Source organism: Chiloscyllium plagiosum, unplaced genomic scaffold (assembly GCF_037043375.1).
Source record: "Chiloscyllium plagiosum isolate Xiang-an unplaced genomic scaffold, Cpla_swu_hap1 HiC_scaffold_52, whole genome shotgun sequence".
Classification (NCBI taxonomy): domain Eukaryota; kingdom Metazoa; phylum Chordata; class Chondrichthyes; order Orectolobiformes; family Hemiscylliidae; genus Chiloscyllium; species Chiloscyllium plagiosum.
In genome coordinates, this window is record NW_028270190.1 from 7,998,878 (window position 1) to 8,070,966 (window position 72,089).

A 72,089-nucleotide genomic window follows, 5' to 3' on the forward strand; every position below is an offset into this window, starting at 1 on the left:
TTAGCACTGCTGCCTCACAGCGCCAGAGACCTGGGTTCAATTCCCGCCTCAGGCGACTGACTGTGTGGAGTTTGCACATTCTCCCCGTGCTAAATTGCCCGTAGTGTTAGCTAAGGGGTAAATGTAGGGGTATTGGTGGGTTGCGCTTCGGCAGGGCGGTGTGGACTTGTTGGGCCAAATGGCCTGTTTCCACACTGTCAGTAATCTCAACTCCAACTGCTGTATCCTCTGACAATCTTCCTCACTATCTGCAATTCCACCAATATTTGTATAATATGCAAACCTATTAAATAACCAACCACGTTTTCCTCCAAATCGACCATAAACAGCAGAGCTCCCAGCACTGATCCCTGCAGAACACCAATAATCACAAGTCTCCATTCCTTAAACCATTCATTCACTGCCCCCTCTGTCTTCCTACTACTCCAGTTCTGTATACATCTTGCCATCTCATCCCTGATAGCAAGCTTTTGTACCAGTCTGTCATGAGGAGTACTGAAGTCAATATCGTCCACTTTTGTCTCACTAACCATCTTTGTCATGTCCTCAATAAACTGAATTCATTAGCCTGGGCCAGGAGAAGGCTTTTGACAGAATATCACACACACCTCCATGTGGGACCTACTCTCCAAAATTGGCTTTGGGGAGGGAGTCTGCAATTGGATCCGACTGCACCACAACAACATCGTTCGCGCAGCCTCAATAAACGGGTGGGATCTGGAAGCTTCCCCGTCAGATCCAGGGTTAGGCAGGGCTGCCCACTTTCACCGGCCTTGTTTGTGTGTTGTATAGAGCCCTTTGCTGAGTCCATCAGGATGGATGTGACCCTGACCAGGGAGATTATTCCAGGCAGTATAGGCCTGCTGGTCAACGCCTCCCTGTACACGGATTTTGACGCCGTTTTCTGCTGGGACGCGCTATCAGTGCACAGACTCATGAGCATCTGGGATCAGTTCCAACAGGCTTTGGGAACCAAGGGAAATTGAGGCAAGAGTGAGCCCATGTTCTGTGGGAACTAGGCTGACTGATCCTTCATTCCCTAAACTATCAGGACAGATTGCCTAAAGGTGCTGGGAAAATAGCTCAGAGGGGTTGGGGTGTGCATAAAATCTAGGCAGGAGTGCACGGCCAAAGTGAAGCAGACACTGGTCTTTTAGGAGTACCACTCCCGCCCCATTTATGAGTAAAAACCTGGTTACCAGGTGTGATACACTCTCTGTTCTTGGACATGGCGCTGATCTGGCCCATCCCCAAAACTGCACTGTTTCAGTCACCCGAGGCAACTTCCACTTCATCTGGCAGCCTAAGATAGACTGTGTCTGCAGGGAGTCCAAGTACAAAACCGTAGGTAAGGGGGGGATGAACATACCCAACACTGCCCTCACCCTGATGGCCCCCCTCTGTGTGCGGCTGCATCAAGCTGTGTGCACACAAATACCAAGTGTCACTCCGTAGTGATGGTTCTACCTGTCCCCGATTCTGGGAAGGATGGGATTGGCCTCGTAGCCTTGCAACGCTCCAAATAGAGTCACAGAGTCATGGAACTGTTCAGTGCAGAAACAGACCCTTCCGTCCAACTCACCATTAAGACCAAGTATCCTCAATTAATACAGTCCCATTTGCTTGCATTTCACCCATATCCCCCCTATCTCTAGGGAAGCTTTTTCGCGATCCATTGCACCTCCAATTTTAGTGAAATCTGCAACTAAGGTACTGTGCCTCCTATGTTCACATCCAAATAATTTATGGAACTGAGAAAACACAGTGGACCCAGCACCGATCCTTGTGGGACACCGCTGTTTATAAGTCTCCAGAACGATCCACTAACACCCACGAAAGAGAGAGTCGGGGGGTGAGGGTCAGGGAAAGAGAAAGAGAGACAGGAACAGAGAGACAGATACAATGCCACACAAAGGTGGCGGTAACAGTGTCTCAAACTCGAGAGACCCTGGTTTCTAACTGCAGGATGAGTTCTTATTATCATTCCAACGGTAGTCCTCTTGTTGGGGGTGGAGTGGGATGGAGTGTTTCGAATTGGGGAAAGTGTTCAGGAGCGTGTGAGGGCGGCTGCGTGTGAATTGGTGCAGAATCAAGTTTTGGGTTTTCGGAAGTGGTCACAACGTGGCGACGGCACAATGGATGGGGCATGCGCCAAGCGAATGTAGTATGCGAACATACCCAACATCGCCCTCAACATGATGTCCCCCCCGTCTTTGTGTGGGGTTGTATCAAGCTGTGCATAGCCCCTCGGTACACAAACACCAAGTGTCACTCCGTACTGAGACTCTATCAGTTCCCGGTGTTGTGAAGGATGGGACTGGCCTCGTTGCCATGCAACGCTCCAGGTAGGATCAAGGAGTCATGGAGCTGATCAGTACCCTTCGGTCCCACTCGTCTATTAAGACCAAATATCCTCAATTAATCCAGTTTCATTTGCTCGCATTTCGCCCATTTCATTCCAAACGCTTCCTATTGAAATATCCATCCTGGTGCCTTTTAAATGTAACAGTACACACATCCACCACTTCCTCTGGCAGCGCATTTCATACATACATCACCATCTGCATGAACAGTTTCCCCCTTAGATCTCTCCCTAATCTTTTCCCTCTCCTTAAACCTATGCCTCCAGTTCAGGAATCCCCCACAAAGGGAAAAAGTCTATAGCTCTTCACCCTCTCCGTGCCCCTCTTAATTTTAAAAAAATCTGTAACGTCACCCCTCAGCCTACGATGCTCCAGGGGAAACAGCCCCAGTCGATTCAGTCTTTCCCAACAGCTCAAACCCTCCAACACTGGCAACATCCTCATAAATCTTTTCAGAACCCTTTCAAATTTCACAGCATCGTTCCTTCATCAGGAAGACCAGGAGTGAACACAACATTCTAAACGTGGCCTAACCAATGTCCTGTGCAGCCAAAACATGACCTTCCAACTCCTATACTCAATGTTCTGACCAACACAGGAAAGTATACCAAATGCCTTCTTCACTATCCTGTCTACCGGCAACTCCACTATCAAGGAACTATGAACCTGCACTCCAAAGTCCCTTTGTTAAGGAACACTCCACAGGACCATTCCAGAAAGTGTACAAGTCCTGCCCTAATTTGCCTTCCCAAAATGCAGCACTTCACATTTATCGAAATTAAAATCCATCTGGCACTCCTCAGCCCAGAGGCCCATCTGATCAAGATCCTGTTGTACTCTGAGGTAAGCATCTTCGCTGTCGACTGCATCTCCAACTTTAACCATCTTCCATTTAGGAACTATGCCTCTTATCTTCGCATCCAAGTCATTTATGTAACTGATTGAACACTGTGGACCCAGCACCGATCCTTGTGCGACACCACTGGTCATAGGCCTCCAGACAGAAAAATAACCATCCACCAACACCCTCTGTCTCCTCCCTTTGAGCAAATTCTACAGTGAAATGGCTCGTTCTCCCGATATTCCACATGATCTTACTTTGCTAAACAGTTTACCATGAGGAACCTTTTCAAGTGCCTCACTGAATTCCATATAGATCACGTCCACTGCTCTTCTTTCATAGATTCATGTAGATGTATAGCATGGAAACAGACCCTTCGGTCCAACCCGTCCAGGCCGACCAGATATCCCAACCCAATCTAGTCCCACTTGCCAGCACCCGGCCCATATCCCTCCAAACCCTTCCTAGTCATGTACCCATCCAGATGCCTTTTAAATGCTGTAATTGTACCAGCATCCACCACTTACTCTGGACTCTCATTCCATACACACACCACCCTCTGCGAGAAAAAGTTGCCCCTTCGGTCACTTTTATATCTTTCTCCTCGCATCCTCCTGTCCTCTCTAGTTCTGGTCTCTCCCACCCCAGGGAAAAGACCTTGTCTATTTATCCTATCCATTCTCTTCATGATTATATAAAGTTCGACAAGGTCACCCCCCAGCCTCTGACACTCCAGGGAAAACCGCCCCAGCCGATTCAGCCTCTCCCTGTTGCTCACATCCTCCAACCCTGGCAACATCCTTGTATATCTTTTCTGAATGCTTTCAAGTTTCAGAACATCCTTCCAATAGGAGGGAGACCAGAATTGCACATAATATTCCAAAAGCGGCCTAACCAAAGTCCTGAACAGCCGCAATATGTTCTCGCAACCCCTATATTCCATGCTTTGGCCAATGAAGGAAAGCATACCAAATGCCTTCTCATCAATCATCTTCAAAAATTCTTCAAAACATCAAGTCAATGTTGACACGAATTCCCATGCACAAAACCATATTGCCTAGACCGAATCATTCCTTGCCTTTCCAAATACCTGGAAGTGCTTTTCATCAGGATTCACTCCAACAACCTTCTCACCCCTGTTGTCAGACTCACCGGTCTATAGTTCCCTGGGTTTTCCTTCCCATCTTTCCCATCCATGTTAACCAAACCCCAGTCTTCCGGCACCTCACCTGTTGCTATCGATGATACGAATATCTCAGCAACTGGCCTAGAAATTACTTCCCTAGCTTCCCACGTGTGTCCGTGTCTATGTGTGCGTATATAGGTGTGTGTGTGTGTGTGTATAGTGCAATGGTGGACATCTGTCGTGTGCCATGAGCACAAGTTCCCGGTTGAGGCCCTCACTATGGGTACCGAACTAAGCTATCAGCCTCTGCTCGGCCACTATTCGCTGCTGCCTGTTCCGAAGTCCGCCTTGGAGGATGGTCATCCAAATGTCTGAGGTCGAATGTCCTGGACCGCTGAAGTATTCCCCATTGGGAGGGAACACTCCTGTCTGTGTAATTAAATAAACACTACTTTTTTTTAAATGAGCAAAATAGGGTTTTGTGTCCAATTCTACTGTCGCAATCGAGTACTTCATCTGAAGAAATACTTTAATACTGATCTCTCCACTGGAAGCATAACCTTCCCTCACAAAATCAGCGATAATGTGCACTTTACTCAAAGACACAACCCAGCTGACATCTGTCAAGTGGAGAACCTGACAGTTAAGCCTTGCCTCCCCACTGCTCCTGATAATGTGACAGTCTGTAGTTTGGTTCACTTGCATTTAAATCAAAGGTTTTAACGGTTACATCATTTGTAAAAAAAATTGATTTTCAATCATGAGCAAAAGCTCAACAGGATCTGATCATGGAATCCATGGGAAGGTAAAGATTGTTGTTAATTAAATGAAGAGGAGCATAAATCTGATGTTGGATGGAAGAGGTATCTTGTAGTACAGTGGTAGTGTCCCTGCACATGCTCCAGAGCTGTGCATTAACATCTCAGAACAGGTTGATTTTTTCAAAAAAAGTTATTTTTTAAAAGAATATATATATATATAAAGCAGACGTTAAGGCCTGCGCCTGGTGCTTAGGAACACTTTTGTATTCAGTAATTCAGGATTCACAAAATAATGCAGTTAGCGAAAACAATATGAAATTAAACTGGCGTGAGACCGAAACAAGTGTTTGAAATAGGTTTCTAGAGATAAAGCAGAAGGTAATCAGAAAAGACAGTTATGCACCGACAACTGGCAGAGGCAGGAAAACTTGCAATTGGGACGCTGTGAAAAACAGAGAAAAAAGATGATATTTTGGGTCTGTCTTAAGAGAGGAACATTCACTCCACTTCTCAATAATACAACAGAAGCAATGTCCTAGTGAAAATGAGCAGATCCATGAATTGGTCATTAGTGAACAGAAGTCGGACTGAAAATTAATACAATCCCAACATCTGAAGATCAACTTTCGAAATACTCAGAATATTGGTTGCAGTGATCATGATCGTTCGCTGCCACTCTGGTACATATTTGTCTTTTCTAATCAGCTTTCGCTTTATCTGTAGAAAGCTATTTCAAACACTTTCATCTCTCTCACTGGTTTAATTTCATGTTGTTTCCTCTCTTAATTCATTTTTTTTCTAGTCCTACTGTCCTGAATTCAAAAAGTTGTTCTGAATCCCCAGGCCTGGGGTTTAATATCAGCATGTTTTAAAGAAACCTGTTCATTCCCACTGAACTACATGATGCCCCTCCCACCCAACGTCAGCTTTACGCATCGCTTCCTTTAATTGACCACAATCTTTTCCTTCCCCTGGATTCAATGATGAAATCGTGTTGAGCTTTTGCTCATGATTGGAACTCAAATTTGTTACAAACGATGAAATATTTAAAATCTTTGATTTAAATGGATGCAAACTAAACTACAGAGTATACAGACTGACGCATTATCAGGAGCAGTGGTGAGGCAATGCTTCACTGTCAGGTTGTCCACTTGCCAGATGTCAGCTTGTTTAAGAAAATTGCACATTGCCGCTGATCTTATGAGGGAAGGGTAGGTTTCAGTGGAGAGTTCAATATAAAAGTATTTCTTCAGATGAAGTACTTGCTTCTGACAGTAAGTATTGCATGCAATACTTTTGTAGAGTGTATTTAATTAAACACACACATTGAATTGTTGGTTGCTGAATAAATGTCTCACCTTGAGGAGAGTTTGAAAACAGCCACCGGAGTATTGGCATTAAATTGGTTTGAAGCAAAGGAACATGCAAATGTTATCAAATTGTTTTTACACTTTACATTCTATCCCTGTTAACCTGGATGGACTTGCTGTGGTTTGTTTGGCCAAGAGAATGTTTTGCAAGATGTAAATGTCTGAATGAAAAGAAGGAGTGGCCCAACAGGGACTGTGACATAAATTGAGGGCTGAAGGGCAGACTCTTTAACTGGTTCAGAGAAGAGGTGATTCAGGTTGGTGATTCGTTTTTATGCCTCTCTCTGTTTGTCTTCATTTGCTTCAATCTCTCTCTCTCTCTCTCTCTCCCTCTGTAACTCACTGTCTCCCACTTTCTCATCTCAGTGTCTCTCTCCTTCTGTCTCTTTCTCTCTCCCTGATTCTCCCGATATCGCACTCTCTCTTTTTCTCTTCCACTGTCTGTGTCATTATTCTTTTCTTTCTCACTGTCTTGTTGTCTCCCTCAACAACTCTCTCGCTCAATGACACTTCCTGTTCCTTTTTCTTGCTCGTTCCCCCCACTCATGTCTATCTCTCTCTCTTTCCCATCCCCTCCTTGTGTCTCTGTGTGTCTCCTCTGTTTCTGAATTCCTCTCTCTCTGACTTTTTCTCTCTCTATCCTTCACAGTGTCTTTATATCTCGTCTCACTCTCTCAAACTGGCCCTCTCTCACTATCGATCTCTCTCTGTCCATCTTTCTCAATCTTTCCCTATGTCTCTCTTATAGTCTCTCTCTCTCTCTCTCTCTCTCTCCCTCTGTAACTCACTGTCTCCCACTTTCTCATCTCAGTGTCTCTCTCCTTCTGTCTCTTTCTCTCTCCCTGATTCTCCCGATATAGCACTCTCTCTTTTTCTCTTCCACTGTCTGTGTCATTATTCTTTTCTTTCTCACTGTCTTGTTGTCTCCCTCAACAACTCTCTCGCTCAATGACACTCCCTGTTCCTTTTTCTTGCTCGTTCCCCCCACTCATGTCTATCTCTCTCTCTTTCCCATCCCCTCCTTGTGTCTCTGTGTGTCTCCTCTGTTTCTGAATTCCTCTCTCTCTGACTTTTTCTCTCTCTATCCTTCACAGTGTCTTTGTATCTCGTCTCACTCTCTCAAACTGGCCCTCTCTCACTATCGATCTCTCTCTGTCCATCTTTCTCAATCTTTCCCTATGTCTCTCTTATAGTCTGTCTCTGTCTTTCGTTCTTTCTCTCTCTCTCTCTCTCTCTCTCTCTGTCACTGTCTCTCCCTCTCTCTCTTTCTGTCACAGTATCTCTCCCTCTCTCGGTCTAACTGACTCACGCTCTCATTCTGTCTGTCCTTCTTTCTCCACACCCCACTGTATCTCTCTCTCCCACTACCTCTCTCTGTCTCCCACTTTCTCTCTTTCTGTACATCTCACTGTATCTGTCAACCCCCTCTGCCTTGCTTTCTCACTCACAGTATCTCTCTTTCACAGACATGTTGCCTCTCTTTCTCTCACTGACTTGTTCTGTTCCTCTTTCTTGCTCCCCATGTCTTTCTCACTATCTCTCTCTCTCCTCGTGCATCTCTCTGTTTCTATTCTGTCTCTGACTTGCTCTTTCTTTCACTCTATCTCTCTCGATCGCGGTCCTTCATGGAATCTCTCTCTCTCCCTCTCACGTGCACACACATTCTCTGTCACTCTGTCTTTCTTTCTCTGTAACTCTCCCTTTCTCTCTCAATGCCTCTCCTCCATTCCTGTTTCCCATTGTCTGTCTCATTCTCCCTCTGTCCCAGTCTCCTGTCTTTATACATCTCCCTACCTCTCTCACTGTCTTTCCCTCTCACTATTTCTGTCTCAGCACCTCTGCCCCTTTGAGCCTTCCTCTCCCACTGTCTCCCACTCTCTCTCTTTCAGTGTATCTCACTGTTTTCCTCACTCCCCCGCAGTGTCTCTTGTTCACACACAGTAACTTTCTTTCTCACTGACTGTTTATTTTCCTCTTTTTGATCTTCCCCCCTCCATGTCTCTGTCTCCATCGATCTCTCTCTCTTTGTGTATCTCTCTGTTTCTACTGTCTCTGACTCTCCCTCATTCACTGTCTGTCCGTGTCCTTCACAGTGTCTTTCTCACGCACCATCTCTCTGCCACTTTCGATCTCTCACTGCCGTTTTCTCTCTGTCCTTCTTTCTTGTTCTTCCCCATGTATGTCTCTCTGTCTCCCTGCTGCCTCACTCTCCATCTATTTCTCGCTCTTTCCCTCTCTGCCTCTCACTCTCTGTCGTTTTCTCTCTGTCACTGTCACCTCTGTCTGTCCTCCTTTCTCACTCTATCCCACTCTGCACGTCTGATTGTCTCTCTCTCTGTCTCTTACTCTCTGTGTTCCTCCTTGCCTCTGTCTCTCCATCTCTCTCTCTCTCACACACCCACAAACTGTCTTTCTGTCTCATTTTCTCTGCGTCTCCTTCTCTCACTATTTCTCTATGCGTCTGTTTTTCTCTCTCACATTGTTTTTTTGTCAGCTTGTCTCTCTGTCTGAAACATGTAGTTGAAGTCAGAACGGTATATTTACAAATACCAGATTTCACAAGGTAATGATTGGACTTAGTTCCCTACAGTGTGGAAACAAGCCCTTCGGCCCAACAAGTCCACACCGACCCTCTGAAGAGTAACACACCCACACACATTTCCACATTTACTCTGGCTAATGTATCTAACACTATGGGCAATTTAGTATGGCCAATTCACATTACCTGCATATCCTTGAATTGTGAGAGGAAACCGGAGCACCCGGAGGAACGTGCAAACCCCACACAGACAGTCGCCCGAGGCTCGAATGGAACTTGGGTCCCTGGCGCTGAGGCAGCAGTGCTAACCACTGAAACACTGTGCCACCCCCGGTCCTGCTTAATCCGATGAATTCTAATTCTTCAATAACAATATTACTTGGATGGATGGTAAATGATATTTTCCAGCTATACTGTGGGTAGGTTGGTACATACCTGCGTGATCCATACCAACAACACACAGATAAATGCCTGCAGGTCAAGGAACAACAACTCAGTGCTAATGTAATGGAGCCTGAAATTTGTTCATTCTTATGTATCATTGAGGGGGTGATTATCTGAAAATTGTGTTCCAGGAGGCATAAACCTAAGCTTGATTTGCAGTTTTGGAGTATCTGTGCTCAGAGGCAGTATGGTGTCTGCAGGGGAGTGCAGTTTTCGAACCTCCGAGTTCGCAGTGCAAAAACCTCAGCTTTCACACGCTGGTGTATTCACTGGCTAGAACAACCACCATTATCCATCCTTAACTATCTTTGGAATGAATATGGTGAACCGCGAATCACTAGCAGCAACTGTGGGAAGAAACCAGATTTAATGCTTTGAGTCTGTTTCCCCTTCATCACAACTGATAGCAGCAGAGAATAAGGAATATGTGGAGTGTGGTATGGGGGAAGGTTAGAGTTGAGCGGATAGGTGGAGATGGAGCAGAGAGAAAGAGAGAGAGAAGAGAGCTGTGTGTGATAGCATGCGCCTTTAAGAGGGATTGGTTCTGTTCTGTTTCTCTTCAAAGAACAAGCAGAGTACGGAGCTTTTTTTTTGTTATGGTCTGGGCCAGAACCCCTCAAAATGTTTCATGAAGGTAGCTGAGACTCTAACTTCTTCCCATTTTAAAGGCAGATGTAAAGTGGATATTCCCGGTGCAATGCAATTGGTCAAACCATGCGGCTTTAAGTAGAACAGAAGTTAATTAAACACTACAATTGAAACACGAACTAAAGAAAGCGAAATTTAAAATAAACTAACTATGGAACACATTAACAGACCCCATACAGTAACTACTAATAAGTAACTGTTCCAATACAACCTTGATTGTTTTCCGTGTTTTCTAACTGTGGGGGAAGAATGAAGTGTCTTTTGCTTAAATCCGAGTAGATTGACCAATCGAACCACATCTGCAATGCAACACCTAACACTCAGGTTAGGGTCTGGGCTATGTCCTTGATAGTTTTTAGAGAGTTTGGACTGTTCCATAATATATGAATTGGTCGGGCAGATAAGAAACTGAATATGTGATAATAAATGCTAAGAATAGGAGAGAATGGGCGATGGGAGAAAGGGTGACCTTCCCATCAGCGCTGCTCCACCTTCCGATATGATCCTGGCTGACCCTTTATCACGAAGTCCCATACCTGTTTTGTTTCTCTCAGACCCACTGACACTTTTAGATTCTGGAAATCTACATGTTTCTTTCTTTAAAAAAAAACACAATGACTTTGCCTCCAGAGCCCTTTGTGGAGAACGTCTCCGGATGGTCACCATTGCCTGAGTGAAGACATTTCTCAGCATCCCAGTCGGAAATGGTGTCCCGTGTTTATCCTGAGACCCTGCCCCCTTTCTGTGGACTCCCAGGCCAGAGGAAACATCATCATTGCATCCTGAGTCCTTTCATAATTCTATGCACATCAGCGAGGCATTTCACCTTCATGCATTATCCAGTGAATGCAGGCGTGCATAAATCTACCAAGTTAGAAAACCACCCAACCCAGCAGAACGATCCTTCCTGCAGCTAATCGCAGCAACACCGGCCCCATCTCTAACACTGACACAACGCTTCCCTGTGAGGCAACTGACCCCTGAAGTCACAATCCTAAACCCTCAATAACCACCAAATGCTGCAGTTCCCAGCTTTTCTCGTCATTTTCAGACTGACTTTCGATCCTTGACACTCTTTACTCTTAGCCATCCCCACCGATCTCTAATCCATCAGCGATCCAATTCCTCAAACTCAGCTTCCACCTGACGTGCCTCTCTCGCCCCGCAGAATATGCCACGAGAACAGTTCATGCACACACTGTATATACCCCTGCTCTCTGCATCTCTGAAAATACGAGGAAGCAGAAAAAGTGAGACAGAAAGGGGCATGACTAAGACTTCCACCACAGTCTTGTACAGTGATAATAAGCTCTGATTGAAAATATATTCTGCAGAATGATTGATTCAGAGATCTGTGCCTGAAATGAAGAGCTTCTTCAGGACATACTGTTTAAATTTATTGCCATTTCAGTCAAGTTTTGGTTTAACAGAATGTACTTTGGAATTAAAAGCACAACTTCTAAATTTGAGGACAGCTTCGAAGTATGCAACAGTAAATAAGGTGAACTTTTTAAACAAAATGTGGAAAATGGATAAACAATTATCAAATTAAGTTCAATACACATAATTCTGTGACTGCATGTTTTGTTGCATGGCATGGAGATCCAGCCCTTTTCAGTTCTGAAAATGTCAAACCAGACTCAAAACATTAACTCTGTTTCTCACTCCAGAGATTGTGTCAGACTTTTAGAATTTTTTCAGAATTTATTTGGGCTGTCCTCCATCGCTTAGTCCAACTACATTCTACTCTCCATTTAATAATATTCTGCTTTCCTGCTTACCCAACGAAATGGAGAATCAACCACTTTGCCATATTTAAATCCACCTGCTAAATATCTGCCTCCCGCGAAATTATCTCCGTGCCTTTGAAAGCAGTTTGTGTCCTCTTCCCAATTTATATTGCAAACAATATTGTGTTCGGCACGGTGGCACAGTGGTTAGCACTGCTGCCTGACAGCGCCGGAGACCCTGGTTCAATTGTGGGCAGCACGGTGGCACAGTGGTTAGCACTGCTGCCTCACAGCGCCGGAGACCCGGGTTCAATTGTGGGCGGCACGGTGGCACAGTGGTTAGCACTGCTGCCTCACAGCGCTGGAGACCAGGGTTCAATTCCCGCCTCAGGCGACTGACTGTGTGGAGTTTGCACGTTCTCCCCGTGTCTGTGTGGGTTTTCCCCGGGTGCTCCGGTTTCCTCCCACAGTCCAAAGATGTGCAGGTCAGGTGAATTGGCCATGCTAAATGTTAGGTCAGGGGTAAATGTAGGGGTATGGGTGGGTTGCGCTTCGGCGGGTCGGTATGGACTTGTTGGGCTGAAGGGCCTGTTTCCACACTGTAATGTAATCTAATAATCAATATATCCGTAGATTTGACAGAAAAAGGCTCTCTTCATTCATTGTGTCACCGCTATAGCTCCCTATAGACTCCCTATTTCATATTATTTTGCTAGCTCTCTATTTTCGCTGATATACAACTCCATCAGTGTGAGCTCTTGTGTCTTTCATCTCTCACAATTTTGAACATTTTTAGATACCTAAACACAATACTATCCTGCTTCCTACGAGTTCTAATCTATTGTTTTGTCCTCAAAATCGTTTGAACAAATGCAATTTCCTTTCGGAAAACTATGTTGATCGACCTTGCTTATCGTGTAATATTTAAAGGTGCTGTTATACTTTATTTTCCATATCGCATACGGTTACCTTGAAAGTCCGATATTCTCGACCTCTGCCCTTTCCTGAGGTGACCCCTATGGTTAACCATGACATACCATCTGTGTCCACTGAGAGAGAGGAAACCCATGGTCCTCAGGCATTTTGTGACCTTACTTAATATTTGTGCTGTAATGGATTCCACCAGGGGAAGCCACAGGTGAGGATCTAACGGAGCTGAGAGTAGCCATTGTTATCCCATTGTTTAAGGAAGGTCACAGTGATATGTACAGTAATTGCAGGCCTGTGAGCCTCACACTGGTTGAAGAGAAACGATGGGAAAAGATTCTCAGAGACAATATCTGTAGGCATTTAGAAGCAAATGGACTTCTGAGGGATAGACTCAATATATTTATGTGGGGAAGGTCACACTTCACGAACTTGATCGATATTTTTTAGGGGGTGAGAAAGATAATAGCCAAGGGAATAAAAGTTGATGCTGTCGACATGGACTTCAGTAAAAGCTTTGATAAGGTCCCTCAAGGCAGATTGGTACAAAAGGTAAAGTCACACTGTCTCAGGGGTGAACTGGCAAGATAGAAACAGACCTTGCTTCGTTGTAGAAGAACGAGGGTTTTTGTGGATGATTCACAATTTATTTGAAAATGGTGGGTTCTGACAAGTGGAATTCCACAGGATTCAGTGGTTTGACATCTGTCGCTTGTGATCTACATAACTGGTTTGGAGGAAAACATGGCTGGGCAAATTAGTAAGTTTATGGACGACAAGGATTGGTGGTTTTGTGGACAGTGAGGATGATCTTCGGAGGAGATAGCAGGATATCAATGAGTCACTGCATGGGCAGAAAAATGGCAGGTGGAGTTGAGCTCGAAAGAAAGTCAGTTGATGCATTAAGGAAGGTCAAGTACAGATGAAAATTATATAGTGAATGGAAGAATCATCAGGAGAGTTTGTATGGAGAGAGATCTGGGTTTCTGGAACCGCAGATCATGGAAGGCAGCAGCGTAGATATGTAATTAAAGAAATGCGTTTCGCATGCTTGGCTTCATTGAAATTGCAGAAAATGTAAGGGTGGAGAGACTATGCTTCAGCTTTACCGAACTCTATTTAAGGCCATACTCAGCATATTGTTCACAGTTCTGTTCGCCACACTATCAGAAGGATGTCAATGCCATAGAGAGTGTCCAGAAAAGGCTTACCATCATGTTGCCTGGTATGGGGGACATTTTGGCTCTGGCGATAGGCTGTCGAGAATACTGAAATGCAAGTTAAGAGACTAGACAGGACTGAGGTTCACACGTAGGAGATGTCGCAATTCTGGAAAGTCTGAAAATAAATACGTCCCCTGGACTGGATGGGATTTATCTTCGGATTTCCTGGGAAATAAGGAGGAGATTTCAGACACTTTGGCTTTTTTCGTTATGTTGACATTGGCTACGGGAATAGTGCCAGAAGACTGAAGGATAGCAAATGTTCTCGCCTTGTTCAAAAGGTGACTAGAGACAACTCTGATAATTATAGACCGGTGAACCTTACCTTGGTTGTGAGTGAAATGTTGCGACAGGGTATAAGCGACAGGATTTATGATCATCTGGAGAAGAATCCGTTGATTAGGGATACTCAACACGGTTTTGCGCAGGGGAGGCCCATTCCGCACAATCGTTATTGAGTTCTATAAGTTGGTGACCAACGAGTTGGACGAGGTAAAAGAGATTATGCGGTGTACATGGATTTCAGTAAGGCTTTTGACAAGGTTCCCCATGGTAGGTTATTCCACAAAGTAAGAAGTCATGGGATTCAGAATGATTTCGTGGTTTAGATCAGAGATTGGCTCGCGAAAAGAAGACAGAGGGAGGCGGTTGACGGGAAATGTGTATACTGGGAATCATGTAGTAATGGTGTAATGCAAGGCTCTGTTTTAGGGCCACTGCTGTTTGTTATTTTTGTACATAATATGGATGAGGGCGGACAAGCATATGATAGTAAATTTGCGGGTGACATTATGGTTGGTGGAGTTGTGGATAGTGCTCATGCATGTTACAAGGTACAGAGGGAGAAAGATAATCTGCAGAGCTGGGCTGCGGTGCCAGTTGTAGGTTAACGCGCAAAAGTAACGCGCACTTTGGAGGGGGCAACAGGAATAAAGGTTACTCGGCGAATGGTAAGATTCTTGCTAGTGTAGATGAGCAGAGAGATCTCGGTATCCATGTACAGAGATCCGTGAAAATAGCTATCCAGGTTAAGAAATTTATTTATAAGGCATACGGCTGTGTTATGTTTCATTGGCAGATGGATTGACTTTCGGAGCCACGAGGTAATATAGCAGCTGTACAAAACTGTGGTGTGGCCACATTTCGAATATTGCGTACAGTTCTGCTCACCGAATTGGAGGAAAAATGTTTATGCTTTGGAGAGGGTTCAGTCATGATTTACGTGAATGTTGCCTGATTTTTAGATTAGATTAGATTGCATTATGGATGGAAGGTATTATTAGGAAAGTTTGAGGCACTTGATTCTGTTTTGGTCAGAGAGAAGAAGGTTGAGAGGTGACTTAATTGAGACATAAGAGATAATCAAAGAGGTAGACAGGGTGGAGACTGACAGCCTTTATTCCTCAAATGGCTAGCACGACGGGATATCTTTAAATTGTGGGGCTGTAGATATAGGACGAATGTGAGAGGTAGTTTTTTTTTCCTGGAGAGTAGAAAGGCTGTGGAACGCACTACTTGCAACAGCAGCTGACCCGCCAGGGTTAAGGGCATTTAAATGGTCATTTGGAAAACGTACGGATGAATTTGTTATTGTGTAATGGAGATGTGCTTTACTTTTGTTCTGGAGGTCGGTGCACCGAGGGCCGAAGGGTCCGTGCTGTGCTGTAATTTTCTATGTGTTATGTTCATTATCACGGAGACTGGGTTTGCTTTTTGGGGTGACCTGTCAGATAATAGGACAAGAATGACATAGATCGAATAGTGAGTAGGAGATCTTTTTACCAGGCTGGAGGTTCAGTACGAAGGGAAACATGCGTAGTGGGCGTGCATTTTAAAAGAGGCAAACATTTCACACAAAGTGATGAGTGCCGAGAGCGCTATCTGAAAGAGTTGGTGGAAGCAGACACAATGGCAGTATTCAAGACGTACCCGGTCGAAAACAAGAATAGGATCGGAGATTGAGGGTCATGGTTCCTCTAAGTGAAGACAATTCATTGGTGACGGGCAATATGTGTCAAGACAGGCTTGTAGGGCCGATAGGCCTGTTGTTGTGCGATAACAGTCGTTACTCTTTGTTCTATTTTAGGCAATGACATCATATTTCCTAACTTGCATAAATCTTCCAAATTTCTATTCTTCTCCTTTTTGTGAATTGCCCTATTTGCAGATATCCATCAACGAAAACAATTCCTGAACCGCAATGATATTGCCACTATTGTACCCATTATCATTGCAGTAACTATATTTAAAACGTTCAGATCTAATCAGTCAGATCCAAGTGAATGTCAGACTTTAATCTCATTTGCTTTCTGAGTAATTGTTCCTTCAGTGATCAAGATAATTCCCTCCCTTTACTTCTTGATTCTGAATCTTTTTGTTTTGTTGTTTTTAACATGAAACTGGATATTTGTTCAAACTCCCTGCTACATTCGTCTTTTCCATTACACATGGACAAATCTCACCATCGAAATAATCAATATTTCAGCTAGCTTCTTCCTTTAAATAAGTATTAAAATCCTTGCTTTCACTTTCATTTTTTATTTGTCATTAACATTCATATTCTTGTTCTCTTCATCAATATTTGTCATTTGTCAGTTTCTATTTTTTTAAATCTCTTAATCGATGTTTGCACAAATGATGATCAATTTATTTAGACTAGACGTGAATTTGATATTTAGCCAGAAATGGTACATTCTTCTCTTACAATCTACACCATTGAATAGTTCCTTGATAAGAATACCTAAATATTACCTTAACTGTATCCCACTGTTTATCCAATCTCTTACCACACCTTTCTTTCCATCTCCCACTGATGTAAACGCTGTCATCATCTTCTTGTTCTTGATCTTCTTTCAGTTTCAGGCACTAGCTTGATATCCAAGATTTTCTATTTTACATTGCATATGAAATTCCGGAAAGCTGTGACCACGTTTGTTGAACGAATCGTTTACTGGATTATTATTGATGATCCTGTCTCGTTTCATACATTCCAGGACGAAAATAGCTTGTTCTCCAATTGATTCCATCACGTATTCTTCGAAAGACTCTTATAATTACACCCCATGAATTCAACCACAAGGCTGTATTTGTCAATTTGATTCATCCAATCAACGTGAAATTTAAAATTGTAATGACTTATTCGATACCTTTCTGACAAAATCCCACTATTCCTTGGGTTGTGCTCTCCATCTACGCTCTTAAGAAATACAGGAATAAGACCCAGCAGAGACTTATTTTCCTTTCTCATCAACATACATAGTCATCCAGAAAACCATTTCTGACTATTTCACTGATATCCGATGGTTTTAAACATGAAACTGTGCAGCAAAAAAACTAGCCCTTCAGACCACCATGGTTGCGCCGACCATGATGCTTTTCTAATTTAATCTCATCTGATTTCACATGTTCTGTGACCCTCCATATCCTGCCTGTTCATGTGTCTGTCTACATTTCTCTTAACTTCGACATTGCATATACTTTTAGCACCTCAACTGGCAGCATTTTCAAGGCATGTACCAGCCTCTGTGTAAAAAAAACACAAATGCTTACCTCTCGTTTCAACTTTCCCTTTTCACATTGAAGCTTATCAAACGAGTTGGCCAAATTCCCTCCGCCTTGTTCGTTTACTTCTCAAACATGAAGGATTCTTGAATACTCAGTTGAATGGTCCCTTCCTGGACCATTTTGGAACCACTCCTCTGAAACAACTTTCATGTCATACCCATTGTTCTGTGACTTTTTACATCAACATTTTAAAAATGCTGCACACATTCAATTTCGGAATTCTATCATTAATTCTATCTTTTTCTGAGGACATACAAGTTTTTTGAGTTTGATTTTTTTTTCCCTGTATCTTTCCATTTTGATTGCATTTGGTCAATTTCTTCCTTCCCTTTCAACTCGCGATTTACATGTCATCTTCAGATTATTTTTGCATTCTCTAAAGTGACAGAAGATAACAATATAATATGTCCACCTGTTCTTTATTTCCTGTTGCTAATCCTACAGCCATGCCTTCTAAGGGTTCATTGCTCAATGTGAGGTTGAATGCAATGTAATCATTACGACATGAGCTGTTGACTGATTAAACCTGTGGACCTTGAGTCAAATAACCTTCATCACAAGAAGGCAATTTATGGAAAAGTATGATTTCATTTTACCGTGTTCATTCCAATAATTGGTTTTAAATTTGAAACGTCATTAATTTGATCAATCTCGTGCTGGAAGATTCCAATCTACTGACGATGCCTCATGAAGGTGAATTACATTAAACTTTCAGCATTGGATGAATTGTTGGAATTTTATTGTTTGTATTATTAGTACAATTTATATTGTTCCTTCTCAGAATAAGGAAACAGCTAACTTGAAAATTACCCACTCCCTGTCTAAAGCCCACTGGTTTTGCCTATTAGGTTGTCCATCATGAACTTCTGGCTCTTTCTGGGCAGTGTGGCGGTATCTATTCTGGCTGCAGCCTCAACAGGCACATTTGATTCGAAATTGGATGAAGACTGGAAAAATTGGAAATCACAACATGGGAACCAGTACACCAAGGTAAAAGGAGAGTCTGTAATGTTAAGCTCACTCAGAATAGGAATGATCTGCACACAATTGGCAGAGATTGAGAATATGTAGTTGCAGTCAATGACAGGTACCTGTTGAGTGAAGTGACATTGAGAAAATATTGGTCTTGAAATTCAATGGGTATTCTCCAAGTTTCTAACTTCATTAGAGAACTGATCAAACACAAAGTGAATCAGTAGCGACTTGGTGTATCTTAATTTACTAGGATCCCGCTGCAGTCCTGTTGGATTTACTACAAAGACCACAAACTGTCTCTAGAAGATTAAGATCCATTCTTGGTGTTGAAGAGGCAATTGTAAGTTGGCAACTTGGAGACAGAGGGATGGGGAAGCCGTCTGATTATCTCAAGCGGCCCATTCAATGAAGCGTCTCTTTGCCGACACTGATTTTACTATGCTGGCAGCTTAAGGCAGGTCTCTCACACAACAGGATAAGAAGGTATATACATGCACAGTAATTGCCCATGTATTGGCCTCGGCTTTTTCGCAAGGACGTGGCTTATTGAATTCCCTGCCTGCCACTGGCTTAATCTGACTTCAGACTGGGACAGGTGGTAGGAGAGAGAACGTATCCATTGTCAACGTCATTCATGACGGTCGATTAAACCATCCTCTTGTTCAGCTATTTTATTCTTAATTCACTTTCAGCATGAATCTCTCAGACTGGCAGCTCGACAGGTTTTGCTATGGGCGCGTTATTTTGAGTGGGGTGAGGGGAACCTGATTAATAATTTTGGGTGGGAGGATGGACCCTGACAGCAAAATGTTCTTTCAGGTTTCACAAGCGGATTTTTAATGCTTCTGTATAATTTTATAAATGAAAGATGCTGCAGCCTGATTATATTAATCTCTTTATTCAGGATGAGGAGAGCTACAGGAGAATGACATGGGAGGACAATATGAGATACATCGAAAAACACAACATCGAACACTCATTGGGAAAACACACATCTAAAGTGGGAATGAACAAATTTGCAGCTCTGGTGTGTACAGGATGTATCGTCTGAGATCTATTTGATGCTGGTCATTGTGAAATTGTGAAGCAATATAATTGTGAAGTTATATTCAGCTACATGAGCAGCACTTGGACATTTGGTCCTCCAAGCTGACTCACTCATTCAGTACACTCAATGACTGATCTCACTTTACTCCAAATTGTTGATTCCTTCCTTCTCATTCCAGGTTTCTATAACCCGTAACTCCTCTGGAAATCAAAAACATCTCTCTCAAGTTTGTGTATATTCAATGACTCAAGTCTACATTTCTCTCTGCGGAAGAGAACTCTAATGACTAACAATCCCCTGATTCGATAATTTCTGCTCACTTGCACGATCAGATTCTGTACAACTAAATTGCATTAAACAACACTCTCCGGGGGGGTTTAAACTAATTTGGCAGGGGGATGGGATCCGGACTTGTAGTCCAGCAAGTAAGCTAGCTGTGTGTCAGGATGCCCAAGACTGGAGGGCGGCTGTGGAGAAGGTAGCACTGACAGGGACGACTTGCGGACACAGAGATGGGCTCAAGTGCGTATACTTCAACGCAAGGAGTAACAGAAATAAGGTGGGTGAACTTAAGGCGTGGATCGGTACCTGGGACTACGATGTTGTGGCCATCACGGAAACGTGGATAGATGAGGGACAGGAATGGCTGTTGGAGGTTCCTGGTTACAGGTGTTTCAGTAAGATTAGGGAGGGTGGGAAAAAAGGACGGGGGGTGGCATTGCTAATTAGAAATGGTATAACGGCTGCAGAAAGGAAGTTTGAGGGGGATCTGCCTCTGGAGGTAGTATGGGCTGAAGTCAGAAATAGGAAAGGTGCAGTCACCTTGTTGGGTGTTTACTATAGGCCCCCCAATAGCAGCAGAGATGTGGAGAAACATATTGGGAAACAGATTTTGGAAAGGTGCAGAAGCCACAGGGTCGTAGTCATGGGCGACTTCAACTTCCCAAATATTGATTGGAAGCTCTTTAGATCAAGTAGATTTGGTGGGGCGGTGTTTGTGCAGTGTGTCCAGGAAGCTTTTCTAACGCAGTATGTAGATTGTCCAACCAGAGGGGAGGCCATATTGGATTTGGTACTCGGTAATGAACCGGGACAAGTGGTGGGCTTGTTAGTGGGTGAACATTTTGGTGATGGTGATCACAATTCTGTGACTTTCACCTTGGTTATGGAGAGAGATAGGTGCGCACAACAAGGTAGATTTTATAATTGGGGGAAGGGAAATTACGATGCTGTAAGGCAGGATTTGAGGAGCATACGTTGGGAGCATAGGCTGTCAGGGAAGGATATGGTGGAAATGTGGAACTTTTTCAAAGAGCAGATACGACGTGTCCATGATATGTATGTACCTATCAGGCAGGAAAGAAATGGTCGTGTGAGGGAGCCTTGGTTGACGAGAGAGGTTGAATGTCTGGTAAAGAGGAAGAAGGAGGCTTACATAAGGTTGAGGAAACAGGATTCAGACAGAGCAGTGGAGGGATACAGGATAGCCAGAAGGGACCTGAAGAAAGGGATTAGGAGAGCTATGAGAGGGCATGAAAAATCGTTGGCGGATAGCATCAAGGATAACCCCAAGGCATTTTATGCGTATGTGAGAAACCTGAGAATGACGAGAACGAGGGTAGGTCCGATCAAGGACAGTAGTGGGAGACTGTGTATTGAGTCGGAAGAGATAGGAGAGGTCTTGAACAAGTACTTCTCTTCAGTATTTACGAACGAGAGGGACCGTATTGTAGAAGAGGAGAGTGTGAAATGGACTGGTAAGCCAGAAGAGATACCTGTTAGGAAGGAAGATGTGTTGGACATTTTGAACAACCTGAGGATAGACAAGTCCCCCGGGCCTGACGGGATATATCCTAGGATTATGTGGGAAGCAAGAGAGGAAATTGCAGTACCGTTGGCAATGATCTTCTCGTCTTCACTGGCAACGGGGATGGTACCAGGGGACTGGAGAGTTGCGAATGATGTGCTCCTGTTCAAAAAAGGGAATAGGGATAACCCCGGGAATTACAGGCCTGTTAGTCTTACTTCTGTGGTAGGCAAAGTAATGGAAAGGGTACTGAGGGATAGGATTTATTAGTATCTGGAAAGACACTGCTTGATTAGGGACAGCCAGCACGGATTTGTGAAGGGTAGGTCTTGCCTTACAAGTCTTATTGAATTCTTTGAGGAGGTGACCAAGCATGTGGATGAGGGTAGAGCAGTGGATGTAGTGTACATGGATTTTAGAAAGGCATTTGATAAGGTTCCCCATGGTAGGCTTATGCGGAAAGTCAGGAGGCATGGGATAGAGGGAAATTTGGCCAATTGGATAAAAAACTGGCTAACCGGTCGAAGGCAGAGAGTGGTGGTAGATGGTAAATGTTCAGCCTGGAGCCCAGTTACAAGTGGAGTTCCGCAGGGATCAGTTCTGGGTCCTCTGCTGTTTGTAATTTTTATTAATGACTTAGATGAGGGAGTCGAAGGGTGGGTCAGTAAATTTGCAGATGATACGAAGATAGGTGGAGTTGTGGACAGTGAGGAGGGCTGTTGTCGGCTGCAGAGGGACTTAGATATGATGCAGAGCTGGGCTGAGGAGTGGCAGATGGAGTTCAACCCTGCCAAGTGTGAGGTTGTCCATTTTGGAAGAACAAATAAGAATGCGGAATACAGGGTTAATGGTAGGGTTCTTAGTCAGGTGGAGGAACAGAGGGATCTTGGGGTCTATGTACATAGATCTTTGAAGGTTGCCACTCAGGTGGATAGAGTTCGTAAGAAGGCCTATGGAGTATTATCGTTCATTAGCAGAGGGATTGAATTCAAGAGTCGTGAAGTGATGTTGCAGCTGTACAGGACTTTGGTTAGGCCACAGTTGGAGTACTGTGTGCAGTTCTGGTCGCCTCACTTTAGGAAAGATGTGGAAGCTTTGGAGAGGGTGCAGAGAAGATTTACCAGGATGTTGCCTGGAATGGAGAGGAAGTCGTACGAGGATAGGTTGAGAGTTCTCGGCCTTTTCTCGTTGGAACGGCGAAGGATGAGGGGTGACTTGATAGAGGTTTATAAGATGATCAGAGGAATAGATAGAGTAGACAGTCAGAAACTTTTTCCCCGGGTACAACAGAGTGTTACAAGGGGACATAAATTTAAGGTGAAGGGTGGAAGGTATAGGGGAGATGTCAGGGGTGGGTTCTTTACCCAGAGAGTGGTGGGGGCATGGAATGCGCTGCCCGTGGGAGTGGTAGAGTCGGAATCATTAAGCGGCATTTGGATAGGTACATGGATGGGTACTTAATCTAGGTTAGAAGTTCGGCACAACATCGTGGGCCGAAGGGCCTGTTCTGTGCTGTATTGTTCTATGTTCTATGTTCTAACACTGGCTGGCTTGGGCTCCTTCTATAGACGGCAGTCACACTATGGATACACCTCTATGTTGTTAAGTCTTCACAGATGCTGTCCATTATGACGTCTGGAAGCCGGAGTTGCATTCTGTACTGTGGAAGCTGCTCCCTTCGGCAACAATATTCTTCTTGAGTCTGCTGGATCTCTGGCTCCGCCCTACCTGTCGCTGACTAAACATTATCTCACAGCAGTTAAACGTGTCTGCATTCCAATCAAATTGAAGTACATGATCCTTCTCTCTGTATTATTGCTCCTCAGGACAGTTGGTAATTTCCCCAATTCTTGGCATCTCAAAAAAATGTGACTAATGACATCAACATTACACCAGCATTCCATGAATTGAAAATACATTAATCGAATTGAATTGGATTGAATTGAACTGAGCTGAACTGAACTGAACTGAACTGAATTGAATTGAATCGAATTGAAATTAATGTGACATGTACTGAGGCAGAGAGAAAAGCTTTGTCTTGCGAACAATACAGGCAGATCACAGAGTTAAGTCGCATAGATAAGTAAATAATAGCGACAATGACTACGTCAGGCCTTGGTTCTGTTCTCACATTTCCCATCAAGAAAATCATCCTCTCACCATTTGCCCTGTCAATCCCCCTCGAATCTTATTTGTTTCAGTATGATCAGCACTCATTCTCCTCAACTTTATTGTGGAGTGAGCCCAGTCTGTGAAAATGTTTCTCTTGTGATAACCCTCTTCTTCGTAGGAATAATTTTGATTAACCAGCTTCAAATTTCCTTCCAAATATTCCTCCGTAACGAGTGAAATCAATGCTCATCACAGTGCCTTCTGTGTTTGTCCAATGGCAACAAGACTTCCCCACTTTGATACTGTCTTTGCCCTGCATTAAAGACAAATATTTGTTTTGCCTCTTTAATAACTTGCTGGACCTATGTGCACACAAATGTTAATAAGTGAACAAAGAGACAAAACTTTTTTTTTACCACAGGAAAGCCGATATATTGTGTGCACTTGCAATTTTAAAAGACATGTCATGCAGTGCCACATCAGCTGTTGCTAAACAAAATAACAGCTTATGGTTTAGTGCGTAACATATTGGCATTGGTAGACGATTTGTTCGCTAAAAAAGAAACAGAGAATGGGATGGTAGAAAGTGAAGACAGAAATAATTATATTTTTCTTCTGGGATGGAGGGGAACAACTGCATCAAATATTGTCCAGCGAGGAAAGACTAATCAGGTTGGGACTTTACTGAATGGGGTTTATAAGAATGACAGGTGATCCCTTTGAAATTTATATGTTCTTACTTGGTTTAAAAGGGTGAGTGCACAGATGATGTTGACGTGAATGAGAGAGGCTCGGAATTGACATCATCGAATCACAATAACAGCTTTTTGAAATCGAGGTGTGGAGGAAATCCTTCTCTCTGAGGCCTGAATGTCTTTGCAGGAAGATAGGAAAGTGAAGAAAGCGTTTTTTATGCTCCCCTGTATTTGTCATATTATTGAATACAGGTGTTGGGATGTCATGTTGCTGTTGTAGAGGACATTGGTTAGGCCACTGTTGGCATATTGCGTGCAAGTCTGGTCTCAATTCACTCGGAAAGATGTTGTGAAACTTGAAAGGGTTCAGAAAAGATGAATAAGTATTTTGGCAGGACTGAGGAACTGAGCGATAGGAAGAGGCTGAACAAGTTGAGGTTGTGTTCCCTGCAGCGTAAGAGGGTAAGGAGTGATCTTATGCAGGTTTACAAAATTACGAGGTGCATGCATAGGATAATTCGACAAAGTATTTCTTTTCCCTGGGATCGGGAATCCAGAGCTAGAGGGCAAAGGTTGAGGGTGAGAGGGAAATGACATAAAAGAGACCTAAGGGGCAACGTTTTCACACAGTAGGTAGTACATGGATGGATCAAGCTTCCAGACCATGTGGTGGAGGCTGGCACAATTGCAACATTTGAAGGGCATTTGCAATGGGTATATGAATAGGAAGGGTTTGGAGTGATACGGGTTGGGTGCTGGCAGATGTGACGAGATTGGGTTGGGATATCTGGTCAGCATGGACAGGTTGGACCGAAGGGTCTGTTTCCATACTGTACATCTCTATGACACTAGGCCTCTCTGTATGCCTAATCTGAGAGAGATTCTTAAGCGGTAGGGGAATCAAGGGTTACAATGAAAATGAAGGAACGGGAACATGGACAATTTTGGGTCAATCAGAATGGAATGATGGAGCAGGGTGGAGGGGCCACTAGTCTACTCATGTTGCTATTTCCTATGTTCTTATGGGTGAGGAAACAATTGCGCAAACTGAGTAAGACAGCCTGTCAACAGCATTGAGAGGAGTCCTTAGGTAAGGATAAACACCCCAGTGGGTGGTGACACCAATGAACATGCAGTACAGGTGGAGAGCCTGGAAAATCGAATGGAATCTTTGCAGATTGCAGGGTGTGAGGAGACGTAGTTCAACGTAACTGTGGGAGACAGTCGATGGTATAGCCCTTAAATGGAAACATTAAAATCAAGAAAGGAAAGGAAGATTTTCAGATTTTCCAAGTGAAGTTGGGACAAGGGTGGAAATTCGAAGTAAAATTGATTACTCTTTCTAATTCTGGGTGAGAGTAGGAAGCAACAATCAATGGATCAGAGACAGAACTTTGACAGGGCTCAGAGTAGGACTGGAACAAGGCGTGCTCCATATAGCCTGCAAAAAGGCAGTCGCAACTCGGACTTTTGCATGTACCTAGGGCCCAATTTATTACTCAGAGGATGGGACATATACAATCCACTTTCAAACCGACATATACCCCTCCCTACCCATCAAAAAGAGATACAAGATGATTCAATACCAGTCTGCAATCTCAGTTTGATATGTAGACATCCACAGTTCCGGATGATAAGTTATGTGATGATGGATAGCATCAAATCTGGTCCTTTTCTAACCATTCCAATCCAGTATCTTCATGAAAATGAACAATCTGAGTTTCGCATCTAAATCTAATGGTCCAAGGGCCATGAGGCCAACTCAAGGCCAACGTGTTATCCGGAAATCAGGTCAGGCAATTGATGAAATTTGTAATCCTCCTGATTGGGAAGGTTTATCTCAAACACCAATAAACCCCACCAATCTGAGGAGACTTAACCTATCCTTCCATGATGAAATTGACCTGTCAGGTTTTAATGATCAGAGACGACTATCGAACTGATTCTTGCGAAATGAAACACATGTATAAAGCTCCTGCCATTTTGGTAATTGAACAATCGAACAGAGATATTTGAGCTGCTCGAGGTTTCTCACACAGCTTTATATTGGATTCGGACGAAATGGATGGCCACTTCTTTGCCTGCTGCTCATTTATTCAGTCAAAGATTAAACACGATTAACGAGTGCCCTCATTGCTTTCATCGCACTTCATGCTCATGTCAGCGAATATGTAGAATGTAGCTCTCTTACGTTATTGACATAATCACCACTAAAAGTCAATCATTTCACCAATGTGTTTGAATTTTCAGACCAATGAAGAGTTCAATAAGCTCATGAATGGATTTCTCCGAATCGAAGCTGTCAACATGACTGAAATTGAAACTGATGAAAGAGATGAAAGTCGTGAATCTGAAGAAAGTCACATTGAATTGAGAACTGCAACTGTTGACTGGCGTAGAGAAGGATTAGTTACTCCAGTGAAAAACCAGGTAAAAATCAGAAAAAGCTCTCAAGATTATTAAGTGCAGACATTAATTTCTCAATAGGATTGGACATTATGATCAGCTTGTAGGAATTGTTAGGAAAGGCTCCGTTTCAGTAGATCATTTTTAACCTAAATTGCTTCTCCTGCTTTCTTGTTGCATTTGTTTCCTGGTGTTGGTTATGGTCAGGCAAGGGAGCATGGTATATGTATCAATGGTAATGTTCGTGCTTTTACTCATAATATCTATAGAAATTTTACTTCAAAAACAAATTCAATGGTGAGATTAAATTGTAAAATTGAAGTCTACCAGTACAATTCCGATATAATAAATATTAGTTTAAATGTACATTGGCAAAACTCAACAATGGTAATGTTGCAAACTGCAATGCCAAGCTTCCTTGTGATAACATGACCAGTCTCATTCAAAGGATATTCGATCATATGCTCGACACCCCAACTTTTAAAACCACGTTCACAGTTCACTTCTGTTGGGCTTTGTACCTCTCTCAATCATGCTCTCCAACCTGACAAGGCTGATCGACAGGAAGGCAGAGCCTGCTGGTAAGTATATGAAGTATTGTGTACAAATGGGAGTTGTAAAAGATCGGATTATACTGTAATTCTCTAAGTGTCAGTTGCATTGTATGTTTAGGAGGGATACCACCATGAGACTCAGTGAGATTTCTCACTATCGTTGTAAAAACCATCTCGTTAGCTACGTCAATGCAGCTATAACATCTCACATATCCGATTCGAGCCTAATCTTCCCACACGTTATTCCCGGAACAATTCAATAGATTCCTGATTAGTGCCCGATATCCTGGGAGCTGAGCCATCACAAAAAAGCTGCTGTGCACCCACATGAGCACAAGCATGGCAACCTTGCCCTGCTCAGATAGGAATGCTTTGGAACATGCCAGAGAATGGTACAGAAAAACAACCAACAGTGCCGTAAGAATGCGATGTGTCAGAATCTCTGTGACCACCCACCTTCTCCCTCCGACTCACTCTATCCCAGCCCCAGCACCCCCTCCTACCCAGATTCATGCTGTCACTGACGTCTTCCTCATCTTCCAAACCAACATCGCATCGGCATTTCAACTTCACTACCTTGGAATACCTCCCGCCATGTACCAACACCAAGAACCATGCAAAACTTAAATCTCTCACTCAATCCTTCCCTTTCTGTCATTCAAGGAGAAGAGGGAACACTGGAGGACAGAAACCTCTTGGATTGGTGGAGAGGTGTCTAACACTAGATTCCTCAACCTGTGAGGAGTAACTCTTGTTTCTCACAAGAAAACATGATACACCCACATTCCACTAAGCGAGAAAATACCATTCTTCACTCCTTTGTTAGCACTCTGTCAGTCTCATTAATTCTTCAGTGTATCTTTGCATTGGTCCCAGAAACTTCTGTCTCTCGTGGTCTGCCGGTTCTGTCAGCATTTACTCTAGCTCCGCAGGGTAAGAAGACACCTCCTCGTTCTCTGAGCATGAAAGCATTGCGGCCTCAGATGAAATATCAGGAAGGCTGCGTCCAGCACACACCACCAGCTTCCTGGGAATGTGAGCTATTGAGGGTGTGGGAGCACAGTCTGGTTAGCACCTCACTGTGTCATTTGTCACAGAACTCAGAGGGCTGCCAGCGACCCGGGACGGGCAGAAGAGACCCTGTGGTGTCGGCAAATATCAACATGTACCAGGAAGCAGCAGATGCAGCAGACAGGGATATACACTTGAAAGACGACAGGGATGCAGATACACTATGGGGACCCAGATATCCCAATGAATGAATCATCTAATCTCCAAGAACAGTTTCGCAGTGGCCATGGAGAAGCAGGCCCAGCAACCCCAGCCTCTGCTGGCCATGGGCACAAAGCTGTAACCCATCGACCACTGCTCCACGGGCCTGTAGTCGAGGTGCCACTTTGTAATAACAAGTAATAGGGACAGTGCCTTGCTGGAGGAGGAAGCACACACAGGTCACACCGAAGATCCAGACTCAAGATGTCATAGAAGTGGCTGAGCCTCCACCTGCAAACTGCTGCCCAGTTCTGCTCATCATTGTCAGAGCTTCCTCATCCCCGCCAGACAGAAATGCTGCGAGGCTGACTGAACAAACCACTGCAGGGCTAACAGGCAGCAACAAGGAGTCCGATCCTTCCTGCCCAACCCAGTAACTGATATTCATTAAATCTGAAACAATGAAGGAAAGGGAGGTTTAGTGGCAAGCGTGACAAACCTCGTACGTTATTTGATCCTTTTCGATAAGTGGTATCAGCTTGACCTTCCACTTGGCTGTTTCTCTCTCGGTGGAGAGAAGGCTTAATATAACTGCAGCACCATGATGCCTAACGACATGGTCACATAGGATCAATGTGTGTACTGAGAGCCTGATGTCATATGTGGAAGGAAGAGGAACAAGGTTTGCAGAGGTAAGGCTGTGCTGCAAATACCGTCATACCTCATCCAACAAATTTATGGAATCCCTTCCCATCCAAGATTCATTTTATTCACCATTGCATATTTTGTTATCACCCATCCTCGCGCACAACTGCAATCTCCCATACCTCTTAACGCACAGCCCTCAGAGGTGAAGAATTGCAAACTCTTCTTCCTGTGACAAAAGTTCCCAATCCCCGAACTGGTCACTTTGTCGGCAAAGGACTGTTGAAACCAAGTCTCTGGATTGCAGACGCAAATACAACTCCCCACCTCACCCCCCCCCCGCCCACCCCCCCCCCCCCCCCCCCCCCCGCCCCCGCACCAGACTATGGTCGATCCCTGGACTGGGGACCAGAAAATGCCAGATGCCAAAGTTCATGGGCAAGCCCATACAACAGGAGCCTGTGCATCTTGCCCTGAGATGCTATTTGGTCTGATCGAACACCATGGTCGTTTGTAACAAATCGGAAACAGCGTTCATCCTGTCCCTCTCTGAGAGCCATGCCATGTTCCCTAGATAGCCAATGCATTTTGTGAATTTGTCAAGAGGGGAAATTGAATAATGAGACAAGTTTTGCTAGTAAGGAGACTTTGCATCATCAAATAATCCTTTAACATGTCAATGCTTCAAGTTGTTAGTCACTGCTGTAGAAATCAGATCAGTCCTCCTGGGAATAACCCGAAGGACGCTGCTTGGCCCAAATACTGTCCCAACCAGGCACTCAGCTCCAGTGTGGACCAGCTAGCGGAAAATTCTCCGACATCTTCAAACTCTCTCTTCTACAAGCTGAAGTCCCAACCTTCTTCAAGAAGTCCACCATCATCTTCGTAAGTGAGGAAACAAAACTCATGCATTGTTCCTTAATGAGGACCGACCAGTGGCCTGAGCACAATCATCATGAAGTGCTTCGAGAAGCTGGTGAGGGTCCACATCAACTCCATTCTCCCAGCCTGCCTCGGTCACTTAAAATTTGCCTTTTAAAGTATCAGGTCCACAGTGGGTGAAATATCTCTCGCCCTGCACCCCTGGAACATCTGGACAAGGACACTTTTGTCAGACTCCTGCTCATTGACTACCCCTCTGCCTTCAACACTCTTATCCTCTCCACATTGAACTCAAAACCCTGTCACATTGGTCATGATTCTACCCTCTGCAAGTTGATCCGCAGCTGCCTGACCCACAGATACCAATCATTGAAGATAGGCAACTGCACCTTCTCCCGAATAACCTTCACCACTTGCGTCCCCCAATAATGAGTGCTCAACCAGTTACTGTACTCCCTTTACACCCACGAATTCCGAAAGAACACCATCTATACATTCACTGACGACAGCACTGTAACAGGAGGGGAATTTGACAACGACTAATGAAAAGACAGAAGGGAGATTGACGTGGTGCAATGAGAATAGCGTCTCTCTCTCTCTCTCAATTTCGGTAAAATTAAAGAACACATAATTGACTTCAGAAGGAAAGGAGAACAACACGCTTCCATCTCCATCAATGGGAATGAGGTTGAGAGAATGGAAAATGTCAAATTTCCTAGACTGACCAAAATGGACAAACTTTCCGGAAAATACCATGTGTTTGTGCCGTTGGAAAATATACAACAACACCTCTTTTTCCCCAGAGAGCTCAGGAATTTTGGCATGTGCACAAGGACCCTCACTAACTTCGACAGCTGCACCTTTGAGCGCATACTGTCTGGGTGCAGAAGGCCAGGTATGGCAACTGCGAAGCTCAGGATCATAATAAACTACTGAAGGTTATGTGCGAGTCCCAGACGATCATAGAATCGAATACTCTATCTATGAACTCCACTTACACATCTCGCTGCCACGAAACTGCAGGCAAAATCATCAAGGACCTACCTCACCCCGGTAATGTACTCCTTACATGCATTCCGTCAGGTAGAAGATACTGAAGCTTGAACACATCCACCAGCAGGTGCAGGAACAGCTTTTCCCCAGCTGTTATTAGACGGTTATGAGACTCTCTAGCTCAAATCATACTGGTCTTGCTTACATTGAATTTGCCTTGTGCCCACTCTCTACAATGTACCATTTGTCCAAGTCTTTTTTGATCTTTTCATTCTCGCATACTATCATGTGCCTCTATTGCTCATAAACAAAGGGTTTCACTTTTGTTCGCGACACGTTACAATACATAAATCAAATCAAATCCGAACCCAGGCACACCGATATTCACAGATTTCGTGTAATTCTGAGAAACCTGAACAAACATTTAGACTAAGAGCATTAGTGTGAGACGGTGTTCCAAATGAATGCAGATGCAAACTGGCTATCGTTTTTCGATCAATATGATTTAATGTGGTTATATTTCTGTCAACACTAGGGTCAATGTCATTCTGACTGGGCTTTCAGTGCAACTGGTGCCATAGAAGGACAGTGGGCAAAAAGGCATGGAAACCTGGTTTCTCTCAGTGAACAGAATCTGATTGATTGTCAGGAACCAAGAAACGGATGCTCTACTGGAACGGCAATGAACGGCTTTGATCAAGTGATTGATTTTCAAGGCATCAACTCTGAGGAAACTTACCCTTACACAGGAAAGGTAAATCCCCAAGACTTCTAGTAAGATTGTGGTGGAGTCGGGGTTCATTCTCATTTCGTTTTATTTCATTTCTTCTGTCCTGTCTGCATTCACTTGCAAGTTTTCTTGGAGTTTATTTTAATTACCTCTTGGTGAAGAGCAGCGAAATCTGTGAGTGAGTCGAGCAGCACGGACTCACAACGGAGATGGCCGAGAGAGGTTGGGTTCCTCATGGCTCCTGCCCTGACGCCAATTCATGGCTGCTCAGGCGGTGATGAGTCTACGTCCGTGGCAGTGTCCATATCCAGTACAGTTTCGTGCAGGAGCAGATGAGCTCTGTTTTCGTTCATGGCAATGTCGGTATCTATCATAGATTCACAAAATTAGCTGTGCAGGTGAGTCTGGGATTTTGGCAGCATTTGCATCCAGCACAGATTCATGGAGGTAGCGTGCAAGTGGGTTAGTTTTCTGTCAGTGTCTGTATCCAGCAGAAGTTCACGGAGGCAGAGCGAAGGTGAGATTTGTTTCCTGTCAGTATCTGTATCCAGCTCAGATTCATGAAGGCAGAAAAGGTGAGTTTGGTTTCCTGTTATTCCTGCATCCATCATAATTTAGTGAAGATTAGTTTGGGTTCTGTCAGTGTCGCTATCCAGCGCAGATTCATGGAGGGAGGGGAAAGGTGTTTTCGGGTTCCTGTCATGATCTGTATCCAGCACAGATTCATGGAGATGGGGAGAAGTTGAGTTTGGGTACCTGTCAGTGCAGGTCGCCATCACAGATTCATGGAGGCAGCAATGGAGCTTCGGCACAGTACAAGATCCGGCAGCAACTGCAGTGATTGCATTAGTAACCGATGTCGAAAGCAGCCTCGTGGTAACAACAGAATCGTGTTTGGACCAATGTCATGCCTAGCAGCATCAGTGAGGTCCATCAAGGCCTCCTTTTGACCAAGGCATCAGCGGAGTCAAGATGCTGCCAAACATTGGGCGACTTTCATTCCGACGGTGATAGAGAAGGGGACACATGCCTGACCAGCATGTCCATGATGGAGCACTTAGCAAGGACTATGCAGTTGGACGTTTTCTTTATTTCTCCATTTCTTTCTCCTTTATATTGTATGTTGTGATTTTAAATGTGTTTTGAGATGGTGCTGCAGCGTGGCAACACTATACAACACATGTCACTGTATGTGCAAAGAATATGCACGTGACAGTAAATAACTCAAATGAAAATCCTTAGGTGCTTTACAAAAGCACGGACTTATTCCAACATCCATGGCAATAGACCGTGGAATGCAGCGCTTTTCAAATGGGATCTGCCATGCTGGATCTGTGTCAATCCTTCCCTGAGAGTCTGCCCTCAGGTTTCTGAAAGTGTCACTGTACAAGTAGTATTAAGAAGGCTGAGAGAATATAATCTTTCAGCACTCCCAGTCATCTCAACCTTATCTTGGAATGCTCTCCTACATCTTGACCCAACACCTCGTACCTTCAGCCAATGTGTCTGAGGAGTTAAGAGTACTTCCATTTCTGTGAATTAATGATCACCATTTACAGAGTTCAAAGATGTGGTGGTTAGGGGGATTGTCTATGTTAAACTAACCATAGTGCGCAGGGAATTATAAGTTAGGTGTCTAAGCCATGGGAGACGCAGGGTTACAGGGATAAGGTAGGGCCGAATGGGCATTTTCTGCACTCTGAGGATACTATGATACTGTGAGTTAGCATGTGGATATGACGTTCAGCTGAATCAACGGAACATTCCGCATGTTCTGTCCTTCAGACGGGTACGTGCACCATTCACTATAACAGTTCACATCCTAACACAGCGATGGACAGATCTGAAGAGTCAGGAATAAAGGTAACTATTTTTAGTCTGTCTGCTTCTCCCATATGCCCCATCGGGCTGGTCAGTCACTCTAATATAAGTTGCAATTTTACATGAAAAGGAACAAGTTACGTTTGGAGTGTGAGCTATAAGAAGTTATGAACATTTGATGAGAAATCTTCGAATTATGTGCTCATGTCGTTGTTAAGTCTGTGTGTAAATATGGTCCTTTGGAAAGAGAGGTGTTTACTCTTTAGGAATATCATTTACCGTGCAACTTGCTGGGTTGACATTTGGCATATTGTGAGTAATTAAGAAACTTAGCTTGAATCTATACTCAGGAGACGTTTTTGCGTAAGTTGCTTTACAGTTGATGTTGTTCCTCCAGAAGCTGTTGTTGTCTTTCTACACGTCACAATTGCCCCGCGTATTGGATTTGATTGGGATCAGCCTCTTGCTTGCAAATCCCAGCTCTTTGTCTCAATGTCACACAGTTTCAACTTGTTTTTCAGTTCATTCTTCAAGTTCTTACCCCAGCTCTTCCACACTCTCATGTCTGGACTCATTGTAGATGACTTGTGCGTTATCATCCAGGACAGCTGTTGCGTTTGTTTTGGGTTTGTGTCAACACTGCTTAATTGTTCCTGTTGTAAACTGAGGCCACAGACAATGCAGACTTTAAGTCCATTGTCTGCCCATCCACTCTGCTCTCCAAAATCCAGCGTTTCATTGGCCAAAGAAACAACTAAATGAAAGAAACACTCTCGTCATGTGACAGGCGGACATGATCTGGTAACTGGGCATCGGTCTAAACTAAACCTATTATATGGCTATGTTTTATGGAGGTGATGGCCCCTCACTCACTGGCTGGCGAGTCAACATTAACAGAGTCCCCTCTTTTCATGAAGCCACAGGGAAGGGCACTGAGCTGGACAAGAGGAGGGCTTTGCACAAATGACAGCGCCAAGGAGTGGTCATTACCAGCCAGAGGCCAGTGGCCCTGCTCAACAGGCAGGCAGTAACATTTAGTGCAACAACCTGAGGGCTGGTATTGATCTTGGGTAACAGACCAACAGTAAGTGATTGAGTGAGAGGAGGGCAGGTGACGATCACAACACAGCTTTGTATCGGGGTGTGTTTGGCTGGGGTGGGGTGTGGTGCAGTGAGGTAAGATAACAGCAGGTGTACCCTTCCTCAACTGGTACTTGATATTTTCCCGACCCCTAAATCTACAAGCAATGCTGAACACATTTTCATGTCGTTGACCTCTCATATTGAGCACCTCACTCACCCTGAATGAATTATATTGGCATTGGGATCAGGACTGCTCAGTATTATAAATTGCCAATTTGGCAGCCTCAGTTTGGACTCCAGCACGAATACTCGGCTTGTGATTCATTACACCTTTAGTCCCTATTTTACACTCCATAGTTGGGGAAACGACCTGACCCCAGAGTTAAAGTGAGAATGACACCCCTTTCCATCAAGGCATGACGTAACATGAAGGAGCCCAAGAAAATCTGGAGTGAATGGGAATTGGAAGAAAAAAAATCTTTTGGTTGTAATTATATCGAACACACTGAAAGGTGTTTGCAGTTATTTGATGTCTTTCTGCTCAGGACATTTCGATCGGAGTTCCTCAGTGTAGCCTTCTTGGTACAGCCATCTTCAGCTGCTTCGTCAGTGATCTTCTATCCAAAAGGTAAGCAGGGGGAATATCTACACGATTGTCAGCACCATTTGAATTTAGCTGACAATGTGTTGCTGGAAAAGCGCAGCAGGTCAGGCAGCATCCAAAGAACAGGAGAATCGACGTTTCAGGCATAAGCCCTTCTTATCACATTTTGAAGAAATCTGTGTCTAATGCGGCAAGGTGTGGACAATATCTCCACTTGCGAAGATAAATGACAAATAACATTCTCACCAGACAAGTGCCAGGCAATGACAAAATCCAACAAGAGAGATAATTTACCCATCACTGAATCGCACACTATCAACATCTCTGAAGCCTTTCCGTCAACTAAACAAAAGGCAAGGATATGTTGGAATACTACCACTTCCCTGGATGACTGCAGCTCCGACAACAAAGAAAGAAACAGATATTTTATTGGTTGTCTACTATAAACATTGGACAGATTGGACAGTAGATCTCGGAAACGTGCAGATTTTACAGAATTGCTGATCAGGGTAATTTGAAATTCCCCAATATTAATAGGAACATCCGTGGTGCAGACTATCTGGATGGATATGATTTTGTTGGGTGTTTCCAGGAAGTATTCCTGATTCAATAAATAGATAGGCCAACTGCGGGAGGCCATATTGGATTTGCTGCGAGGCAATTCGCCAGGCCAGATGTCAGATATTTCGGTGGGAGAGCATTTCGTTGACAGAGAGCATTAATGCTACAACTTTGCGGTCGACATGGGGAGGAATAGAAACGGACTGTATGAGAGGGAAGCTGAAAATGTGTTGCTGGAAAAGCGCAGCATGTCAGGCAGCATCCAATGAGCAGGAGAATCAACGTTTTGGGCATGAGCCCTTCTTCAGGAAGAAGGGCTCATGCCTGAAACGTCGATTCTCCTGCTCCTTGGATGCTGCCCGACCTGCTGCGCTTTTCCAGCAACACATATTCAGCTCTGATCTCCAGCATCTGCAGTCCTCACTTTCTCCTGTATGAGAGGGAATTTAATCTGGAGACGGGATGTTTTACTGCTCTTCTACAGGACCTGTGGAGTGTAAATTAGGAATAATTGTTCTACGGAAATGCACAACAGAAATGTGGAGCTTATTTTTACTGTGTTGAATAACTTTGTCCCAATGAGACCGGTGTGGAATTGTAAACGAAAGGAGCCCTGGATGACAAGAGCAAAAGAGCGGGATCTAGCGCAAATTTTGAAGATTACAGGGTCGAAAGGAACGAACTCAAAATCGACTGAGGAAAGCTGGTTGGGGGCATGAAGAAGCCTTGGCGGGAAGGATTTGGAAAAATCCAAATGTTTTGCACACGTACATTAGGAATAAGAGAATGATCTGAGAGAGTCTAAGCTGGGTCCAAGCCAATGGAGGGAACTTAAGCATCGAGCGTGGCGAGATAGAGAAGGATCAAAACGAATTTTTTTTTGCTATAGTATTCATGAGAGAGAGGGAGCTTGATGATAGAGAAAATACTGGGGAAGAGCTTAATAGGCTTGAACAGATTGATATTTAGAATGTGGATATGGTAGAAATTCTGGAAAGCGTGAGTATGATTCAATCTCGAGGGCGGGATCAGATCTATCCACATTTCCTCCGAGAAGTGAGAAGTGAGATTGCAGCACATCTGGCAATGATCTTTGAATCCAAACCCTTCACAAGAGTAGTTCTTTATGTTTGGAGGGAGGCATATATTGTAATTCTCTTCAAGGAATTAAATAGGTGAAAACAAACTGAAATTATTGTCTAGGTAGGTTTACGTCTGTGGTCAGTAAGGTACTGGAAAAAGTTCGCAGATATAGGATTTTGGATTGTTTGGACAATGATTTTTGATTAAGGAAAATCAATATGGCTTTTTGAGGAGCATGTCATGCATCGCAATTCTTATTGCGTTCTTTGACGATGGGTCGAAACAGGTTGATGAAGGTCGAGCAGTGGATAGAATGTATATGGATTTCAGTAAGGTATTAGATGGGTTCCCCACGGCAGGCTCATTCAGTAAGTTAGGAGGATATAGGATCTATTGAAATTTGGCTGCCTGTATACGGAATTGGCTGGCTGATAGAAGACAGGAAATGGTCGTGGATGGGATGTCATTCATTTGAAGGTCGGAGACCAGTGAACTCCTGCACGGATCTGTTATTGGGCCTTTGCTCTTTGTTGTTTTTTTTTGTAAATGGCTTGGATAAAGAAGTGGAATATAACCAGAGACGTTTACCCAGGAAAAAGGCTGTCACGGGAGATCATACAGTTATGGTCACTGGAGAAAGTAAAGTGAAGATACCAGAGGTAGGTTGTTTCCAAAGAGTTTTTGATTCGTGGACTGCACTGCTAGCTTTGGTCGTAAAGTTAGAGACATTCAGAACATTTAAGCGACTGCTGGACAAGCACATGCATGACAGCAATTTGAGTGGTGTGTATTTAGGTTGATCTTAGATTAAGATAAATGTTTGACACAACATTGGGGTCCGAAGGGCATGCACTGTGCTGCACTGTTCAATGTTCTATGTTTTGACACTGAGTAGGTTTGACACCATCCAGGACATTCACTCCATTTGTCTGGCATCAAATCCACAAATATTAATTCCCTCCAATATCATCACAAAGTGATAGCAGTATATACAATCCACGAACTACAGCTGTGAAGACAGAATTTTCCAAACCGAAGGCCACTTCCGCCAAGGAGGGCAGTAGATACAGTTAACACCACTCCCTGCAACATCCCCTCAAGTCACTCACCATCCGGGCTCAGAAATTTATTGACATTCCGTCACCGACTTTGGGTCAAAAGCCTTGAACTCCTTCTCGAACAGAATAGTACCAATCAAAAATTCTTCAAATGTTCTGGAAGGCAGCTCATCACACCTTCTCCAAGCCAAGTTTGAATAGGGAATGAACGCTACACAGTCTGCCACAACTACATTTTAAACCATCTTGGAATTAAATCTGGGTGAATGTGGCAATCCCTCCTGTTACACACAACCACCCATTTCAATATCGCTCCCAGTATCAATCTCACCCCAGAGTTGGCATCATATTCTGCCCTGTGTCCTGAAGCTGAAGTAACTGTAACATTGGTGAGAAGTAATTGAAAATTATTGACCAGAATCTTCACTCCATCAGACAGTAGCAACACTCTGCAAAGTCACCATATTTATAATTTTCCAATTTTCGTTTAAACACGGGTATTGAGGCCATACTTTAGACAATCAATATACTCCATCATTTCCAACATGCAAGAATTTACAGAAAGGCCGAGGGGTGTAGGTGTATAATTCCTTGGAAGTGGAGCCGAGGATAGATAGGATGGTGAAGGAGGCATTTGTCACATTTACCTTTATTGTTCAAAACATTGATACAGGTATTGGGACGTCATATTGCAGCTGTACAGGACATTGGTGAGGCCACTTTTGTAAAACTGTACACATGTTTGGTTGCTCTGTTCAGGGGAGGATGTTGTTAACTTTCACAGGGTGCAGAAAATATTGACAAGGATGTTGCTGGGATTGGGTTTCAGTTATCGGGAGAGACTGAATAGTCTGGGGCTTTTCTCCAAGCGGAGGAACAGATGCTGAGGGGTGACATTATCAAGGTTTATAAAATCATGACATACATGAAGCGGGTGAAGAGCAGAATGTTGTAGCCATGGGATCTGAGTCCAAACCTCGATAGCAGAGCCTTAAGATGAAAGGGGAAATATTTGAATAGGTTCTGTGACTAATACTAATTAGTTGTAATCCAATGACTCTTATGATGTAATTATTGACGGTAAGGGAAACGGTTATCTGTATGTGAAGAATTTAATTCACTAATGTATGATCACAAGTTTCAGATGAGTCGACCGAAAACTGTGAAGAGGTTCAACTCGTTCAAATGTAGTTTCTGTATGAGCTAACTCGATGGTGAGCTTGATTGGGATATTGAGTTGTCAAGGCAAAGTACTTTTTTTTATTTTCTCACATTTCAAGTCATTTGTAATACCATTGCTTGGTCTAAGTGTAGAATGTTTCGAATACATTGAGCAATAAATATTAAGTTTGACACAAGAAAACCCTATAAATGATCTGAGTTGTAACTGTCTCGCGCCGAGGATCATGTATGTATGGAATGACCTGCCTGAAGAAGTGGCGGAGGCTGGTACAATTACAAAATTAAAAAGGTACGGAGATGGGTATATGGATTGGAAGTGTTCAGGACCAGGTGGTCGCAAATGGGACTACAATACGTCAGGATATGTGACCGGCGAGGACGAGTTGGAACAAATGGTTTGTTTTGGTGCTAAGTCACGCAAAATGTGCCTTTTTCTCAACAAGTAGTGAACAAATATCGCACAGGTTTGGGAAAATAAAGTGGATGCCAAAGTCGGAATGCAGAAAAGTGTCAAGCAAAGAAAAAAAGAGCTTTATTATGATCTTAATGAGTATTCCTTTTGAACATTTTATTTAAAATTTAGGATACAGACTACTGCAGATTTCAGCCAGATAAAATTGCTGCTAAAATCACTGACTACAAATGGGTTTGGGGAGGCGAGGCAGCATTGGAACAAGCTGTGAGAGAGATAGGACCGATGTCTGTTGTGATTAATGCAAGTCTGAAATCCTTTCAACATTATAAAGGAGGTAAGTCGCAGAGCACTGGATGATGTCTTTGAATCATAATATCGACTGTTCAAGAAAATGTATTAGAAATCATACATCTACAGACACATTTACTGTCACTATTCTGGCATTAATATTACTGCAATGTTTACCATGGACCATGACCCTTGCCATTGTTCCTGTCTACACTCCCCCCGTGTTACATGCCGTCCAGTGCTGTCAGATATCATCGAGTTAAAGTTAGACCATGCTACAAACTGAGCTCAGGAGTGGTAATGAGAAATGGACCTGCTCCCATTCGGAGTCATGCAAATAGCTCAAAACGTTGTGCTATAGCTAAGAGAACTGATAGTGAGATGTAACTGTCCTGATGTGCTGCTGAGTGACTGCACATGTCAACGTTTTTTTTTAATTGTAAACTGAAGACGCGACACTCACTGTATCTGGATTAAGAGGAAAATCGAGTTTCGGGCAAAAGCCCTTCCTGATGAAGTCGATTTTCCTGCTCCTCAGATGCTGCCTGACCTGCTGTGCATTTCCAGATTAAGTCTAATCTGGACTCTGATCTCCAGCATCTGCAGTCCTCACTTTCACCTGAGGCTGAAAAGGCTGCAGCCTTGTTCGCTGGTACGACAGAGACTGAAGGGTGAGCTTGTGGATGTTCATAAACAATAATGGGTATGGGACGAATAAAGAGAAGGAGAGTCCAAAACGAGAGACCATATGTTTAAGGCGAGAAAGGAAAGATTTAAAAGTTATCTGAGGAGCAATGTTTGCACACAGAGCATGGTACGTGTCTGGAATGAAATACCAGAGGAAGTGGTGGAGAGTGATACAAATACAACATTAGAAAAGGCATATGGATGGCTACATGAACAGGAATGGTTTACAGGGATATTGGCCAATTGCTGGAAAATAGGACTAGATTGGTTGAGGTTATGTGCTCAGCATGGACGATTTCGATCGAAGGATCGAAGCATTTCTACGCTATAAAACTCTATGACTCTGAAGGATGTGCCGAGAGGAAGTGAGAATGGCAGAGGCGATGTCATTGGGAAACATTGATTAAAGTCAACAGATGTAATGGTGCGGAGTGAGGACGATCAATTTGAAGACAGTTAGGAAAAAACAGACACATCAGTGTTCATTAATCAAAGCTAAATTAACACGAATTGAATATTTCACAGATAAACCATTTAATATGTGTCTCCTTACAGGAGTTTACTATGATGAAAATTGCAATGGATATGTAACCGATGAAGTGCTGGTGGTTGGTTTTGGAATTGAGGATGGAATGAACTATTGGCTGGTTAAAAACAGGTCCGTACTCTATGAAATAACAAACACCTGATCACAGACGGAGAAGGGACAGTGACATGGAATGAATTTCCTGTCTCTGTGCTGCAAACTGTGTATCTGTTCAGCGAGCACGTAACACTGTGTTTATCTGGAACTGAATGCTTAATGGTTGTGCTGTCTGAGATGATATCTAAAAAAAGTCTGAGGTAGGTATCCCATCACCAAGTAACGCTGCACTTACAAGTGTACAGTTCTTGTGTGAAGGATTGCTTCATACAGAGGCAGGAATCAGAGTGTCATTATCCCTGAATCACAACCATTTTTTAAACTTACCAGTACAAATTACAAACATACGGTTAAAATTAACAGCTATACACAACAAAAAAAACAAGTTACTGGTGAAATGGGCGGCACAGTCAGATCCCAAACCCAACTGTACAAACTGTTCACAGGGATACAAGGACAAAGCTCGAACCACTTGTCACTAGGGCACTGATGGGATCAGAATAACAGCCCCAATTTTGGAACGTAGAACATAGAACTTTACAGCCCAGTACATGCCTTTTAACACTCGATGTTGCGCCGACCTGTGGAACCAATCTGAAACCCATGTAACAAACATTATTCCATTCTCGTCCATATGCCTGACCAATGACCATTTAAATACTCTGAAATGTGGCAATACCTCGACTGTTGCAGGCAGAGTTCCAATCCCCGACAACAATCTGAGGAAAGAAGCTACCACTGACATCTGTCCAATATCTATCACTGTTGATTTTAAAGCCCTCCTGCCAGCCATCGCCATTCAAGGAAAAAAGCCTCTCACTATCCAACCTATCAAATATTTTAATTAACTTATGTGTCTCAATTAATTCACCTCTCAAACTTTTTCCTAACGAAAAGTGCCTTAACTCCCACAGCTTTTCCTTTTAATATCTCCCTCCATAACTGGCGATTTCCCAGTAAATCTCATCTGAACCCGTTCCAAAGCATGCACATTCTTCCTGTAATATGGTGACCAGAACAGTGCACATTACCCAGAATATGGTTGCAACAGAGTTTAGTCCGGCTTGAAGCATGATCTCCTAATTCCGAAACTGAATCCCCCTAACAATCAAAGCTAACACACCATATGCCGTCTCAATAACCCAGCAACCTGGGAGGCAACATTCAAACATCGATGTACCTCGACACCGAGATCTCTGTGCTCATCTACACAAGCACGAATCTGACTCTTCGCCCATTACATTGGAATCCTTCCAAACTGAATCACCTCACACTTTTCCACGTTAAACTGCATTCGCTACCTTTCGTCATAGCTCTTCAGCTTATCTCGCTATCTCCGCAATCCATACAACCTTAGTAACTCTAACGAACTTAATGTCATCCGCATATTAATCCATCATCCTTCTATGCTCTCGTTCAGTTCATTTATATAAAAATCGACTAAAAAAATGGATCCAAAACTGATCCTTGTAGTACTTCATTAGTAACTGAACTCGAGAATGAATATTTTCCATCAACTACCACCGTCTGTCTCCTTTCAGCGATTTATTCTATGAGGCGTCGCTGGCTGCCGTTATTACAATCACGGCAGTCAGGCTTGAAAGAAGCAGTCACATCTTCAGGGCCAGATTAGATACAAAATGTTTGATGAAATAAGTCCTGTGGTTCGGGTGAATATACACACACAGACACACACACACACACAGACACAGACACACACACACTGACACATACACACATTTCTACATGATTTCCCAGAGGAAAAAGTATGTGGGTGGCTTATAAAAACATAGACATTGTTGTTTAATAAGGTAGATAGTATTACAGTGTAATGGGTGCTGGAACAATTTGGTAAAGCTGGAAATGTGATTTGGGCAGGGTAACCGGATATGGAACAAATTTTAAGGCCGAGGTATCGTTGCAGTTCAGGAGACACTGGGTAACCTGTGCCCAATTCAACTCATGCTCTGCACAGACTATATCCTGTAGCAGGCAATCTCAGAACGATGATGGTAAAAAAAAACTCTGAGAAAATCTCCTCCTCCATATGGCAAGAAGGAAATCTCCAGGAGGCCATCTATAAAGCTCTCACTCGTCCCTATTCACTTTCCCCTTCATATCTACTCCAGCTGCAAACCTATCCCTGATAATGATCTCACCTCATGCCATTTTAAATGTTGTAGTGAGTCCATACGGACTGTACAGATCAGCAATTGATGTAAAAGAAAACAATTGACTCTTTCCAGCCTGATGCAACTTATTCTTTACAACTCATTATCTAGCTCAGTAATTCCAGAATTCAGTCCCTAAAATAATTCCAATTGTATACCAGAGTTAAAACAGATGCTTCTCCAAACATGTCTCTTTTATTAGCGTTTGGATTCCAACACCAATGGATTTTCTTATTTTCCAGCTGGGGAACAGACTGGGGTGAAGACGGGTACATCAAAATTGCTAAGGATAGAGGGAATCACTGTGAAATTGCCAGTTTTGTGCGGTACCCTGTCGTGTAACGAGCCAACTGATAAGACAGAGCTTCATCAATCCCAGCTGAATGGAAATCCGGACTATTTCTGTTAATGCTGACTCATTCAAGGACATTGCTTTAATTGTCTGCTGCAAATTTAACAAGTGAAATAATAACGATTTTTGCACATATAAAACCAATGGCATTGTCTGATTGATACATATCGCCACTGTAAATGATAGAGTGAATACATTCTCCAGCTTGTAGAAGACAATAATCTGCATGTACTGCTGATGTCCAACATTATAATAAAGGCTGCCAGCAATCATTTTCAGAGCTTGTTTGTTCCAAAGGAACGTATTTGTCTTTGTGCCGAATGAATTGTCTTGTCTGCTATGAAATCTATTGTCAAACCACGTTGTAGACAAATGCACAGAAAATTTGAAGAGTCTGTGTTTTTTGACACCAGCATAGTTACTGAATAAATGCAATGGGGTTGTTGAGGACAATAAGGCTTAATTGAACAGAGTCTAAGCAGAAACACTCCTGGAAACAGGTTGAGCTGGCCAGACTGTAGACTGGGAGTGTCACGATGAGATTCAGTTCAGACAAATGCGAATATGTAATTTCATCTATTGATTGGCACTGACAGAAAAACTGGTAAACGGAGTATTTTATGTATGGCAAAGCAATACTGGTGGAGAATCGTCCATGACAAAAAGAGGTCACACACAGATCTGTGAAATAGACGAATACTGGTTTATTTCTGACGATATTATGGGCAATAGAAATTGATAGGAATGGTACAGCATGGACACACTGCACAGGGAATTCCAGGATTCTCTATCCCGTGTTGTAGATACAAGTAGTGTGCATAGTGTTACATCCGTGTTCCAGTCGTGCATTGTTAATTCCAAGACAATATGAATTAAATTGTATTAAATGGAAAAATGAATGTAATTGTAACAGGGGTGTTCGTTCCTCGTCTAGTGCAGGTGCTCATCTCCAGTATCCTCGTTTCAATGCTTATGCAGGTTGGTGTGCAATCTTCAGTCGAATCAGGTGTCACTCAGTCCAGTTAGGCTTTGTGTGGTTCAGTACTTGAGGAGACTGGAGATGTCCTTGCATCACTTCGATAGAGATGATGCTATTGTGAGCTAGGAATACTGTTGTCAGATCATCTAAGGAGTGTATTCATTGAATCTGGAAGCTGTTTAGAAAATGGCTTGTTTTGCTGTTTTGTTACTTAGCTGATTGTGGTCAAGTTGAGGCATTTTGCGTATGTTGTGTTTAGTTGATAACCGACATGGCTTCTGCAAACAAGTAGTGGGCAGGCAGAGTAGGTTTTTTTTTTCTCTGACAATTCCTCCTTTATTTGTTTTTACTGATAACTGGGTTTGAGGTGAAGGGTGTGTGTCGCAAGAACCAGGGGGTTATCTGACGCGGTCGGGCCAGCATCAGTTGGGTAGTATTTGGAGTCCGAGTCCAAAGCTGCCTATTCCGTGTCGGTTGCAAAGTTATTGTTCGAGTGGGCCTTCATTGATGCATGGTAAGGGGACGGGGGTAGCACCTTGAAGCACAAACGCTGGCGATTTAAACACATTTTAATAGCCATGCAAGAAGTGCGATATCGACGATGATAGTAATGACTAACATGAATCCCTGTAGCAAGGCTATGCCTCAGGAAAACTGCCACAATTGTTGCCCAGTTCCATAGGTCCCATTTTGGTTTTTGGTTGAGCAGTACTGCGGTAGCGCCTTGGATATGCCAGGCTGGTTTACTGACGTCCTCACTGGGGTTAGGTATGTAAGTGCAGCAATCGGAAACGATGAGGGTGCATGCGCCCACTTTCTCGAACAGCAGATAATCCTGGATCATCCAGTTTTGCAGGGTCACATTGGGGATGCCAACAGTTTTGGCATTCAGCTGGTCGTTGGTTCCCTCCTCCAAGGTGGAGGCCAGCTGATGAGTTTTTATTTAGAACGAGTGGTTGCATATTTGGGTGAAAGGATAGAGAGAACCAGGTCAAGATTGGTGAGGCTTCGCTTCCTGTGATATGGTGGAGTCCTAGAGGGACAGACTGGAAATGATATGCAAATTGGACTGCACCGCATCTACAACATAACAGCTCCTGGGTCAGGAAATGATGGGTAGGCTTTGTGGCCAACAATAGTGTAGGTACCATGATGGATTCTCAAGTGGTCGGTCTGGAAGTCTCTCTAGGTTTTCGTGCAGGTGGTGTTTTGGCTAGTAATATTGAGGACGTGAAGGATCAATAAACTGTCTTCTGCTGTGGACCAACTTGCTGCGGGGGTGAGGAGCAACGAGTTCGTGTCCTGGCGCCAGCCGGCATTCCATCTGATTGGATGGCTGTTTTGGAGGCTGATAGATTGCAGGGGTGTGCGCTGTCAGAAGGGGTGAAAACCTGTAAAGTGCGCGGGAGAACTTCCGAGAACTGAGCATTTCTAGTCCTACAAAGAACGGGGCAGTACTGTATCTGATCCTACAAACTGAGACAGGCCAAGTGCGGAGCATCAGCGTGGAGAAGCAGTTAGGCAATAGCGATAACAACTTAGTCATTTTCGACATTCAGTTCAAAGTATATAAACATCACTCAATGATTAATATTGCATCTGGAAAATGAACGATGTTATGGGTCTAAAATCTAAATTGGAGCACGTTGATAAGAACAATGCATGAGAAATGGGATAATATCGTTGAAATATAGTTGGATAGTGTGCATGCTTACTGCATGCCCATCAGAAATAAATTTGAGGCATCCAAAATGGTAGGAATCTGGATGACTAAGGATACTGATGAGAAAATAAGGATGGAAATGAATGACATGTGATGCATGCCACGATGATAATAGCTGTCAGAATCATGAAGAGAATCTTAAACGCAACAGAGAGGATAATACTCGAATATGGATTCGCAAATGATAAGGTGGTTTGTGGAATAGTGAGTAATGAGGATGACACTGATCATCTTCGAATGAATTTTCGTATGTTGGCAGAATCGGCAGACACCTGGCAGATAAATTGCAATAAATAGGTACAGGTGACGATGCTTTTTGATAGGCAGAACAGAGAGGCAATACAGACTGAATGATACAACTTCGCTGGACGTATAGTAGCAGAGACACTTCAGGGTTAATGTGCTTGCATTTCAGACGGTTGCCAGGGAAGTTGAAACATCATAGAATATCATGAAATCTCTACAATTTGGAAACAGGGTTTTCAGCCCCACTAGTCCGCACTGACCCTCGGAACACAAATCCCCCCCATACCCATTCCCATTACTCCATGATCTTATATTTACTCCTGAGTAATGCACCTAATCTAAACATCACTGAACACTTTAACATGGCTAATTCGCCTAATCTTTAGATTGTGAGAGGAAACCGGGGCACATGGAGGGAACCCACGTTGACAGGAGGGGAATGTGCCAACTCCACACAGACAGTCGCCAAAGGCTGGAATCGAACCTGGGTACCTGGTGCTGTGAGGCACTGCGAAACAGTTATTGAAAAAGGAATAGAATACTACGGTTTTTACATAGAGGCGTGGAAGATAAAAGCAATGAAGCGGTGACAGACCTAGAAAAACCATCTGGAAGACGCATTTGGAGTTTTATATTCTGCTGTCGGCAGTTTCAGTATGGAACATCTTAATGCCCAGGAGAGAGTGAAAGGGAGTTTTCGAAGAATTATGAAGTAATTCTGGATCCAATGAAAGGATAGAGTGATTAGTCATTTTCTCCTTGAGGTAGAGAACATTAAAAAGTGACCTATTTGGAATGCTTAAACCTATGATCAATTTTGACAGTGTAAAGATGATATCGTTTTCCAATTATAATTAGTAACTTGCTGATAACAATATGAAGTCTGTCAGCAAGAGCCAGTTGATGAGAAACATACAACATAGAACACAGAAGAATACAGCGCAGTACAGGCCCTTTGGCCCTCGATGTTGCGCCGATCCAAGCCCACCTAGCCTACACTAGCCAACTATCCTCCATAAGTCTATCCAATGCCCGCTTAAATGCCCATAAAGAGGGAGAGTCCACCACTGCTACTGGCAGGGCATTCCATGAGCTCACGACTCGCTGAGTAAAGAACCTACCCCTAACATCTATCCTATACCTACCACCCCTTAATTTAAAGCTATGCCCCCTCGTAATAGCAAAACGTTTTTACACAATGAGTTATCAGAATTTGGAATGCACTACCTGGGAAAGTGGTGGAGATAAATTGCACCAGCGAGAATCAGGTGAACCTGAATGACAGTAAATGTTACAAAATATATAGGGTTATATGGCCGGCAGGGTAGTTGAGAATGCAAATTACAAAACCTTTTAAAAAGTATTTCAGATGAAGACTTGAAATGTCACAAAGTTCACAATTATCGGCCTAGTGCATGAAAGTGGGGCAAGTGTCGACTTACACATTTTGTTTTGAGAACGAAGTTTTGTGTAGCCCAAGGGCTACATTTGTAGTCTGTATTTCTTGACAGTTTAGTAGATTTGGGCCGAAGGACCTCGTCTGACCTACTTACTTCTGTAATACCATGACAGTCATTGTGAGGGTGATTGAGGCAGAAACCCTTTAAACATTTAAGAAGCATTTTCATGTGACTTGAGATACCAAGGTAAACAATATCCACTTGGAAAAATGGTAACTTAATACCTGATAGTAGAGATGGCTTTGTTAAGAGCAGGTCGTGTCTGACAACTTAATTGAGTTTTCAGTTGAAGCAATGGCGGCAATGGACAGGGATAAAATTGGTGTAATATGGGATGAGAATACTTCAGTATTTGCTCTCGACTGGTGCAACCTCATTGTTTCAAGAGGCTTTTTCTACACCGTGCACACCCACGAGATGTCAACCAACCAGGAAACAATCGGAGAAACGCTCTATAAAACCTATTTCTGTCAAAGCTAATTTTCTTAATCGTCCATAGTGCTGGTACAGCTGCAAACAACCGTCCATTTGGAGACCCTGAAGACTTCAGGATTCAAAATCGAGTTCAATAATATCAAAGTGGTAATGCTCCATTCCTTGGTAGAACAACACTACGCAACCTATCATGAAATGGGTTACATTCATTGGTACCAACTCATTGTTTCCAACTCAGAGAGCTTATTGTAACCAGTACAGCTTTTCTTCTTGCCTGGCTTACCATCAAAATTTCCTTGGCCGACCTGTCGTTTGATTTCGCTCTCTCTCCCTCTCGGCTCCCTCACTACTTATCTGATCGCTCCTTTTCCCACCCACCAGACCCGCATCCAACGACGCATCAGCAGCAGAAATTCCTATTTTCCAAGCTGCTTCTAGTTCTGAAGAAGCATCACTGCACTCAAAATGTTAACTCTGTTGTCTCTCTATAGGTGTTGACATACCTAAAGTGTTTCTTCAGCATTTTGCTCTAACTCCATATGCCAAAGGCAAGTGTCTTTGGCTGAGACCCCTTTAAACTTTGAACAACATTTGAATCCTTCTCTCAGATTTAATATTAACAACTTATCAAACACTCTATAGTCCATAGTGCTGGTACATTTGCAAAGCCTTCCTCTTGGAAACTCCCGTCTTCAGGATTCAAAATCAAGTTCAGTAATCTCCAACGCCATGGATTTCAATGTAGATATGAAATTCAATGCAGATAAATGACTAACTTTGGGAATTCACTTTGGGAAGAATAACAGGAAGACAGAATACTGGGTCAATGGAAATATTCGTGGTAGTGTGGATGTGCAGAAGGATCTTGGTGTCCAAATACATAGATCTCTGAAAATTGCCACCCAGGTTGATAGCGCTGTTAAGAGGCATACGGTGTGTTAGATTGTTAGAGGGATTGAGTTCCAGAGCCATGATGTAATGCTGCAACTGTACAAAATGCTGTTGCGGCCTCACTTGGAACATTGTGTACAGTTCTGGTCGCCCCATTCCAGAAAGGACGTGGAGGCATTGAAAAAGGTGCAGAGGAGATATGTCAGGATGTTGCTTGGGCTGGAGGGAAGGTTTTATGAGGGAAGGCTGAGGAACTTGGTTCTGTTCTCTTTGGAGAGAAGAAGGCGAAGAGTGGATTTAAAAGAGACATACAAGATGCTCAGAGCATAAGATAGGATGGACAGTGACAGTCTTTTTCTTAGGATGATGGTGTCAGCTTGTTCGAGGGGGCATAGCTGCAAATTGAAGGGGGATATATTGAAGACAGACGCAGAGGCAGGTATTGACTCAGAATGTGATTCCCGGCCTGCCAATGCAGCAAACTCAGTGACATTAGGTTCATTTAAACAGTCCTTCGATAAGCATGTGGATGATGATGGGATAGTGTAGGGGGATTGGCTTACAGGCCAAAATCCCTGTTCTACACTGTATTTTTCTATGTTCTATATTATATTCCCTTCCATTTGTGGAATTGAGTTGCGAACACCTACCACCTTTTGTTTGTAAATGCATTTTCTCATGTCTCCCCAGAATTGTCTGGTGTGAAATCTCAGACCATGCTCCCTCGTTCGAGAATCACCAACATATGGAGATGTTCTATCTCTAAATTCCCAGTCTTTTCCGTATTATATCTTGAAACTTTACAGCACATCTATCACAACATAACTTTTCAAATTCGCAAGGAAAGGATAACATTTCAATATGCTTTCCTGAAATAGTTTGATCTATGAAGTTTAAGAAACATCGTCATTAGTCTATGTTATACTCCTTCCAAGATGTCTGAACGTCACAGCATTGAGGAAGTATTCAGATGTGCACTTACAATGCCAAGACTGTGGGCCAATGGATGAGCACACGGGATTTGAATAGTTAGATGGCTAGTTTTGACTGATACGTGTATATTGTACTCCCTGCAAGTTCGATATGTCCTTCCCAAGGTGTGCTGACCACATCTAATCACAGTACCCCAAGCGGCAACTACCCAGGGTTTTGTTTGTGCAGCACAGAAGGAGACATTTCTGCTGACGAGACGAGTAGAGACAACCAGGTTCGACCTCGTTGGGATTATTGAAAAATGGTGACAGGATGATCAAGACTGGCAGTTAAATATCCAAGGATATTCAACATTCTGAAAGGATAGACAAGAAGAAACAAGGGGGAGTTGCTGTATTGATGAAGGATATGATCAAGGTTGTATAGAGATTTGATATTGACATGAGGGACAAAAATGGTTGATCTGTCTGCATGGAAATAAAAAAAAAGCAAGGTACTCCTACACCTTGATAGGAATAATTTACAGAATCCTGAAGAATACGTATGAAGTAAGGCATGACATAAATCAGGAAAAAAAGGAGGGCTTGTGAGAAAGGCGCAATGGCCGTTATGAGCGACTTAAACATAGGTATTGATCGGATTAATTAAAGTGGTTAGGGGAGCCTCGACGGCCTGTTTAGAGTGTAAGGTGCTAGTTCTTAAAGCAACATGTCACGGAGCCAACTAGAGATTTGACATGATGAAACGATGAAACATTGGTAAATGAACTTGTCGTTTACAATCCACTTGGAGGGAGTGACCTCGCCATACTCGAGTGAAGACAGAGTCCTATATGAGAGTTTTAGTGTTGGGAAAAAGCAGTTATGCAGGGCTAAGGCAGGATTTGGTCGGAGTAGCTTGGGGAAAAAATGAAGCTCTGGAAGAGCTGAAGAACAGTGGCAAATGCTGAGGGAGTTGCTAAATATAATCTCAATTGAAGCATATGAATTGTAAAATAGTTCAAAATCATTCAGGAAGTCAATGAGAGCATAAACACTAAACATTTCATGCTGTGAAGGTTAGTGAAGCTCTGGAGCAGTGGGAGTATTCTAAACGTCAGCAAAGATTCACTCAGAGCAGAATCAATCGAGCTAAGAGAAGCTAAGTTAGCAGAAAACATAAGCACTGATCCTAAAAGCCTCTATAAGCGTATAAACAGGAAGTGAATAGTGGAAGCAAATATTGAACCTTCAGATATCATTAATAATTATCAACTCAGAAATGAATTTCCTCGCTTGAGGAAGGATGTGGTGGTATTGGATGCCGTTCAGAGGAGGTTCATCCGGTTATTTCCCAGGGATGGAAGGGCTGTGAAACGATGATGGTTTAAATAGCTCGGGCTTGTACTCCATCCAGTTCAGAATAAATTGAGCCGATTTGATTGGGGTATTTAAAATACTAATGGGCATTTATAAGCTGGATAAGTTGATCAGATTTTCCCCCTTGTGATAGAGTCTCGAAAATGAGGTCATAGAGATAGATTTAGAGGAGGCACCTTCAACACTGAGATGTGGAGAAACTACTTTTTCAGGGGTTTGTGAATATGGAACTTGCTGCCCCAGAGTTAAATGGAGACAGAATCAATCAACAGATTCAAGAAAGAAATAGATGTGTTTCTGATTAAATGTGTCATAAAGGGCTATAGGCATTTGGTAGGATAGTGGAGGTGAGGTCAGGGTAAGATCAGCCTTGAAAATATTAAATGGCAGAGCGAGCAGAGGAATGGCAGAGGAATGAATTCCCTACTCCCGCTTCTAACTACAATGTTCCTTTGTTCGTATTGCAGTTAGTCCAGCTGCCAATCATTGTCTGTATGTACCCAGCTTCGTTTCCAATTTATGAGCTGGAAATGAAACTAAAGTATTTAGTTTCAGAGAATAACTCATAACCAGCAGGGGGTTACTCTCCTGCTAAGCAGTTACAAATGCATCAGCTTTGAATACTTTTCCAGGTGTTGAGATTTGACTTTCGTCAAGGGTGTAAACCTGTCTCAGAGGTCGGAGAGCTTCTGGTGTTGCATTGGCTTCGAATATTCACCTGTCATAATTAGTTTACTTAACCTGTCGAGAATTGATATAGGTTTGCCCAGGTTCTCCCCTTTTCCTCGATGCCTTCAGGCATTCACTGACAAGTAATTATATTGTGCACTGTTTTCAGCACCGAAAAACTCTTCTGAGAGTGAAGGATATAATTTATGTGCTTCACCTGTTAACCTACTTTGTATCAGGTTATATTTGCATTCATTGGATTTCAAATGACGTAGACATAACATTTTTTTTCTCAAATTGCAATGATTTCCCACAAGGCCCTCACTATTCTGGATATCAACATACAAATTAAATATTTTGTCAATTTGTGCGAAAGTCCATTCAACTAATAAGCCCAGAAGTGAAGGATTGAGGGTAGAGATTTGAAGACTCTGCTGACAGGACACATGGCCCGAACAGCCACGATAGTCCACACTCCTCAGTAAAGTACTGTAGCGTTACCCCTCAGAGGGAGAAATTTGAAAATGAAAGTCCCGTTATTCCAGAAAATTGTCATTGAATTGCACATTGAGTGCACAAATTGTCTCAATTCACTGATCAATTGGATTTCGTTCGACACAGAGAGCAGACCAGATGCCTGTCACCGCAAAGAATTATTTAAAGACCTGTAGCTGCACCGACGTCTTCATGAACCGTCAAAATATAAGTATTAAAATGAAAACACGAACTCCTGGATAAAGACCAGCGTATGTATGCGAGGCAGGAATTGCTCATGTGCGTCAGTGACTGTATGTGGGAGAGAGTGAGCGGGTCTTTCTGCATGCCTGATAGTGCATGCATGTGACGACATTTGTGTGTGAGAGTGAGACAGAACGAGAGAGACTGCGTGTGTGACTTTGAGTTAGTGCATTTGATCCAATGAGAATGTTTGAAAAAGTTTGTGTGAGAGTATGTGTGAAAACATGTGTGCATGTGCATACGTGTGTGTGTGAGACAATGGTTCTGAGAAAAAGGGCTTGCATTCTTGTGTGTCTGAAATGAGATTATCTTCTTCAAATGCAAAATAAATAACGACTCTATATTACGTATAAAGTCTTGGCAGTCAATTAAACAAGTATTGCCAACTTTCTCTGAGGATTTCGTATAGTCCTTCTATTTTGATAATTAGAACCTGGTCCAGTAAAAAACATGGATTAGCACATGAATCAATCCAAATTGTCTTCTACAGTTACTGTACAGATAAATATAAGGCTATCTGGTCCAGCATAAGTTTACAGTTCACCATGTATACCAAAGCATGATGATGAACCAGCAAACCAACTGCAATCAAAGATAGACCAAATCAGAACACAGGAAACAATTCAAGAGAATAATGGAAGTTTTAGATATTGGTGTGGTGGGGAAATTGTCGAGAATAGTGTTTCAACGTGAGACAGCCCTTATGCTACCAGATTGTCAACGTCGTTGCTTTGAATGATGCTGCATAAGAAGTCTGTGATCAGAACAGTTGGGTGACCTCGTTAAGAAGGCATATGGTATACTTGCCTTTGTTAATAAGAGCGCGAAAGTGATGCTGCAGCTGTATTCAACGGTAGCTATGTCACAGTTGGTGTAATGTATGCAGGAGTGAAATCCACGTTATTATGAAGTGGAAATTGTCCCCCTAACTACGAACTAAAAGTTTAGTCATGTTTGGAACAATTTTCCTGTTGAATCCGCTCAATTGTAAAACTCGTAGTACTTCCTTCTTTGAGGATGGTTTTGGGAATTCCTCGATGGCCTTCACCTTCATGTTCCTCAGTGTTATCACCCACTTCCGTTGCTGTGCCCGAAGAATGCCATTTCCACCTTCACAATTCCTCGTTTTGCAAGCTTATGATCAACGTCCCCGCCATAATCTTTCAAAGAACTCTACCAAATTTTCCATGTGATATTTCCACGAATGGCTAAATATCACTAAGTCAGCACAATTGGTCAACTCTACAACAGGTCTGTTCACAAGACTTTGAAAAGTAGCTGTTGCAGTTTTAATTTCAAAGGGCATTACTTTAAATTAACATAGCCCGTTTGGGCTCACAAAAGCAGAAACATCTTTTGTTCTCTCTGACTTTGACCCTAATCACAAAAGAAGTCTAACTTGGTGATGTCATGTCCAGATTTATCCACACAAATCTTCAGTTTGGGAATTGATTGTGAGTCAGATTTAGTCATAGCGTTGATCTACAGACAGTCATTCCAGAATAGTTCAGTAACTTCAAATTTCGTAAACAGGTTTGGCAAACTACATTTGCTTTAATTCATCTCAATGAACTTCCACTTCCTTCTGAAGCTGTGTTAATTTCAAAAGATTCAACCTGTACGGATGTTGTTTTATCCCTTTGTCAGCCTCATCGACTATGGCCATAGTCCTCCCTCTCCCATTTCTGCATAGGTGCCCATAGCACAGTAACAAAAATCATTCAATATAGTTCTCTTCTCCTGGGACAGATAGAGCTCTACCCTATCTAATTCCCTCAGGACTTCTTCATCCTTCAATCTTTTTCGGTGGCACATCAAAATCCAAATCATCACGACTTGATTTCTCACATTGAGTGCAGGAAACAATACCTGCTTCCTTGATACCATAGTACAATTCCACCATGCTCAAACAATATCCTTGAAAGTCTTTTTTTCTATTTGGTATCTTTACCAGATAATTCATCTGAGTTAAATTCTTCTCAATCTGATAGGGATAATTAAATCTTCCTCTGAAAGAATCTCCCACCACTGCTAACAGCACAAATTATTTATCTTCATCGTCAAACATACGGATTTTAGATTTGTTATCTGCTTCGTGCTTCATTCGGAGCTGTGCCAGCGTCTAATGTTGTCTAGCTAATTCATCTACTCTTTTGAATCTTTCTCTCACCTCAGAAATTTAATCCAACCTCAAGCTATCTGACTTCGGACCTGCCAACCTTTCCATAATTAATTTTAAATTCCCTCTTGCTTCTGTCTGAATGCCAATTCGAGTGGTGTAAACGGAGTCCCTTCATGTGAAGCATCCCTAATAGTAAATAATATAAATAGGATCATTTGGATAATCCTGGCAATAAGTGCTCAAGTGAGCCTTGGCGCCTGCTGCCATCTTTATAATACTCCCTGAGATTCAGGATGGTGCACACTTGACGTAAAGTGACTGATGCCTGAACTGTCCATAACCTCCTTGAATAATTCAGCAGTAAAATTGAACCTTTAGTCTGACTGAATCTTCCTATGTAAAGCAAGCAGCTCCGCCACAACCTTTATGCCCTGACATTCCATCGTGGAATTGTCTCTGGAAGCCTGGTAAACACACCCATTACAATTAGAAAAAAATTGGTTCCCACTTTTGTTTTTAGTTCGGGGACGTACACAATATATTATAACCGGAAAAAATGTTATTGAAATGTGGGAATTGACATCAAAGGCTATGATTTTATTTCTACCTGTGGCTTTCTTGGTACATAATGAAGGTACAGAAAAATTCAACCGCGTCTTTTCACAATCCAAAACATTAAAATATTTCTATTTCTTGGCCTAAATCTTCCTTAATCCTAGGTGACTAAAGACATTTAATTCGCAATACTTCCTCTCTTTATTCTATTGGCAACACAATCTGGACATACTCAGTGGGTACTGTCAGGTACCTTCATCTTAAAGAGGAAAGACAATTTGGCATTTGTGGCATATAACGGACTATACCAATCTAAAGACATGAAAATTGATTCAGCCACAATTTAAGACTTGCCAAGGAAGTTGTTTCTGGATTACTCGGTTGTCTGGTGTATTTGGACGACCTGATGATCATTAATCACACAAGCAAAGAACATTTTCAACATCTATCAGAATTGCTTGATTAACCTGGCGAGGCAGGTTTGTAAATTTGCAAGTCACATTCCTGGGCCATATCAATTTGTTGAACATTCCTTCTCTTTCTTCGGATTATATTCCCTTCCTCCTTACCCACTCCCTCAGACTATCTTCTGCATCTGAGCTGACCTCGGAGTCAACAGTTCTGAGGAAGCGTTAGTCGACACGAAATGTTAAACGTGATTTCTCTCCACAAATGCTGCCAGATCTGCTGAGCCTTTCCAGCAATATCTGTGCTTCTTGTTTCTGATTCACAGCATCCGCAGTTTTTTAAATCGATGTTTATTCCATAATACCATTGTCATCAATATTACTGATGCCTGCTTCATATCTCAGATTTATAAAGTACATGAAGCCTCCTCTTTGATATGAATATATTTACAATTAGCCTGTCTTCACAATTTGTGTGGACGGGTGGAATTATTTCGCAATTTCACAAACCTATATTTAAACACTGTCTCCTGGCCTGTCAAGTTCTGTTCATTCCAGCAATTTGTCCTCTGAGGCAGCAATTTTCACAACTGTGCAAGACAATTGCAACCACACAAAACAAACACTCTCCATATGCACACACAGAAACAGACACTCAATTGAAAATCTGAATCTACTTCTATGACATCAACTCATTCAGTATCTCTACCTCATGCAGCATGGTGCCTCAGTGGTGAGCACTGCTGCCTCACAGCACAAGGGACCAGACTCGATTCCAGCCTCGGGAGACTGTCTGTGTGGAGTTTGCACATTCTCCCTGTGTTTATATATAGATTTCCTCTATGTGCTCCAATCTCCGACCACAACACAAAGATGTGCAGATCAGATTAATTTCACATAATGTTCAGGATGTGTAGGTGAGGTGCTTTAGGGGAAATGTAGATAAATGGGGTCGGGAAATGGGTTTGAGTGGAATACCCTCCAGACGGTCGTTATGGATGTGTTGGGCCAAATGACCCGTTTCCACAGTGTTGGGATTCGACGGAGGTTCGAGGCAATAAAACATTTCAAATGAACTTCGGTTCCAAGAAGCACATGTTGCAAACAATACAGCCTATTCGACTTTTGAAATAAGTACAATTAACACAAATGACCCCAACACATCATATTGTAAGTTAAATGCCCAGCCCCTCAATCTAATATATATTGAGTAATATCATCCAAAAAACAGACATTCTCCACCAGTGCATGAGGTTCAACTCCAATCTGTAATGTTTCACCAAACAATAGAGGTTCTTCAATGATACAAACTATTCAGCAAAAAATATGAAATTGAACCACCTTCACATCCACCTGACATGAATCTGTGATGTATAAATTCCAACAATGGTATAATGTTCAACAGACATATGGCTATCAACAAACCAAGTCCTCCGAACAGCCTGTGCAAATCCAGACGTTATAAATAGTGCAGGCATGTCATCTAATGCAGAGATCAATCTTCCAATTGCTTTAGACCTGACAGCAGAAACTTGAATCAATCCCATTGTCTAAAGTATTGTTCAGGGTGACTTGCTTACTGCCCAAGTCTGCACCAGTGCATTGTTGGGGAAAGATGACAATTACTTGACAAAGAACATGACAAGATCAGTTTGTCCAATTGTTTCCCATGAGTAACATTGATAGGAGGTCTCAGCAAAACTGATGTGACGTACCATCCTCTCAACTATGCTCAATTTCTGCAGAACTTGCTGAAAGGAACAAATTCTGTTCCATTTGGCTCATATGGATGAGTGAGATCAGGAAATGCACATACTATGGCTAACTACCCCTGACCTGGAGTAAGTTATTGAATAATCACAACATCGAAGAAGCCAAATGCATCTGAAATCAATTGCAGCCAGCGGGAAGTCTCAGGACTGTCAAAGCAGGAATCATACAAGATTGTTATGCTTGATAAGGATTACAATTATCACACCTTGCCAATTCAGGTGTTCCTCAGCCCAATGTGCTCAGTCCAACCATAACAAGTGATGCATTACGTCTTAATAAATGTGGAATTACCACATTTGTCCATCTCGACCAATGATGTTCAAAGGTTGTACGATATTAGTGACATCTCAGAACCCTAATCAACCATGTCCGCGTGCTTAATGAGCTGCACAACTTCCAGATTAGAAGTGATCATTTTCAAATGAATTTCACACGACAAAAGTGTCAGAAAATAATTAATTCCGACGAAGCCAATAATGTTCGAAATACTATTCAAAATAAGTTGGGGCTACGATGGTTAATCATCCCACTATGTTGATTCTGACAGTTAACTGTGACCGAGAAGTACATTGATTTTTATGTTTATATGCGTAGGTGATATGTATACATTACCACACAAGAGAAATGAATAATTTAATTCTCAATGATAATTCAAAACCTATTTTACTTCACAATTATCTACACACATGACTGGCTTCCGAATCTGCTTCAAAGACCATTTCAGAATTAACCGGATTGTTCATATCTCTTTAATAACATGTAGTCTACGCCCGGTAAGACAGGCAAATTTCCTTCGAAGAAGCATGTTCGTAAACTCGATGTTATTTCCAGCGGTTTAAATAGTTACATGATATCCATCAAACTAGTTTAATTTTAATTAAATCTAAACTTAATTGTAGATTTTATCGAATTCAATTTGACGCTTTCCAAACTTACTTCAGATTTCTTTTTCATTGTGGATGAAGTATGAGGTGGGATAAATACCATTTGTACCCGAAAGTGACAACACAAGTGCATAAGGTGGTAAAGAAGGAAAATGCTATGTTTGTTTGACATCGGTATGATCCTTCACTGCGATAGTTGGCCAGTCATATTGTAAGCATGTTAATTTTGAGTCACATTGGAGTATTGCGTGCAGTTCTGTTTGCAAATATAGGAAAGGATATGAAGTCATTGTAAAGCGTGCAAAAGCGGTTTACCTGGATATTTCATGGATCGGAATCCATTAGTTATCAGTAGAAGAGAGATGTACTTGGATTAATGACTTCAAGAGGGTTCAGAGGCCAAAGGAAAACCTGATAGAATTGGAAAATGGTGGGATGAATTAATAGGTTCGATAGTCAGAGCCTTTATCCCGGGGTGGAAATGTCACATAATGGGCTGCATAGCTTGATGTTAGTTGGGGGGTTGGGTGGGGGGGGGGGGGGGGAGTAAAGAGTGTAATGGGGATTTGCAACACAAAAATCTTTTTAAACAGGGCCTGGAGTATGCTGCCAGGGTACATGGATACGATAGAGGCACCTTAGAAGCATTCAGATAGATGCATGAAAAGCCAACGAATTGACAAATGGACCATGTGCAGACAAATGGTGTATGTTTATTACGACGACATGGACAGCACGCACACAGTGGACTGAAGGGCCTTCATGTATTTTTGTACATTAGTGTGAAATAGACAATTTACCCCAACAACCCACACCAATCCTCCAAAGAGAAACCCACCCAGACCCATTTCCCTTCATTTAATCCTGACGAATGCACCTCACACTACGGGTAATTTAGCATGGACAATTCACCTGGTCTGCCCATCTTTTGGATTTCGGGAGGACACCCTTGCAGGCTCAGGAATAATGTGTAAACTCTACAAAAATAGTCTCCCGAGACGGGAATTGAACCCAGCTGCCTGGCACTGTGACGTAGCAATGCTAACCCCTGACCCATCATGCCAGCCCAAGTTCTAAGCTTTATATTCTCCTGTGGAATAGGCCATGAATCTGTTGTTTTGTTTCAGAACTTACAAATTTTTGGGGGGAAAGAAATGACGAAACCTTTGATGAAACGGAGCTCTATGTTGACCAAAGAGGAATTATTGCCAAGTGACGACATGGTATTTGCAAAAAACCAAAGGTTATGAAAAATGTGTTTTTGAAACTGGATTTTTGGATTGTCAAGTCTCATAAGGCACACTGTCTGCATACTTCAATTCTGATGTGCATTAATGATACAGATGTAATGATATATACAATGCCATTTTCTCGATAAGAAGAATCTTATGAGACAAGTTCCCCTGTGACACAGATGATCACTGGACGTATCAAACTTCACTTCACCCTTTAGTAGTTCCAGGAAAGAATCCTGCAAATTTTATCTATTCCAGAAAATATTACTTTGTCCAGATATTTCTGTTGTGTTTTCATCCCTCACCACACATAATCACCAGCAACATTCTTCCTCCCAGAGCCTTGTGCCCTTTTCATGCCTTTGTTCTGCTAGTTTCTTCGTGCCTCCATTTCCACATTAAAAAAGGGACATCTCAATCATTTTCCAGTTCTAATGGGGATTCATCAAGCTGAAATGCAATTTGATATATTTTATTCACAACATCACTGAAACGTAGTGTGCTGTTTCAAGATGCTGGCCAGTGTGCTGGACACCTTTGCAAGATGTTGTAATGTAAACTGTGTGACATGTATTACATGTTGAATAAATTATGTGCTATATTAAATATGATGTATGATACATAACTTCCGTGTGAGCTTGGGTTTCTGTGATTTCAGCGAGTAATATTGTGGATTTCCACATTTCTGAAAAAATAATTGTCTTGTAACGATTTTTATTCTTTTGCAATCATTAATGACGTAAGGGGTGCTGTAACTTTAAGACAGTTGAAAGCTAGCAAAAAATAGAGAGGCACAGAGCCCAGAATAAGATTACAATGTAACGCTTGGTCAGAACAGGTAGCACTGGCTGAGCTGCTGAGACAAAAGCAAATGCAAATTCAACCAGTCAGTTTACATTGGGCCCCAACACATCACATTCTAATCAAAGTTGAATTTGGTATTTTGACAATATCAAATCCATGAAGCGATCCAATGTTTTGGCGTATAAAACCAGGAGAAAAAAAACTTGATCAGTTGAGAGAGAATTGCCAAAATACTAATAAATGTAGGCTGCTCATCAGAACTCTCTGAGAGTTACCTGTCTGGAGAAGGAGGTTGCACAGTAAAAGAAGATCGACACCGATCCGGAGAGCAAACCTACACAGGAAGATGCCAAGAGAAGATTCAACAGTGGCTGTTTTTTTGAAATTTGAATTCTTCAGGTGTTTTATCATCCAATATTGTAGAGGGGAAGGTAATCGATAGGGTTAGATAAATGCGTTGTAATTAGTTGTTTGTTAATATTCCCTGATCGACTTTAAACAAAGATGCTAATATTTACTTTAAATAATGAATTTTGGGATAGTTCTTTGCATCTCAAATTTTCTTATTACCGCATGGATGAAATCTTATCTGTCTTGCTCGTTTAAGTTAGCGGGGCGGAGGGGTGGGTGGAGGGTTACCTCGTGTCATAAGGCACATAATCATCGAATCACCCACTAAATAATAAGGCCTTTGGACAATCGAGGCTACTCTGCCTAAACTACGGTCTATCAACTCTTCCCACTTTTGAGTATGTGATCCATTGACTTGAATGTCATGGTTTTTCTGATGCTCATTCAAGAATCCTTTTTCTAAGGATTCTACAGTTGGTTTCTTCTCTACGAGGATGAATATTGCCCGATCATTCTCATTCACGCACCTCTTATCTCTCAAGTCCTTTGGGTTTCTTTGTACCACTCATGGATTTTATTTATATTTGTCTTAAATTGTTTTGCAAACCTCGATAAGAATAAACCCTACTTTTGTTTTCAGTCTGCATGAAATTTATCTTGGTGAATTTGCTTTCTGGGATATTGTGACAATTGTTGGTCAGGAAGGAGCAAAGCCATACTAGTTGCACCTTAAGCAGAATGAGAACTGAATCCCTCCGGTAATGATTGCTCATTCTGTTGGAGCAGGATTAAACTAAGATTGAAGGGGGGAGATATCCCGAGGGATGAGTCATCAGGGGGAGATACAGAGTGAGATCGAGAAAAGACAGTCCGGAAAGACATTAGGAGGTACTAATAAGTAAAAAGCCAGTAACGGTGAAGCGGAATTGAAATTGTTAAGATTGACTCATGCATATTTTCAAGCAAAGGGTCTGCAGAACAAGGACGAAGGATTTGATATCACAAGTTAAGAGACAGGGATTGAAGTCATTAATGTCACTGAAGGCAAGCAGAGGGATAGGTACGTCAATTTTCCAGAATGTACAGGCTTCAAGCGATACAGAGAAGTAGTAAAAATTGGAGAGCAAGTCATAATATTGATCAGTGATAAATTTCCACGAGTACAGAATGATAAAACATGAGGAATTTCCTCAAGTGAAGTTATTCAATTAAAAGTAAATAAAAACAAACTAAAAAGGAGCAATTACATCACTATGGAATGTACTATATTTCCTCTATTACTCCGGGAAAAACAATTGAGTATATATAAACATAGAAACATAGAAAAATAAAGCACAGTACAGGCCCTTTGGCCCTCGATGTTGCGCCGATCCAAGCCCACCTAACCTACACTAGCCCACTATCCTCCATATACCTATCCAATGCCCGTTTAAATGCCCATAAAGAGGGAGAGTCCACCACTGCTACTGGCAGGGCTTTCCATGAACTCACGACTCGCTGAGTAAAGAATCAACCCCTAACATCTGTCCTACACCTACCACCCCTTAAGTTAAAGCTTTGCCCCCTCGTAATTGCTACTCCATCCGTGGAAAATGGTTCTCATGGTCAACCCGATCTAAAGCCCTAATCATCTTGTACACCTCTATCAAGTCACCCCTAAACCTTCTTTCCTCCAAGGAAAACAGCCCCAAGTGCCTCAGCCTTTCCTCATACGATCTTCCTACCATACTAGGCAACATCCTGGTAAACTTCCTCTGCACCCGTTCCAGTGCCTTCACATCCTTCCTATAGTATGGCGACCGAAACTGCACACAATACTCCAGATGCGTCGGCACCAGAGACTTATACAACTGCAACTTAACCTCAGAACTCCGGAACTCAATTCCTCTACCAATAAAAGACAGAACGCCATATGCTTCTTCACCGCACTATTTACCTGGGTGGCAACTTTCAGAGATCTGTGTACATGGACACCAAGATCCCTCTGCTCATCCACACTACCAAGTATCCGACCATTAGTCCAGTACCCCATCTTTTTGTTACTCTTACCAAAGTGAATCACCTCACACTTACCGACATTGAACTCCATTTGCCACCTTTCTGCCCAGCTCTGCAGCGTATCTATATCCCGCTGTAACCTGACACATCGTTCCTCACTGTCAACAACTCCACCGACTTTCGTATCATCTGCAATCTTGCTCACCCAACCTTCTCGCCCATCCTCCAGGTCATTTATAAAAATGACAAACAGCAATGGTCCCAAAACAGATCCTTGCAGAAACACCGCTAGTAACTGCACTCCAAGATGAACCTTTACCATCAACTACGACGCTCTGTCTTCTTCAAGCCAGCCAATTCCTAATCCAAACCTCCAACTCACCCTCAATGACATACCTCCTTATTTGTTGCAGTAGCCGACCATGGGGAACCTTATCAAACGCCTTACTAAAATCCATATACACCACATCTACTGCTTTACCCTCGTCCACCTCCTTAGTCACCTTCTCAGAGAATTCATTAAGGTTTGTGAGGCACGACTTGCCCTTCACAAAACCATGCTGACTATCCTTGATCATATTATTCCTTTCCAGATGTTCATAAATCCTATCCCTTACTATTCTCTCTACGACCACAACAGAAGTGAGACTCACCAGCCTATAGTTAATAGGGTTATCCCTACTACCCTACTTGAACAAGGGAACCACATTTGCTATCCTCCAGTCTTCAAGCACTATTCCTGTAGACAACGAGCACATAAAAACCAAGGCCAATGGCTCTGCAATCTCCTCCCTTGCTTCCCAGAGAATCCTAGAATAAATGCCATCAGGCACAGGGGACTTACCTTTTTTCACCCTTTCCAGAATTTCCAACACCTCTTCCCTACATACCTCAAAGCCGTCCATTCTACTTAATTGTGACACAGTATTCACATCGGCAACAATGTCCTGTTCCTGAGTGAATACTGACGAAAATTATTCATTCAGTGTCTCCCCAATCTCTTCAACCTCCACATGCAACTTCCCACTACTATCCTTGACTGGACCTATTCCTACCCTAGTCATTCTTTTATTCCTGACATACCGATAGAAAGCCTTTGGGTTTTCCCTCATCCTACCAACTAAGGACTTTTCATGTCCCCTCCTTGCTGCTCTTCGCTCTCTCTCACTTCAGATCCTTCCTGGCTACCTTATAACTCTCAATCGCCCCAATTGAACCTTCACGCCTCATCTTTACTTAGACCATCCTCTTCTCTTTAACAAGGGATTCCAATTCCTTATTAAACCAAGGCTCCCTCACACGACCCTTTCCTCCCTGTCTGACAGGTACATACTTATCAAGGACACTCAATAGTTGCTCCTTGAACAAGCTCCACATATCAATTGTGCCCTTCCATTGAAGCTTACTTTTCCAAGCCACGCATGCTAAGTCGTGCCTCATCGCATCATAATTTCCCTGCCCCCAGCTATAACTCTTGCCCTGCAGTGCCCTCTCCATTACTAGAGTAAAAGTCTCCGAAGTATGGTCACTGTCCCCAAAGTGCTCAACTACCTCCAATTCTCACACCTGCCTGGTTCGTTACCCAGAACCAAATCCAGTATGGCCTCACCTCTTGTTGGCCTGTCCACATGTTGTGTCAGGAAAACACTCCTGCACACATTGGACAAACACCGACCCATCTAACGAACTTGAGCTATAGCTTTCCCAGTCCAGATCTGGAAAGTTAAAGTCCCCATAACAACCACCCTATTACTTTCACTCTTCTCCTGAATCATCCTCGCAGTCCTTTCTTCTACGTCTCTCGGACTATTAGGAGGCCTGTACAAAACGCCTAACAGGGTGACCTCACCTTTCCTATTCGTAACCTCAGCCCAAACTACCTCAGATGGCGAGTCTTCATCCATCATACTTTCCACCGCTACAATACTATCTTTGACAAGCAATGCCACACCTCCCCCTCTTTTACCCCCATCTCTAACCCTACTAAAATATTTAAACCCTGGAACCTGCAACAGCCAATCCTGTCCCAGTTCTACCCATGTCTCCGTAATAGCCACCACATCGAAATCCCAGGTACCAACCCACGCTGCATGTTCACCTACCTTGTTTCGTAAACTTCTTGCATTGAAGTATACACACATCAAGCCACTTTCCTGTTTACAGGCACCCTCCTTTGAGATTGATGCCATGTTCCTAACCTCCCTACACTCGAGGTCCTGCACCCTAAAGTTACAGTCTAGGTTCCCATGCCCCTGCAGAGTTAGTTTAAACTCCCCCCCCCCCTCCAAGAGCATTAGCAAACCTCCCACCAAGGATACTGGTGCCCCTCAGGTTCAGGTGTAGACCATCCTGTTTATAGACGTCCCACCTTCCCCAGAAAGAACCCCAGTTATCCAGAGACCGGAATCCCTCCCTCCTGCACCATCCCTGTAGTCATGCATTTAACTGTTCTCTCTCCCTATTCCTCGACTCTCTCTCACGTGGCACGGGTGACAAACCAGAGACAACAACTCTGTTTGTTCTAACTTTGAGCTTCCAACCTAGCGACCTGAAAGCCTGTCTAACATCCTCAGCCCTCTTCCTACCTATGTTGTTGATGCCAATGTGGACCACGACTTCGGGTTGCTCCCCCTCCCCCTTAAGGACCCCGAAAACACGATCGGAGACGTCACGTAACCTTGTACCTGGGAGGCAACATACCAAACGTGAGTCTCTCTCGCCCCCACAAAACCGCTTATCTGTGCCCTGAACTATCGAGTCCCCAATAACTATTGCTTTGCTCTTCTCCACCCTTCCCTTCTGAGCAACGGGGACAGGTTCCGTTCCAGAGGCCTGAAGCCCATTGCTTACCCCTGGTAAGTCCCCCCCCCCACAAGTATCCAAAACGGCATACTTGTTCTTGAGGGGAACGGCCGCAGGGGGTCCCTGCACTGGCTGCTTCCTCCCAGTCCCCCTCACTGTCACCCATCTGTCTGCAATCTTTGGAGTTACGACTTCCCTAAAGCTCCGATCTATGACCCCCTCTGCCTCCTGAATGATCCTAAGTTCATCCAACTCCACGTCCAGTTCCTTAACACGGTCTTGGAGGAGCTGGAGATGGGTGCACTTCCTGCAAGTGTAATCAGCAGGGACGACCATGGCATCCCTCACCTCAAACATGTTGCAAGAGGAACATTGCACCGCCTTCACAGCCATCCCTCTAAAAGTAACCTTTTAAAAAGAAAACTGGTCTAAAGAATATAACAAGCAAAATGCAGCACTTACCTACTTACCACAACGGGCCTTATTATTCGGTTCGAGGAGGAGGGCGGGTGGGAGGCACTACCTCAGTAGTGCCTCGGGTTCCTCTCCTGCGAGCTTTTATACTCACTGCTTTCCTTCCCGGCTGCCCCTCTGGTCCTCATCACTTCCCCCGCTGCTCCCTCTCCTTCTGTGAAAGGGAAAACACCGCTGTCCGCAACCGGTAAGTAATTTTTTTTAAAAACTGCCTTACCTTAGCAGCAGTGTTCCGGCTTCATCTTGCCTCCGCTGCTGCTCGCACTCAAAATGGTACCATGATCAAGCAGATGGTATTAGTTTAGAATAGCATCATGTCTGGCACACATTTAAATGTTGTTTATTGCCCCACCTCAACAACTTCGGGTTGCAGCTCATTCGTACGCGTACCATTCCCTGCGTAAAACAAGTTGCCCGTTAGGTTCCCTCTAATTCTTTCCCCTCTAACGTCAACCTGATGCCCGCTCGCCCTCGATTCAACAAGACTGGGGAAAACACTGAGTACATTCACCCAAAACATGCCTCTCATGGTCTCATGAATCTCTACAATATACACCTCTGCCTCCTCCACTCTGAAGCAAAATGCCCTAACTTGTCTAACCTCCCCCTATTGTTCAGACCATTGAGTCCAGTCAACATTTTTGTAAATTTCTTCTGCACTATTTATTATTATTTGCATTCTTTCCATATCAATGTGACCAAAACTGAACACAACTCTCCAAGTTCAGCTTCACCAAAGTCCAATACAACAGCAACATAACTTCTCAACTTCATCATTTCTATATTCAATGCCCTGATTGATAAAGGCTCATGTGCTAAAATCCTCCTTTACTGCCCTGTCTTCCGATGACACGACTTCAGTGAACCATGCACCTGAACGCCAAGGTCTCTCTGTTCCCCTGCACTCCTTTTGCCTAACCAATCACTATGAAACTCCTACCTTGATCACTGTTCAAATGCAAGTACTCACATTTATGTACATCAATTTGTCCGTTCTTGGTCCACTTCCCGAGCTGTTCAAGTTTCTGCTACAATGTCTATTAATCGTTGTAATACTCAACGATATCAACGATACGTTAATGTCAGCTGCAAACTTTCTAAACGCACCTTGCAAGTTCTCATCCCAAATAATTGATATTCATAACAAAAAATAATGGGCCCAGCACCGACTAGTGAGGCACTCCAGCAGCTACAATGTTGCAGTAAAATACACATCCTGCCACGACTAACGTCTTCTTCACACCATCAAGTCAATTGTATATCCAATATGCCGGCAATACTTTTTTTTAAAAGGAATTTTTTGGAAAGCCTGTTGGATTTTATGTCTTGGTGTGGACAAAAGTTTTGAAATAGATCGAGTGGGGAATGGGGATATTGCTCATTTGAAGCTTCAGAAGGCTTTGGGCAAGTTTCTACAAGGGCGAAAATATAAGTCAGAAGAGCTAATGGCCCCTTCAAGGTCCAGGAGGCAGTCAATGTGTGAAAATACAGGAGATACCTGAGATCCTGAACAAATGTTTTGCTTCAGTATTTGCTTTGGAAAAAGATATGGAATCTGAGGAACTTGGGCAAATATGCAGTGATGTGTTGAAAAGACTCCGCAATAAATGAATTGTTGATTATTTTGGGGACAAAACTCATCTGATTCGCTTGTGCCCTTTGGGGAATGACATCTGACATCCTTCCTGGATCTAGTTCACAAGTGACGCCAGACCCACAGCAATATTGTTGACTCTAAGCTGCCTGCGAGTAATTAGCGGTGAGCAATGTTTGCTGGTCTATCCATTAATCACCTCACCTGAAGAATATATACGTACAATTGCATACTTTCATCGTTACCTCTGCAAACAAATCCAGCTGCAGTAGTTCGTTCTGGATTTGTAATATAATTTAAGTCTTTTCCATACTCTGTAATACCCTCACCACCTCCAGCAACTTCAACTCTCCCTGTTCCTATTGTGTTATTAAATCCTGACAATGTTTCCTCTTCCTACTGAATCCTCCGCAAGTAGACCCCTTTGCACTCCTTTTAGCAAATACTTCTACGCTTAGTCTGTTAATAAAGCAGACTATCTCTTTAAACTTTTTAGATGATTTTTCAGTGGTCTTCTGAGCGTCCCTGAATCGAATCAGATGCTTTCTGTTCTGAGTGAGGGACAGGTGGGAATTTCTTGCTGAGGTTTGGGCTGTTTCAATAGAATGTCCTTTTGTTGAATGTTTCACACTGTTCCTTGAAATGTTTTGTACTGTTCACTTACAGACACTTATATCAGGCTGCTTACATTGTTAACCTTGGTCAGGTCTCCTCTCAAAATCATATAATTGTCTTTGTTTCTGTTTTCACATGTCACGTGTCCTTTCTGTAGTCACCTTAAAATTTCATAATTCCTTTGAATTTCACTCCATCACAATTTCCCGGAGGAACTCTCAACATGACATCACTCATTCACTCAGCTTCATCACCCGATGATAGATCTGAGATAGTTAATTCCCAAGACAGTTGCACAACGTGTTATTAATAGAAACACCGACATAAAAATTATCCGAACATCTCTTCAAATATCACTCTTGCCAGTTGACTGTCCAAGATTGTATGGAGATTGAAGTCCCATGAAATTATCAGAGTGCTTTTGTTACATTTTCCAATTAATTCCTTTTTTGTGAATGATGAACAATGAAATGCTGGTAGGCGGTCAAAAGACTGTTCTCCTCCTTGTATTGTTAACGTATATTGTGCAGAATTTGCGTTTAGATTAATTAAGCCGCATAATCTCTGGCCAAACGCTTTCACATCACTTGCTGACAGTTTTCTCAGTCCAGTGCAACATGAGTCAAACGCCTTATTCCTAAACAATTGGTTGACCCGTATACCTTCCTAGACTATGGTGATTTTACTCAGTGTCACTCCGTGTGGTATCCCTCATTGTGTGGATCTAATTGCTGCCTCTGTTATCGCCTCTCGCTCTTGCAGCTACTCCCGAACCTGAGCAAACTGAATTCTCCACTCCAGGGAGACGAGGCAGCACAGGCCAAGAATGGACACTGGGAGTTATCAGATTTCTGTGGTACTCAATGCCATTCTACACGTGCAACTCACACTGCATCAGTCTAATTTTCATCCTTTCTATTTTCTCTCTCTTACAAATAATCAGGAAGTTCCTGACTCAATCGACTCCCCAACTACTGGGTGGCTCGTCCACCACCTCATCGAAGGTGGTTGGTCAGCCAGTGAGACAACAGCGAGAGGGGTCCAGAGCCTTCGATAAATCATGCGGTGAGGTAAGGTCACACACAGTGCACAGAGCAGAGAGCAATTAGAGGGCTCCAAACATCGGCGAATGAGACATGACATAGATAAAATGCTGAAGGGGGAGAAAAGTACAGATAGACCTGAGGTTCAATCACCAGCCCTATTTTAAGATTTGTGTACTAAAATAGCATAGGGAGTTCCAAGTTATGAATCCAGGCCTGTGTTGTCTTAGTGAGCATCTGTACAACAGAGGTGAAAACAGATCTCTCACGAGAGGGTGCTAAAGATACCTGGAATCTTTCTGTTCTGTGTTCCCTGTCCAACATTTTGTTCATGGCATGACTTACGGACTCGTGTCTTCAACCATTCTAACTCCAAGAACAGTTCCAATCTCTGTAACTTCCTGCCCTCTCGACAATCCCTGCACGTAGTTCAAGTGTACTCTCAGCCAAACTACCATCCATAATTCTGCAATTTACTTCAGTTTCTCCAAGCTGCCTCATCTCGATTTAATTCCCTTCCAGTTACTGAAGACAGCACAGAAACAGACCCTTCAGCCTAACTGAACAATGCTGACAGATTTCTCAAATAGAACGGGTTGCAATTTCCAGCGTTTGGCCCCTGTCCCTTGTAATATTCGTCTCTCCATGTACCTGCCCAAATGTCTCTTACATGTGGTAACTGTATTTCTTTCTACGATTTTTTCCCAGTTCATTCCTTGCAGGTGCAATCGTCTAATAATGTTGCCCCTTAACTACCTCCTTAAATCTTTGCTCTCTCAACCTCAGGTTTCTTCCCTCTAGTTTAATACTCACCTACCCTTGGCTATTCACCTTACTTATGCCCCACATGTTCTAAGAAAGGCTTATAATGTCACCCTGTCGCCTTCTCCGTCCAAGGGAAACAAAGACGACAAGCATCTCCAACTGCGGGACTCAACGCTCTGGCCAATGCAGACATGTGCGCCAAATGCCACTTTCTTCACCCTGCCCCACGGTAATGCTGCTTCCAAGGAAACATGTAGCTGCACCCCTTGTTGTCCCACTGTTCAAAAACACTGCCCAGGGCTCAGCCATTAACTGTGTTGGGCCTCCCTGGTATTTCTAAACACAATCCAACACCTGAATTAAATTTCATCTTTCTTTTCTTGGCCCATTGACCGAGTTGAACAAGATTTTATTTGGTAACCGCATTCACTGCCAACACTACAATTAAGTTTGTTATCCACAAACTTACGAAGAATTATTCCTACATTTTAACCAAATCACTTGTGTAAATGATGCAATCAACAGACACAGCACCGAGCCTTGTGTCACACCACTGGTCACAGGCCTCGAGTTTGAACAAAACCCTTCAACCACCACCCTCTGTCTCCTGCTGTCAAGCCAATTTACGATCCTGTTCGCTATCCCTCCCTGATTCCATGTGGGATTACGTTACTAACCAAGATGCTATGTGAAACCCTGTTTTATGTCATGCTGAAGTCAGTACAGACAAGCTTTTCAACAGACACAGTCAAATTTGTGACACCTGATATTGTATGGACAAAGCCGTGCTGACTAACTTTCATCAATCCTTGCCTTTCCAAATACATTTAACTCCTCTCTGGCAGACTCGCTTTTACAACTGTCACACAACCGACATCTGGCTATTTCATCTTTCGTTCCTTGGGATTACCTCTCAGTCTTTGTTAAATAGTCGAACATCACACTATTCGTAGTCATAGATTCACGCAGCATGGAAACTGACCCATCGGTTGATACCAACTATCATCTAAAATTAAACTCGTCCCACCTGCCTTCTCCTGGTTCATATCCCTGCAAGCCTTCCCTATTCAAGTACTTATCCAAATGTATTTTACACGTTGTAATTGTACCCACATCCACCCCTCCCTCGGGAGGTTCATTCCTCACACTGTTCAAAGCATCGACTATGTAACAGTTGAATCCTCATGTTCTTATTAAACGTATCTATCCTTTAATCTAAAATAAATGTGGCCCTCGTGTTCAAATACCCCATCCTGGGAAAAGACAACGAACATTAACTCTATCTATATCCCTCATTATTTTAAAACTTGGATAAGGTTGCTTCTCAACCTTCAGTGTCCAGTGAAAAGCGACTCCGCCGACAAAGCCTTTCTTCATAACTCAAACTTCCCATAGCTGGCAACATCCTGGTTAATCTCTTCTGAACCTCTGGCATCTAAAGAATATCTTTGCAACGTTTTCAAGAAAAACGGGTAGCCACTAAAAACAATCCGATGATTCCTCAGAAACAAACCCAAAACAAGCAGACACAAAGCAACCAAAAACTAGAGCCACATTCACTTACATCAAAGGCATATCAGAAATGACTTCCACACTTTTCAGACCCCTTTGCATCATGATAGTCCACAAACCTAACAATACACTTAAACAGCGACTAATGAAACTATATATCCATTAGATACTACTAGCAAA

At 42.9% G+C, this 72,089-nt stretch overlaps 1 protein-coding gene across 1 annotated transcript; it reads left to right on the top strand.

Annotated features, from left to right (window-relative positions):
- The first annotated feature begins 18,372 nt into the window (after window positions 1-18,372).
- On the top strand, window positions 18,373-43,631 carry LOC122548119 (procathepsin L-like). Its single transcript, XM_087985412.1, has 7 exons — window positions 18,373-18,526; window positions 19,416-19,538; window positions 26,424-26,603; window positions 31,401-31,619; window positions 39,571-39,736; window positions 40,933-41,035; window positions 43,434-43,631. Exons 1-7 carry the CDS (start codon window positions 18,395-18,397, stop codon window positions 43,531-43,533), a joined length of 1,023 nt encoding a protein of 340 aa, XP_087841538.1. The 5' UTR covers window positions 18,373-18,394; the 3' UTR covers window positions 43,534-43,631.
- Window positions 43,632-72,089: the final 28,458 nt, after the last annotated feature.

What these genes read in the sequence shown, in the direction of transcription:
- LOC122548119 (XM_087985412.1), top strand. Translation starts at nt 18,395, where the DNA reads ATGAACTTCTGGCTCTTTCTGGGCAGTGTGGCGGTATCTATTCTGGCT. An exon ending in TGAACAAATTTGCAGCTCTG is followed by an intron (nt 19,539 to 26,423) that starts GTGTGTACAGGA and finishes TTGAATTTTCAG; the next exon opens with ACCAATGAAGAGTTCAATAA. An exon ending in CTTTCAACATTATAAAGGAG is followed by an intron (nt 39,737 to 40,932) that starts GTAAGTCGCAGA and finishes GTCTCCTTACAG; the next exon opens with GAGTTTACTATGATGAAAAT.